This window comes from Sceloporus occidentalis, unplaced genomic scaffold, assembly GCF_023333645.1.
Source record: "Sceloporus occidentalis isolate IW3139 unplaced genomic scaffold, rSceOcc1.0.p SCAF_77, whole genome shotgun sequence".
In the NCBI taxonomy this organism is placed as follows: Eukaryota; Metazoa; Chordata; class Lepidosauria; order Squamata; family Phrynosomatidae; genus Sceloporus; species Sceloporus occidentalis.
Genome location: NW_028317057.1, coordinates 2,555,866 through 2,623,621, shown reverse-complemented (window position 1 = coordinate 2,623,621; position 67,756 = coordinate 2,555,866). Strand labels below are relative to the sequence as shown.

At 40.6% G+C, this 67,756-nt stretch overlaps 3 protein-coding genes across 3 annotated transcripts; 2 read left to right on the top strand and 1 right to left on the bottom strand.

The window, feature by feature from the left end:
• Positions 1-15,784: 15,784 nt before the first annotated feature.
• On the bottom strand, positions 15,785-26,747 carry LOC149285567 (DNA-directed primase/polymerase protein-like). The gene is made up of 12 exons (XM_089495172.1): positions 26,568-26,747; positions 24,385-24,479; positions 23,521-23,659; positions 22,840-22,987; positions 22,020-22,271; positions 21,750-21,912; positions 21,264-21,358; positions 20,759-20,848; positions 20,556-20,664; positions 20,265-20,347; positions 19,571-19,617; positions 15,785-16,117 (listed from the first exon to the last, which is right to left on the bottom strand). The coding sequence occupies exons 1-12, from the start codon at positions 26,745-26,747 to the stop codon at positions 15,785-15,787; spliced, it is 1,734 nt and encodes a 577-aa protein (XP_089351298.1).
• An 8,661-nt stretch (positions 26,748-35,408) lies between these two features.
• On the top strand, positions 35,409-41,903 carry LOC149285566 (caspase-3-like). Its single transcript, XM_089495171.1, has 5 exons — positions 35,409-35,472; positions 35,775-35,903; positions 38,264-38,439; positions 41,341-41,461; positions 41,674-41,903. Exons 1-5 carry the CDS (start codon positions 35,409-35,411, stop codon positions 41,901-41,903), a joined length of 720 nt encoding a protein of 239 aa, XP_089351297.1.
• A 15,258-nt stretch (positions 41,904-57,161) lies between these two features.
• LOC149285565 (interferon regulatory factor 2-like) lies at positions 57,162-67,554 on the top strand. Its single transcript, XM_089495170.1, has 8 exons — positions 57,162-57,248; positions 61,239-61,338; positions 61,631-61,807; positions 63,832-63,866; positions 64,169-64,295; positions 65,422-65,580; positions 66,399-66,439; positions 67,252-67,554. The coding sequence occupies exons 1-8, from the start codon at positions 57,162-57,164 to the stop codon at positions 67,552-67,554; spliced, it is 1,029 nt and encodes a 342-aa protein (XP_089351296.1).
• Positions 67,555-67,756: the final 202 nt, after the last annotated feature.

Sequence of the window (67,756 nt, the reverse complement as noted above, 5' to 3'; positions counted from 1 at the left end):
AACCAGGAAGGTGCACCTCATGCTTTTAGAGGTAAAACTAACATTAACACCAAAATAACTCGCACAAAATTACCGTATACGCTTCCTGAAAACACATCACCTTGGGATTTCAAAGACACTCTACTTGCCACCCCAAACAAAGGTCTAAAAGGAAAACAGAATTTCAGGGGGGTTTCTCTACCATTTCACATATAGAGCACATTTTGGGATGGATGCTGCTAAATAATACCCCCCAAAATCTGAGCACATGGATATCACATACGTGTGGTATGTGAGCATCACACAATCACAAGAGACCTGCACAAGTGTGCAAAGTGGTTTCCGCTTTTTACAGTTGAGCCAGGAATCCAGACTTCTTGATTTGGAGTGGGGAGGACTACCCCTAATAGAAGGGAGTTGCACTAAAAAAATGCATAACACAATCGCTAAATAGTAAAAAAAATATATATAATTTTTATAACCAAAAATAAGTAAAAGCAAAATGTTGGAGATCTCTCTTACAGTCTCCGCTTTCTTGTAACTCATGTTTTCCATATAAGGGCTTTATATGCTTTTACCTGTTTTTGGTAATAAAAATTTTTTTTTTTGCTATTTAGCGATTTAGTTAAGGGGGCAGGGGTGGCATGGGCAAGGCTGTTTAGTGGTCAGAGATGGCACAGGCAGGCTGTTTAGGGGCCGAGGTGGCACATTCTTTGAGGGCACAGACAAGCCGTTTAGGGACAAAGATGGCACAGACAAGCTGTTTAAGGGCAAAGGTGGCACTGTGGGACATGTTGATTGTGAACTTGAGGTGGCTCGGGGCAGCTTTCGCCCCAGGGCTCCAGCTCCGACCCTGCTCCCTTCCCATTCCTTTCTTCCATTCTCTCTTTCTCCATTTACCTGACTTTCTTACTTTATCCATTCCCCTCTCGTTACACCAAGTATTGTCTCACATACCCTTTCAAGGAGTAAATATTTCATTTATTTGAATACCAATCTACTAACACTCTTAGCCAAACTTTAAAAAACAGTACTAAAATAATAAGTATTTATTTGAAAAATGTATAATAAATGATAACTGCATTTCGTGTCTCCCTTTGCGTTTCTAAATATTTTTTTTCCTTTTTCTAGTCTCTACCCCCCCCATTTCTTTCTTTCACTCTATTTTTTCTTTCTTTCATTTCTACTTCTCTGACTTCTTTATCCTCTCTCTCCCTTTTTTGCTTCAGTTATTGCCTCACATCCTTCCTCAGTGTACCTGCGTTCAAAGTACGCAGACACTTTCTAAACAAGATGGCGTCTCGGGGACAGGGCGGACGTTCGGAGTAAGCCCCGTCCACTCACGTACAGAATGAGGCGGAGAGCTCAGCAAGAGGGGCGGTCGGGAAGCGGCTAACAGCGGACAGCAACGATGGAAAGAGGCGGGAAGCGGCGTATAAACAGACAGGTAAATATTAGAAAGTGACAATCTGTAGCTGCTGCTATGGGGTGACCGGCGTTACTACCGGAACGGCGTCTGTTCGAGTTTCACGACACGGAGCACATCATCTGATCGTAACGCTTTATACCGGGTCCTTACCGTAATGCACTAAATCACTTCTACTTGGTTTTGTGATGAAAAATAAACTGTCCATATCGAGACTGCTAGGTTTCTCCTGCAGTATTTAATGTCATAATGTTTATGAACGCTTCCTGAAATTACGGTATTATTAACACATTTTAATACATTTTCGAAGTAAAAGGTTATTGAGAGAGTTTTCTTTTCATGCCTGGAGCCATCCTTTCCATCTGGTGCTTCACAGCCTGTTTTTCATTGATCTCCTCAGAATCATTTTTCACTGATGGACCCAAGTTAGTGTTTAAGGTTGACTGAAGTATTAAGAAGAAATGAGACGTTACCACGAAAGGCGCTTCTTTCTCTGCCAACTGCATATTGTTAAAGAAAGATATTGCGTGTGTATGTGTATTATATGTGTGTATATAATACACATATACAATACACATATACACGTATGTGTGTATATAGACACACTTACACACACCATAGAAACATTTATATTGTCGTAGATACTCTTACGTGTGCTTCCTAAAGAGCGTTTGTCACAATGGCCTACCTTCCTCCAGATACGAGTATTTAGTGTCGACTTCTGTATCCCAGTTACGCCGGACTTAGTTAGTAGAGCCCCAGATATCTTTCTGTTCACATCATGAAACCTATAGGTGTTTTGGAATATGTAAATGTCCGTCACCATAGTTAAGAAGATATCAGAGTTTCTATGTATTTTAAATAGGTTTATTTCTTGGACAAAGTAGAATACATACAGCACTAAGTGACGAGAGATGGTAGCAGTAGCGTACCTAAAGGAGGGCGGGGGTGCCGGTCCGCCCCGGGTGCCATTCACCAGGAAGGTGCCCGGTGGCACAACGGCAGCCTAACGCACACCCGTTAGAGGGGGCAGAGTTGGCACAGGCAGGGAATTACGCTGCACCACCATCAATGTCTGGCTTAGTATATAGTGATGGGAGGTATGCTGTACCATCTGTATCGTGTTATTTATTTAAACTTTATAAGTTCATAATTTCTTTTTTGGGGGTTTCTAGTTTTTTCCAGTTAACATACAGTTTACAAATTTGTGAAATATTCTTGCCAAAAGTAATTTTTGGATCCGCCCCGAGTACCAAATACTCTAGGTACGCCCCTGGATGGTAACCAGACAATGGAGCTTGACTGCTGTAGGCTCTAGGTCAGAGGCTCCCAAATTTATTTGGCTTACCACCCCCTTTTCAGACAAAAAATTACCCATCACCCCCTGGAAATCTACTTCCAGATTCTCGCTCCAGTGCTCCCAGAGGGCAGTATTGCCCCCTTTTGAGAAGCACTGGGTAATACTTATAACTTGCATTTTGTGTGTTTATTATGAAAATAAAGTAATCACTAGGACTGTTACACAACAGATGAAACGTATGAACGGTTTTTCAAAATGATTTTTTTTTGCTTCCATTGCCCTCTTATTTTTATTCAACGTCCCCCAATTGCATTTGAGGCTACAACCACCACCCTTGGATTTTTCCAGCAGCCCCCAGGGGGCAGTATAGCCCACTTTGGGAAGCACTGCTCTAGGTTCATGAGGTTAATATTCCCTTTTTTAATATCAGGATGGAGTGATTACCTTCTGTGATAGTCTCTAGAATAATCTATAGATCTCACGTACCCGCTATATAATATGAGAATTCCAGAGAGACCCTCTAGTGCAGGGGCGTCCAACATGCGGCCCGCGGGCCCAATGCGGCCTGCGGAACCTCGAGGTGCGGCCCGCGTGAGATCGGCAGCCAGGATCACAAGAGCCCTGCTGCTTACTTGAGGAAGGGTCTATTCTCTGCTTCCGTCCTTCTTCCTCTGTGGGGAGAAGGAGGGAGGCTGCGCCCCCTGCTGAAGTCTGTGAGCGGCATCGAGAGCTTTAGAGCAGGTAAGGGGGTGGGGGAGGGGGTGTGAATGAGTATGTCTGATTGAGGGAATGAATCTGTGAATGAATGAATGAATTTGTGTGTGATAGCATGGATGTGTAAGTGCTGGAACCTAGGCATGATGGGACTGTGATTGCTGTTAGCAATCACACTCCTATCACGCCAAGTCATATTGTTGATTTTTTTTGTCCAATTGTGGTGTGTTACTTTTAATAAAAGTGTGGTTACACACTAAAATTGGACAAAAAATACAATGCCCAGCCAACCAGTATATGCTGGAATCTGGGTATGCCTGAGATTGCTGTTAACAATCATAATATATAATTTTTTTGTACAATTTCGGTGTGTAACTTACTTTTATTAAAAGTGTGGGGGGGGCACTTTCAGTTTCGGCTAAGTGAACCCTGAATTTTCGGTTTTGGTCCAGAATTTTCATTTTAGTGCATCCCTAAAATAAATAGAACTATTTTATTTTTACTTATCCAGAATCCTGAATTTGTAGGCCCAGAAATCCCAGAAATCAGTGAGAGGAAAAGTAAAGGTTTTGTGTCATTTACTTTATTTTAATCTGCATATCTTATTAAAGGCCGTATTTTCTCTCAGTGAAAAATGAGTGCGGCCCTCGCACGTATATAATTCTGATGAAGTGGCCCACTGCAGAAAAAACTTGGACACCCCTGCTCTAGTGGTTATGCCTCTAGTAGTAGATTAAAATGCATGTTGCGCATCATGTAAATTTTCATTTCAGTTTCTTAAAGTAGGCATTATTTATCTTCTTTAGCTTTTTTTTTTTTTTTTACAGTTTTTAATATGCAATTGTGTATTGATATATTTAATCTTTCGTGTAGCCAGAAGTGCAAGATAATACCAAAACTGTGCCGCCGAAATCCCAGAAACAGAAGTCCCCGTATGTGAAAAAAATGCTCATTCCTCCTGAAATTTCTGCTATTTTAAAGGAGCCTGAAGATTTATCACAGGATTACAATGAAGAGGATTATTTTGGTGAGTATTCACCATTAACATGCATTGTATGCAAGCACATTACTTTCACGCATCTCCCTGCATGCGATATGCTCACATCCAGTCAGCTCCAGTGTTGGCTCGGTACAGATATCTCTTTAATTGCCTACTATTGTGTGTTTTGCATGATCATTATTTTAGGAGAAAACTTGGTGACCCTGGCTACAGATTTGAAGTATTTTAAAATACAGATTTTGTTATTTGAATTTACCTATAGTATAAGCATTACCTTTTGCTGTCTTCCCAGACCCTCCTTTCCATAGCACAGCTGTGTATGCCGAGGGCGAGGAACCATTGGAAAAAGAAGTGTCTAAAGAAAAATCCCTCAAGCAACAGCTACTGATTACCTCCTGGACCCAACAGAAAAGGTCCAGTCAGATTCCTAGTACTTACATTCAATTTTCTTAATAAAGCTTCAGCAGATTCGCTAGCGCTGTTACAAAAGGGAAGAATACAAAATGACCAAAAACGGTAAAACTGACAGTATGCCAAACTGACAACAAGGATCATTTTAAAGACATGCTGGTTCAGAAGGATAGGGTGACACTGTGCAGAGCCAGCCCATCAATTCTAAGGTTTATTTATTAACCCCATTTGTGAACATACAGTTGACGACAGTCATGGGGTTGCTATAGTGCTTCAAAATTGAGTCATTCAGCAGCACTACAAAAAAAAATCTGCAGAGGCTCTCTGGAGCAATCACATTCACCATATAGAAAGGCAGCATGCCCCTCCCGCTACAAATGTACATTAAAAAGATCCCTTTTCTTGCACAAAGTACAAAACATAAGAAAAAATAGTATGAAATGTAAGGGGGCATTTTACGCGATTATAAAATAGCAATGCGCTACTTGTACTACTTGCCCTATAACTTAGTCCAAACATCAGAAACTATTTTTTCATTAGCTTTTTAGTTGTGTATATATATATATATATATATATATATATATATATAATATATATATATATATAGTATGTATGATTTGTATGCGTACAGTAAATGAGCAAGAAAAATTACAGATATACACAAAAATGGCTATTGTCAAACAAAACAGTATGGTCACGAAGGTATAGCAGCTACATAATCTGTTGGTGCTGTAGAAATAAATTACATTTATTATTCCACAAATTTATATTTAAATGGAAAACTTACAATGTGATTATTCTCTTGCATTTTGCAGATGTATTTTTATCTAAAATGCAGAATGGTGGATGCAAAAATGTTGCAATTATGAGCAATTTTATACTTACTTACTTTTTTTGTTTTGTTACTTTTCAGTAAAATTGTTGCTACCCCTAGAAGTGAATCCAGGAAAGTTGTAAGAAATCGAACAGTACAGGACAAGATCATACAGAAAACTCCAAAGGTGTGCTTTAAAACAAATACTTTTGCTTCTTACAATTTTGGAAGACAATGCTTTTGAAATATCAATACCCTATTTGCACTTATTGCCCTTGCAAAAACCTTTTTTTGGGGGGGGGGGCGGGGTTCTAAACTCATGACAAGTTGCAATCTATTTAGCAGCTTGTTTTTTTTTTATTTGCTTTTGTAGATGAGTAAAAGATTTTTCAAAATAAAGTTACTATTTTTTTCTTTCAATTTTTTACCATATTTATTTTTTAATAATGCATTATATGATAATAAAAAACAAACTGCGGTAACTAAATAATGGATGCAATATAATGCAAAAATGTAATTTTTGTTTTTTATTTCATAAGATTTTGCTGCTTATGGGTTAATCGGCAAGATGTGTTTTATCATTAAGTGTAAAGGATTCAGTAGCAAGTATTTTTTATTTTCAAACACCTTTGTTGTCATAGCTATATTTGTCTAACATGTCAGTTCTCTCTTTAGGCAACAAAGAAAGCAAAATCTCGGGTGCCAGATGCTGAGCTGCCTCATGCTGTTGAATCTCCCAACAGTGCGTCTCCAGAAGCAACTCGCCCACCACCGATCTCCCCTAAAGTGAACCGACAAGGAAAACACACAAATAAAAGCTTGGTAATCTACTCTTTTCAAATGACTGTAATAGATCCAGCAACTTACCAGCCTGATTTACTTGGACCTTATGAGCGCTTTGCTGTTCCTACATATGGAATGTTTATGATCTCTTAAACATTATGGATATTATGAGATGGTGTCCCTTGAACTGCCCCCCCAGATGCCACTACGTAGCTTTTTTTTTCTTTATTGTCAATTTCCAAATTGGCCACATGCAAGATCAGGCGGAGTTCTTTGAATGCTTGAAACATTGCTGCTACAATACTGCCAAATTCTAGATGCAGTTTGATGTATCTTGCTTGATAAACTCTGGACCCTTCTATATACTGATTCTCCTTGTACTGATCTTATGCTATTCTATGGTAGGTAATCAAACAAAAGTGTTGTACCTCCTGTGGCTCATAACTCCTCTTAAACTTTTTCTGCTATCCCCATGTGCAACAGTATTTATAACTGGAACCTTGCCTTTAAAAACTGCATGATTTAACATATTTTTATGTGGAAGGCGCTGTTTAAATATATCCTTCATTTACAGAGATCACGAAAAGCACTATCCAAGGTGATAGAATGTGCACCTACGTCAGGCAAAATGACAGAGAAAGCAGCACTCGCATCTCAGGCAACTCCTAAAGCCAAAACTAAAAGACGAAAATCAATGCAACCTCAGGTACATTTCCTACATTATAAATCAATCAGAAAATTAAGTACAAGAGTAAAAGATTTGGTAATTACCTGTCATGGAACTGTACGGCCCAATGACTAGGTTATATGCAATACCTTATTGATAAGTTTAAGATATTGTTACGCGCACTCACGGGCCTTAGAGCAATAAGACTGCTTGTGATGTAATTACGTTAGGGAAAAGATGCTAAGGTACCATTTCTGTTGTGTTTTCACAAATAAAACCTTGTAGCAAGTAAGACATATTTGTTTCATTCTTTTGTAAGTTGCAAGAAATGTAGCTTTTGTTGTAAACAGCATTGTTGTTCCTGTTGCGACAGCACTAATATACTCAGCACTAATATAGCGCTTTATTAAATGTTCTCAGCAGACATCACACACAGCACAGTCTCCCGTGCAGGAAGCCGAGTCTTCTCGTGTCACTAATTCTGAAGGCAATGTAGTTGAAGAAGAAATGAATGCGTCGCGTGTTCATCCTAAAAGCAGCAGGCGTAGAAGAAAATCAAGTAACCTTGCGGTAAGGTTGTGTGTAAGATTTAAAGTCTTAGTTCTGCCTGTTTTCCTAAAGAATTTGTGAAAGTACAATGCTTATGATGCATGCTCGTATCTCGAGGTTAAATGTACTGGTGGACAGGCTTCAACTGGTTAATATTAAAGCTTATGGAAGTTAAAGTAAACTGTCAATAATCCATGGCAGCAAGGGATGGCATCTGCATCTTTTCAGTTAGATCTTTCATTGAATAGCCAGGAAACTGTATTTTTAACTTTTAAGGAAATTATTAAGTAATCTTTACATTGAAATGACATTTCGATACTTACCCTTAAATGTTTGAGTACAAATTACCTGAACAAAATGTATAATTTGTACTGAATACATTTTCATTTTACATGTTTTTTTCATTTTTTTTTCTCAAATAAAGGCCAAATAAGTAAACTGACTGTATGTTTATTGACAAGGAAATATGCGCTTTCAGTAATCTTAATTCAGTTGCTAATATTACACAACCTACATCAAACATCATCCTGCCTTGCTTACCTAGTGCCTGACCGTGGCTGGAAATAAATTTGAGGCAGCTAAGCATATAAACTTCAATGTTGACATTCCCATATATCAATAGTAATAGGATAATATATTCTTTACTTGTAGGCATCAAAAAAAAGGCAATCTCTAGCGAAAGAGCGTTTACATCCTCATACACCTGGCTCTGAAAACAGTGAGTCCGAAGATCAAGTCCCTTCTAAAGAACCTCATAGAAGACCATCAAATAAAGATGTGGTACGTCTTAGTTTTTGTTAGGCAGTTAATTATCTTTGTGTCATTGGGAGCTGTAAAGAATTCCTCTTGTCTGCCTGTGATTATGCACTTTATACCCTCCTCTAACATACTGCAGTAGGTATTTGAATCACTGGTTCAGAAGGTTTGTCGGGAGGTTACGTTACATTTGTATTCAAATTCCATCATTATTAGGTGGTCCTGGTTTACAAAATTTTGTGTTTGACATGTGCTTACTATTTGTTTGCACATGGATATCTACCAAATTAAATATCTACACCAATGAATACATTGCAAACTCTACATGTTCCATTGGGCGTTCATCTGAACCTCCTCCGTCCTGCTTCTTGCATCAGTGATTTAAAGAAAAATGTAAAAAGAGTTTAGCAGCCTGAAGAGATCAGGTGCATGATGATGAATATCGCGCAGACCTTCCCCGGCTGTCAGAGATCAGAGTTCCCCGCACCAGTGTCAGAGATCAGAGTTCCCAGCACCGGTGCGAGGAATTCTCTCTGACAGTCGGGGAAGGTCTGCGCGATGGATGCAGACAACCCCCGCTGCTAACCGCACCTCCTCCCGGCTGCAGCGGAAGTTGCCTACGTGAATCGCGTAGACGTTTACCCGCTGCCCGGACTACGCACCGGGGAGTCAGAAGCACCGGTAAATTGGGGGGGGGGGATGTTAAATGGGGGGCATAAGGCATTTCTGTAGGCAGAGTGCTCTATGAAATGCCTTTTAACCCCCTTAACGCCACTCTGCCTCCAGAAATGCCTTTAAACCCTCTATACGCCACTCTGCCTCCTAAAATGCCTTATACCTCCCTATATGCCACTCTGCCCCATAATATGCCGTTTAATCCCCTAAATGCCAGAGTGGAATATAGGGGTATAAGGCATTTCTGGAGCTCAAAGGGGCTCAAAAGGCATGTCATGGGGCACAGTGGCATATAGAGGGTTAAAAGGCATATCATGGGGCACAGTGGCATAAGGCATTTCTGGGGCAGATGTGCATAACTGGGGGGGCAGGTTGGAAAATAAAAGAAAAGAAAAACAAAATATTTTTCTCAATCATAGCTTTTATTTAAAAAAAAAAAATTCGTTTACATGAATTAACATTTAATGGTAAAACTTTTTTCCTATAGGGTCGTCTTATATTCAGGTTTTTTCTTTTTTTCCTAAATTAATATTCAGGTTTTGGGGGGTCGTCTTATAATCAGGCAAATACGGTATTTGTTCGTCACATCGGTTCCTGTGTACTTTGTGATAACCGTTTGCATCTAATCATTTCTCTGGCCTGATATGGTGTTAAATACATGTATAATTATTTCTACGTTTTCAGACATCGAACAATGCACAATCCCAGGTGAGTGATGAAGCCTCACGCAGCGTGTCTGATAATTCCGCAGGCCTGTCACAGACCCTCCCTAAAAAAAATAAAAGGAAACTAAATGGCCATCAGGTAAACGTAATTTCTTCTGTCTATTAAAAGCAAATCCATCTGAATTGATCATAATCACTGGTGAGTCTAGACTACAAATGTATCTAACGAGTGTGTCTAATAGAATAATAAAAGTGTCTACAGAAATGGGACTGATGTATTACTGAAGGAAACAACTTGGTGGAATCTCAATGTTTAATAAAGCCTGCTCCATTCCACTTGTACTTGAATGACCTTTTCTTTCTAAACTTTCATCCAGCATAATATATATGTCGGCTTCTTGTCCAGCTTCGTATTTACCGATCATACACCACTAAGAGATCCATGTATGAAGTGGCTATAGAGGCAAATGAGGTGATCGTTGTTGATCCAATTTGCGTATGCGTACCCAGAATCCCTTGCACTGCAAGATTTCTGTGGGGAAAAACAAGTCTCCAGGCCTGGTGGATGTAAATTAGTGTTTTGCAATACCTCCATTATTTTCTTTTCAGTGAAGGGGATTTTCATCACTTTTTGCCCCCCCCCCCCCAATAATGTATTTTGAGTCTGATCACACAGACTTGTGGGGAAACACGGGAAGGTAGAAACTAATTGCTTCTTTCATTTTAGCAGGAGACTCCTAAAAAAGGGCAGGACAAATCCCCAGAAAGAAAAAGGAAAAAGTTAAACATAAATGATTTACATACAACAGGTACACAAATTCATCATATCGCCAATATATTTCACTTCACCCAACAGCCACAGAGCGCAGAGCAATGTGATACTCTAATTTCTGAAGCAGTTTGTTTGAGCAGAGACTGGTAAAATTCACTAAATCCCAGCGTAGGCTCAGTACCACCATTTAAAGGAATGGGAATACGGGGTGGTGTTGTCATTCTCCAAACATTAATGGCACCTGTCAGTTGATGCAAGTTCTGTCCCCATTTCTGTCCATTATTGTGGCACATATTGAAACTTTTTAAATACAACTAAGGAAAGTTACTTTTGATCACTGTGGAGAGAGGGATACACTTTAACATTAGCATTAGACCCACTTTTCATACACGGCCCCATCTGTTTTCTTATGTCTTCTATTATTCTTCCAAACGTCATAACTCTTGCTTATTTCTAGTAGCCGACAAAGCTGTGTCCAAGAAGGTTTGGAGTTCCACAGAGGTGCCCAGATCGTCCAGAGACATGAATGAGCTGGATGTTGTGCTGTTTGAGTGTGAGAAAGTTTATGAAGAGTACAGGTGTGTTAAGTACCACATTTGATACTTGGTGTTAGATGATAAATGGTGACTTTGACATCCTGTTCCTTGCAGTAAAGTTTTGCGAAGGACTGGTGTACCCAGTCCTGAGAATTAATAGTTTTTTCTTTTTTCTCTTTCTAGAGAAACTGTTGATTCAAATGTCGATATGAAAGCAATTGATCTTTTCTTTGATTGTTATAAAGAACAGCTCACAACTTCCGTAAGTGTCATAATTAAGGCTAGTGTCGGCACCTTTAACTTAATTTAATTTCCCTGACACAAATTGTGAGTTTACTGCTCATTTAAAAGTATTAAAGTGCAGTTTACTATCTCATTCCTTACACAGATAGAAGATGTTCAGAAGCTAAAAAACATTAAGAAGAAAAATGCAAAGGTCAGCAATAAGCTAAGTATTGGGGCACTTGGTTGCCCCGCCCTTTATGAACACACAAGTACACATGCATTCATTGTGTTGCATTGGAAGTTTGCAAAGAGTTGTCTTAGTCATATGTGGTTTTGTATCTTTCATATGCAATATAATATGCTATAGATGCAACTGGAAATTGGAAGGAAAAAGAAAAGACTGATTGAAGTCAAAGGTGAAGTGATAGAGTAAGTTACCGTGCGTTTTTATTTTATTTAAAATTAATGCACTTTTTTCTAGTATTATTATTATTATTGTTTATATAGCACCATCAGATTCTGCAGCGCTGTACAAAGGGTAGACAGGACATAACAGTTAGTACATAACATAACAAGATGACTTACGAAAACAGGTGAGGAGGTCCCTGCTCAAATGAGCTTACAATCTAGAGATTGCACTTTAAATAGTGTATATTTACAAAATATCTAAATGGTTCTCTATTGCTGCTGGGAATGGTAGTGGGTGAAATGGCTGTCCTGGCTGAACAAGAGCATCAGTAGAGTTGAAGTCATATGTGTGCTCTTAGCGGCAACGCGCTAGTCCAAAGTTACTTGTTAGCGCCAGTGATTGTTTTCTTATGAATAGTTAGACGAGGTCTCCGCTACGATGCATTTCTTGGCAGCAGAGTCTTACCTAAGTATTCCAAAACTTGATAGTATGCGTTGCAGTACCATAAACGTATGTTATAGCACTATACAGCTGAAAAAACCTGCATGGGAGTAACTTCCATCTTGGTAACTGGGTTCTACGTAGCAATTTGAATGTGTTTTGTTTTTTTTTATTCAAGGAACGAGTCGAAGCTGAAGCAGCTCCAAAAGACCTACGGAGAGCTTCAGGAGAAACAGTCTGTACTGAAAAAAGCAAAAGAGTTTCTCTCTGGTCTCGGAGAGCTGCGGAAAGACTACCTGAAGTTCAGAGAAGAAAACCCAGAAGCTAAAGAAACTGTAAGTGCAGTATCGTTGGAAATTTATGTGTTCTACGTAGTAATATATACATGTATAACAATCAGAGTAAGTACTGGAAAGGCTTAGCTTTCTGCATTCATGTTCTGACATACAGCCCAAAAAACTTTTGATCATTAACATGCAATCCTAGACGTGACTTACATACAGTGAATGTGTCAGAATAAAAATCTATGTATTTAGCAAAAAATGATTTATACAAACTTAATAGTGGACAGAGTCACATTAATTAAGTAGTGATAAGAATTTGATGTATTGCGAGCGGGGAGCTAAAAGCAGATGGTGAGATCATGTTTGGACACAACATCTACAAATGTTTCCTCCCCAGGTGTCCTTTCTGCACTGACCAATACCAGGTAGCCAATTGTTAACGCTGAGTTCAGCGCTGTCCAATGATTGGACATTTTGTTAAGCCCCGCCCCGTGTGACCGACAGTTCTGTTGGTGGCGAGGCTAATATATACACAAAAACCCCAAGTGCTTTGAATAATCATCTTAATACTAAAAATTCCAGCAGAAAAACGGGGTTTTAAATTTCAACCCCTTAATGACAAAGCCCGTACATGTACGGGCTCAAATTGCATTGTTTTCAATGGGTTTAGGGACCGCCCATTGTCCTTAAGGGGTTAAGGATTTAATAAATAGAGTTTGAGTGTGTATGGTGGGTTATAAAATGTGTAAGTAAATTCAGACCCCTTGAAATATATGTAAGTAACATAACCTTGCAGATGGCAGCTACTCATTGTTTGTCACTGAAACTGTGGATGGCTTTACTGATGAACCTGAAGGCTGGGGACGGCACTGGACTAAATCTGAGTATTTTGCTCTCTTACCAGATCAATCTTAGCAGAAAGGTTTGAGGCAAACAAGAATGCCTCTGTGTAGTGTACCTTATACGCGGAAGAGTTTTATTAAATATTGCTTTGTTTAGAGGGAGGTTACACTCATAGGGGCCACAAGGATCGATGTGGTAGAGCTGACAAAAGCTCCATCTCAGGCAAGACACGCATCTTGTGTTGTTTGGTGGATTATCACCAGTGGCTTGCTGGGAATCTTCCTGTGCCAAAAAGCTGGAGCAGGGCTACCTACCTGTGGTCCAACTTCACTGATGTCCATACATTTTCAACATCATTTATACTGTTGTGAAGCTTAACCCATCCAGTACTGGAATATGCAGCGCAGCATAATTGTGTTCATTGCATATCTGCACAAAACAAATCTAAGGAATTGTTATGGTGGCTGGTGAAACATTTACATTATAGTGTTAAAGCATACATTTTTATCAAAAATAGTCCATTTATAAGTGTAGATTTTTTTATGATGCGATATCTGTAGAATATCTGACTTTCAGAAGAAGGAGTTCTGCAGTAGTCTGTGTGTTCTGGATTAAAACCGGTTACCGCCATGGTGTGTTTGTTAGAGGGTATTGTTTGCATGAGACTAATTTTAGTTTGTTTTTCAGTACGGGATGTCCAGCCTGCCTGCTCTTCTGCTACAATCGCAAACCATCATGAACGCAGAGAAACATCTCCATGATATTAACGCTACGCTGGAGAGTTTTATTGCAGGGGAGAAAGATGTGTGTTAAATTTATATTACACTTTTTATATAAATGTAACATAGTACATATCGCTTATGTACTGTATCACGTTTGGTCTAATACAGGAGCCACTTTCTCACTATATGGATGCAGTTTTGTCACGAAGCCTCTCTGTATTTGGGCACTAAAAAGACTTTTAGAAGGAATATCCCAAATAGTCTGATGGGTTGCGTCTGCAGCAGCTCCTTCCTCGGGATCAGTAACTATTTGTCCAGCCGCAAATAAATAGAGGAAATGCAGGTTCACCAACACCTAATGATTCTGGACCCGTGATATACCTCCTAGATCTGATGATGCTTTGACGAGGTATCTCTGTGACTTTTTGACCTGGTTGGGTGACCTTTAGAGCTGTGTTATAGTAAGGAAACGCAGTATATCATCCAGACGTTTAGATTGGATAGCTGGATGTTTCTAAATTATTGAAGTAACTCAATGGTTTGTATATAATGTAACAAAAATCTCACAAGAAAACACCAATTACAAAGTAATGCTCTGGAGCGAATGTGATCTAGGTCCACTTTTACTTCTACTTTGTTAATTATAAGCGGGGAGCGAAATATGTACAGTTATTTTCTATTAAATACTTTTTTACTGTTCTAAAGTTATTTTAATAGAATAAAACATTTACGTGAACTGATGTCACTTTTATCTGTTTAAATCTAAATATATTTCCAGATAATTTGGCAATTTTTAACTTGCTCCAACTGCATTCAGTGGGTACCTTCTACCCATACCTAGAGCAGCAGTTCTGTATTGTTTATTCCGTCTCATTTTGTAGTCTTATTCAACGTGCAACGGAACCAAACTACAAACTCCTAATGGCAATGAAGTGCAGTTTCTATGTAGAGTATATACTGTGTGTGTTAACATACATTTATATATATATATATATATATATAAATATGTTATGTTTAGTCACTGGAGTCTCTTAGGAATGTGTTCCATACATGACTTTCCAGTACCTAGATCAGTGATGCTCAAACTGCGGCCCTCCAGCTGCTGCAAGACTACATCTCCCATAATGCTCCTTCAGCTAAAGGGCTGGCTGAGGAGTATGGGAGATGTAGTCCTGCAGCAGCTGGAGGGCCGCAGTTTGAGCACCCCTGACCTAGATGATCTGGAATACACTGCAAGCACAGGGTTCTGGGTTCCCAAATGGCTGGAACGTGTTCTGTTAGCTAGAATACACAATAGACATGGTGTTCCGGCTAACCCTACTAACAAAAACTTGTGAAAACCTAAACGAACAAAAGTATTTTGCACATGATGTTTACGTGTACTCCCCAAACAAATTACATTGCTTAAAACACAAAGCCCTGAGCCGAAATATGGGACAAAGTTTTGCATGTTATACATGTAGCCCTATGGCTTAGTACATAAGCCAATTCATGTGTGATGCACTGAACTTTTCTCATCCTCTTGGCTCTAATTACATTGTGGAAATTACTGACCCATGCAGAATAAAATTAGCCAATCCCAATGAATTGTTGCCTCCTCAAAAGTGAGATACCATCCAATAAAGCCAATGAATTAATACTTTATAAAATTACTATATATATATATATATATATATATATATATAGTAAATACATAGATCTTTTTTTCAGCTACTTGCATAAAATGTAATAACCACTTAAAAAGTAAAATAAAACATTTTAGAATTTTTAGTCTTCATGGAAGACATGACTCGTGTTTCACCGCGGTAAGTAGTCACGACAGGCACTGCGGGTGAGCTTGACTGGTTAATTTCTTCACAGATGGGTCAAGTTCATTCAATGCTTCTATCAAAAGCTCATCTGGTATTTCTGTGTTTGTAAAGTCGTGGTCTGATGAGCTGACATTCACAGCATCTGCCAGCTCTACGTCTTCAGTGGCTTCCAGGAGAGCAGCGTCATCTACACCGTCTTGCCAACATGTCTCGCTTTCTTCTGGTGTGCACCCATCAATCTGTCCTGACTGCGCTCTCTGGGGGGTGGGCATTTTTAGCTTGGTTTCCATAATATTTCCATCTTCATCAAAGGTGAAAAAACTTTCTTCCTCTTCCTGAAAGAGAGATGTTTGTTTTATAAGAGGAAAAATAAAAGAGAGGCATTGTAACACACCACGCAAATTCTCCTAAAGGCAGTATCTGCCACAACACTGCAACCAAAAATATTCTAAACATAAACCTATAATTAATGAATAGGTCACTGTGAGTATTTTAGAACGCATGCTTCAAAATCAAACAATATGCATAAAAATAAAGCACTGGAAGACACAGAAGAAGACATCCTGCTGCAGCATCCCTCCTCATCCACGGTCTCGGTACTCTAGTTGCTGATGAGCTATTTAATCCAGTTACTGGACGGAAACTGCTCCCAACTAAATCAATGGCAGCCCTTTCTGCACATGCGCACTGCGGTGTGAGCAGAGCCATCTGCCCGCAGCGTTTCCCAAGCCAGCGCTCCAGCGTGTATCATGTGCCGGGAGATGCGTCATTAGATCGCTGCACAAAAAGTCTATTAGTCCCAATGATTTGCAGCCCTCAGCAATACCGGTGCCAAATTAATAGCAGACTACAGCGATATTATATGTACCTTTTCCTCTGGTTAACAGTCTAAATGCAGAAACACATCTGTATTTGGTTGGGCCTGCAGGGGTAACATATTTTAGTCCCCGAGTAGTCTACACATTATTGCTTTGATTATTCACTATAATCAACAGACTTGAATTACTGAAATGAGGGCATTGCGCCTGTGCTCAGTCGCAGAAGCAAAATGCAACATTATTTTGTAAATTATACAAATTCCAAAACTGTACTAAAGGAACAAACTCGAGGTGGAAAATATGCAGGTATGGCACCCTTTTTGCACTTGCTTGAGGGCTACTCAACTCAGTATTTGCGTAGAGCCCAATGGCAGCTGTGGTCTACAAAAGCATAAATATGTTTTATATAATTTAAATTTACGTTCTATTATTGTAGGATGAGAGTTTCTTAGCGTGTGTGGCACCTGTGCCATCACAATCACTGAATCACAATCACTGAATGTTAGCGGGAATTACTTTTTTTCCTCAACATGCTGGACGGGTGACTTCACAACAGATTTTTTTTCCATTATTGGTTTTCGTTCGTTACCATGGTTGCAAGAAGTCATATTGACTTCCAATTGCTGCCTAAGCGGCAGTGATCAGAATTGTCTCCAGATGGTGCTTTGGCATTTAACCCCTTAAGGACCAGGCTGTTTTTTTACCTTTTGTACCATTGGGACCGAGGCTGTTTTAACATTTTTGCGGTGTTTGTGTTTAGATGTAATTTTCTCCTCACTCATTTAGTGAATCCACACAAATAATATGTTGTTTTTTTCAGGACATGAAGGGCTTTCTTCAGATAGATTGTTTTGATCATATTATCTCCCATAAAAAAATAATCTGATGAAAAATGTAAAAAAAAAACAAAACCCCACATTTTCTGACTTTTACCCAAAAAATCTTTTACTCATCCAAAAAAGCTAACGGAAAAACCTACTAAATATATTCTACTATTTGTCCTGAGTTTTGAAATACCCAATGTTTTTATGTTTTTTTGCTTTTTCTGCACGTTATGGAGCATTAAGTACAAGTAGCGTTTTGCTATTTCAAAGCCATTTTTTCCAAATCTGGTAATTCTTCCCCCCATGTGCCATTTTGGGTATCTTTGAAGGCGGCCAACGCAATTTACACCATCAAATCATATATTTTTGAAAACTAGACACCCCAAGGTATTTCAAATGCTAGAATTTTAACTCTTTCCATGCACTAATTCTACCACCAGTCTTTTACTACCACAAAGTTTGACATTTATTTTGTGTTTTTTATCGCTAATATTGCTCTTCAGGTATGGATTTACAGCTCCTGGTATTCATCACTTTCAAACAACACCCCAATATGTGTTCAGCAACATCTCCCGAGTACAGTCATACCCCCCATGCGTGGGTTTGTCGGGTTGTTTGGGAGGTAAAACGCCACATTTAGGAAGTGCACTTTTTTTAACTTGGAACTTTTACATCTGGTCATTCTGCACCCATGTTCTAATAGGACCATCTTTGAAGCCGGCTAATTCAATTTTCCCCATCATACCATATATTTTTGAAAACTAGACACCCCAAGGTACTTAAAATGGTAGTATTTAACCCTTTCCATGCATCAGATTCTACCACCAGCCTTTGCCACACTTTGTGGTAGTATTTTTTTGGTATTTTTTTCACACAAATTGTACTTTGGGTATAATTTTATAGCTCCAGGTATACGTCACTATCAAACACCCTAATATGTGTTCAGGAACATCTCCTGAGTACAGTCATACCCCACACGTATGGGTTTGTCTGGTGTTTGGGGTTAAAATGCCACATTTTGGAAGTCCGCTTCCCCCCCCCATTTTGGTCAGTCTGAGCCTATGCCCTATCATTTTTTTTTAAATTAGACACCCCTTGGGTATTTGAAATGCTTTTATTTAAATTTTTCCATGTCAGGATTTTTGGGAAGATACAGCGCTAATTTTAGCACTCGCTCATAATAATAAACTTTATTTTTTTATTTTATTTTATTCTTTTTGGACTTTTTTTTTACATTTTGCTGGAACTGGATAGTTTAAATGTTTTTTTATTTTAAATATTTTACTAATCACATGATTAGAAAGCTGGGCTCCACTGACTTGTATGGTTGAATGCAGTACCTGTATTCAACCTGCAAGTGGAGCCAGAGTTCTCTAGAGGGTCTGGAGACCATCTAGCTCACTTTATGAATTTTTTTTTTTTTTTTTTTTTTTTTTTACAGGGCGGCCGCCATCTTGCGGATGGTGAAGATCACCGGCAGTGGCGGCTATGACCGCTCTCCGGAGCAGTCACAGCCCGTCCTGGGGTAAGCGTTTGGTGTCGCTGAATGCCTCCTGATCGAGGCATTCCAGCGACACCATTGATGTTTAGGAGGTGATCGTTGATCGCCTCCTAAACGCTTTTAAAACGGGCGTCCGCCGCCATACAATGTATGGCGGTTGTTGACGCCCCGGGGAGGGGCCAGACATGGCCCCCGATGCCAATCTCGGTGTTGCTGAATGCCTCGACATCGAGGCATTACAGCAACACCGTCTAAGCTTGTTTAAGTCTCATGACGTGTCAGGCACTTCATAGGTCGTTAAGTGACCGTTTTGCATGACGTGACTGACCCAGCAATGGACGTTAAGGGGTTAAGAATAGAAAAGAGGACTCCATCTTTCATGGTTTAAGGGTACAAGCAAGACTTCCGCTGGGCATCCAGCTGACTGGCAGCCCCGCTATACTTGTGCATACATAGATATTGGTTAAACATCAATGGCTTGGTGCTCCAATTTAAAACTTGATCCAGTCTAAATGAGACCCAGTGTATTAAAAAGTACAATGGAATAAATCTGGCAAGTGATTACTTATAAGTACTGAATTCAAAGGATTAATATTACAGCAGTAACCATTTTAAATGTATCAGCAATAAAGATAAGCAACTAACCTGTTCAAAAAGAAAAGGTAGGCAAACTTCAAGAGGCAAAGGATAATCTAAAAACAAAAAAAGAAAAGAAATTACATTACCGTGATTGCCACAATATGCAAATATATGGAAAACTGACAATTCAATCAATGTAACGTTCAAGAAAATAAAAACTAACCAGAAAAAAGTAATCCCCAATATGATAAGACTTAACTTTTAATGAAACTAAACTAAAAGGTAAAAGAAAACCACTCCCTCAGACCACTGTTCAATATTTGTAATGATACAAGGTAGATCATGAAACTACTGAACCTAATAGCCACTCTAGAAGAGAAAGGTGGAGTGAAAAGGTATTTCAATTGACGGAACAGAATTCCCCTAACAAGAGATGCTGGTTCAATCTAGAAGGATGGAGCAAACTCTGCGTCACGTGGCTAGCATTCTGGCAAACAAGTTATTAGTATTTTATCTCCAAATGTAGGAACCATTGAGGATAGTTATAGCAAAATTCTCAGTCTGAGACGAAGCCGACTAAGTGTCAGTGAAACACGGTTCAGGCTACATGCTGGGAAAGAATTTAGCTATTACTGTGGTCGATCTTGTGGACTAGAAGAGTGAATAAACTCTTTGACTTGTAGCTATTAAATAATACAATGATTACGATGTAAATGTAGCATATGATAGATCCCTAATCTGATGGAATAAGTCCACTTACAGTCCGATTTGAAGTTTTGTACCCTGCACACTGGGTCGTGACACTTCTGATACCAAACTTCCTTCTTCAAATCCACCAGAAGCCTTGAAATAAAAAAACAAAAACAAAAAAAAAACAAAAACAACAACATATACAAATCAGGAACTGTAGAAAATGTAGTGAAAATTGAAAAAAAAAAGTGTTGATTTTTGGAGGACAGAAAGGTACTAAGCGCTCTATATTTCCCCTGAATTTACAGAATTTGTTGAATAATCTGATGTCAAGGAATAGAGCTTTTGTAAGGATACATACATTATGTTGTTACTTTTGTGGGGCCGTCCTATGTTTTCGCACCAACGGTAATTAACAATATCATATACAAGCAGTTCTTCTAGAAAGAAATAGTTCCAGGTCCGTATACCTATAAAAGTAACATACACAGTGCATGCTTGAAGCACATTCATGGCAGACATCCCCCATTACTAAACATTAAGTAAGGAATGAAAAAGTCTTACTTCCTTGAAATCCATCTCTTGTGACAAGTGAAAGAATAAAATAATCAATTTCTGGATATGGAGAAAACTGAAAACCTTTCAAAGTAACGCCTGGAAAAAAATATTTATTTTATTTAAATAAATATATTTATTTTCTCACCGAATATTTTACCAGTAGGACAACAGCACTGCCTAATTTCCCGACTCTGGATATCAGAAAATATTAACCAAATATTTTCTACGGGAAGCCATTAAAGAATAGTTGCTCTAACCATTAAAAAAATAAAATAACCCGGAGAATTTAATGTGGCAATAATTAATGTTAAGGGCGAGTTTTATAGGGCAGCCTCGGCCCTTCTTGCATTAGAAACCTGATAGGGTTGGGCCCATGATACAAAAGACCAAGTCTGCCCCTCTCGGAGGAGAATGTCTCCATGCCGGCCCTTGATAATCTGCTAACGGGTGAGTAACAAGCTCTAATTTCACACAAGCCTATTTGTAAATAGGACGCCATGTGTATTTATACCTGAGAAGCTGGAACTTCCACCGCTAGGACCCGCAACCGAGCTCCTTACAGTACCAGCGCTGGCACATGTTAAAATTTTTAAAGAATTTGAATATCTAAAATAAAAATGAAATAAAAAAACATTACATGGTGAAATATTATATAACAAAAAATTTTTAATTAAAAGTAAAAATTGCAAACGTAAACCATACATCCAAATGAGCATGTAATAAATAGAATAGGCGATACCTTCGTATTGTACCATAAATTACAACGGGACACTGGGAAATAATGAACTTTTTGGTTGGTTTGAAAAGTAAAGTAAAAGCTTCATATGATCGTGTCATGAATGGCGATCGTATTAAAAAAAAAAATGGTAGCAAATAGAACTACACATTAATTTTCAGACCTGTTGAGTTCTGGTGATTTAAACGCGACAAACTATACAGCAACCGGCATAAAATGAGGACATTATATGATGCTTCTCAATGAAGGAGTAGAAATTACCTTATGTTGCTAACCAGTGATGTGAAGAAAACATACTCCTCTGTGCTGATATACCTTCCCGCCTTCACTGGAAATGTGTTATCTTCAGCAACTTCAAAAAAGGCATTCTTACCCAATTTAGAGGATTTATACAGACGGAAATTTCTGTTTTTTGTGTACACGCCTGCAAACAAGGGAGTTCATGTAATCAATACATCACCGATATTTTAAAATTGGCCTGAAATTAATCTAACAATAATAGGATAAATCAAAATAATAATAATCATTTACCTAGATCAATAAACAGCTGTTTCCCGCCGCGTTTATCGTTCACAATCAAGGAGGAAAGATCATACTCTTTTCCATTTGTTTCTTGAATAATGTTGCATTCGTCGGCACGTATAGGGTTCTTGTGGGAAGGGAATTTGACGGGGTCTTTTAGAAGTGGCGGGGCATTGTTGCTTCCGTCCAGCAGCTCTGCTTTGGTGGATTTCAGTTCAGCAGAAGAGAACACAGGTTGCAAAGCACTTTTGATGAAATGACCTAATAGATGAAAAAGAGAGAAAATGACATTGAGGTATATATGACATTATCCATAATCAGAAAGGAAGGAGAGAGAGAGGTGATAGTAAATACACATGAAATTCAGTGCTTAAACAAGAGCTGTCTAAACCGTAACCCAAAGTGCAGCTTTCGTCCCCAAATAGCCTGGATTTTGCAGCAGGGTTCATGGATATTATTGAAATTGTATCTTGGCGTGTAGGACATTCGGACATCCAAACCCGCTCTCTGCAGAAGTGCTTTACGTGCAGCGACGGACTCGAGAGAGGCCACCAGACTGCGGCTCAGCGGGTTCACGCGATATCGCGACCCGGCGGCCGAAGCATGCCAGCTCCTGTGTTCTGTGGCTTGCTTCTGCTTTAACATTTGAAATGTCTAGAAGGTGATCCTTTGACATTCACAGAAAAAGCCTACGATAGGAAGATCTGAGCCTGCTGGGTATGTGAAGCAACACTCCCCCCAGTACATAAAGCGGTACGGCTGAGACTCGGGACTTACATTATCATTGCAGGGCTGGAAAGCTCCAGTTAAATGTTCAGCTGTTACTCACCAACATGTATGTTATCTTTGAAGGCTGCATTTGGTAGAACAAATATCAAGTGACGGCTAAATTTTTCTTCTGTGCTAGAATCCAGGTTTAAAACACATTCAGCAGAACACTTAATACCGTAATATTCTTCAAGCTTTTTAATAAAGAACTGAAGTAGAAACAAACATGGGCATGTAGGGAAGGAAAGGGGTAAACCAGTCAATGGAGCTCAGAAAATACAATGTACGGGCGCAAGCACACGTTAATCACAAATCAATGAGAACCCAACCCATTTTATGTACACCAGATCATTACCCTTTCTATTCCTGATCATAGGGTGCAACATATTTACTACTTCTTGGTATTAACTGCAGCTCTCCGGTGCCATATAGAGGCTTTAACCCAATTCCAGATACATGCGCAGCCCACAACTAGATGGAAAACATGTCTGCATCAATTATTATGAAGTGTAAGCCCTTCTGATATCCTTCCCTGTATTGCACGTGTAATCTACATATATGTGCAAGCTCATTGACAGGACAAATTTACTAACGTGATCGAAAAGATATTTCGTTTTCGTAATGAGGAATTCTATACGGTTTACCTTAACCTAGGTATCTAGAAATTGTGTGTGTAAATATATTTTACGTGTACACACACACACATATATATATACTTTAGCTCAATATATTACATTCTTACCTCAATCACCAACGCAACCATCGTCCTCCCGTCGGCCCCAGGGTTTGATGGTTTATGAAACTCTAAATCAAAGTATAATTTGCAAACCGTATCTGCAGGGATGACTTCATAACAGTGCGCGAGACTCTTCGGGAGTTTCCTGAACACAGAAGGACGGGGAGTTAGCGACAGGGATGGCGGACACAGGGTTTCAGTTCCACGTAGACTAAATATATTTTATTGACAATTATTGTTGTATGACAATATTTTCTAAAAATGTTTTCATTTTATTTTTTTCATTTAAAAACATCCTTTAATTTGCTATAATGTTATTTACTGGCGTTTTCTTGACAATCAGGTTGTGAAAGGGGGTGTTTATTTCCCAGAAGTTGGTCAGAAGTTCTCAGTATGCAATGTCATGGTTTCATTTCTGAAGATTGATATTCAGTAGACTTTATTTCCTGGTCAGAAATTCTTCCACTTTGAAGACGAGCAAGAGCGCTATCACCCATGCAATGTGTAGCCCAAATACATGCAACATTATATACGCTACCTAGAAACGTCCTTGTTTTTGAAAGAAAACCAAACTTTGTCCATTAATATATATTATATACACACACACGTATTCTGGAAACAAAAATGTGGACAAAGCTTGTAGCCTTTTTGTCTCAATAAACAAACATTTTATTGAGAGTATTTTTTGCCACTCTCTACTTGTTGGGTACTTTTTATGTTGCCTCGGCAAAAGAGCAGTCTATCCCGGCTGAGTCATGTTGTCTCACTGCTGGTGAACCTCGTACGGCACGTGACACGTGTGTGTGTGTCCTTATTGTTCCAGGTAACACCAAACTTAACACACAGAAAGCTTCTATAGAAAATACTCACGCGTAATAAAACCAAAACTCCGTGTACGTCGTCACCAGGTACAGCCTTCGCTCGGTATCTTCAATTATCGCCTCCAACGCGAAAACATGCACATCCTTAAGAGAAGCAGAGGACAAGCATTTTCTTGCATGCCATGTGTAAATCGATCAATAAGAGCAGAGTCCAATGGATACTACCTCTAGTAACGCAGTACATGTTAATGTCTATATTACAAGTTAATGCCGTTCTAAATCATCTGATCTTTTCCTTCTTACAGAATAAAAGTGCTAAGTATAACATTTTGTTGTCTGTCCTCAAATCCTTTGATGGTGGCAAAGTAATAAGACATGAACACCATGGGAATTTACAGATCTAAAATTAATTGCACAACACGAAACAATCAAGTGATGCAATAACAGGAACGCCAGCCTTCCAGAGGTGGTAAATATTTGCATGCAAACATTTTTAAATTATCTACCCAATGTGCAGTGAGGACAAACTGTGCTCAAACTTTTATCATGTATTTATTATATATGTGCATATTTGCAATTAAAATACAGGTATAGCAAAAGGAAGATAGTTGTCCCAGTCTCTTAAGGGAGGAAGTAACACTGATAGAGATCTCAGCTTCCATAAGATAAACAGCGTTTCACTTTTGAATCAAATATATCCAAGTACAGCAACTGAAAGATTAAGAAGCCCATTGGTAGAAACTATTGGTAGTTACAGGCTAAACCTGTAAAAGGTGGCAGTTCTCCCTTCAACGTGTGCTTAGTAGAAGACAACCTGTTTAAACGCACATTTGCCTTCATGCTCACATTGGCAGCCGGGCCAAGTAATGGGAGAGGCTAATATTCATAAACTTTTCATCAGCTTTCACAAATATACACTGGCGTGGCAGCTGAACTAGAAGATTAGCTTCTGCCTTCACAACATTACTAAGCCATATGGCCTTAAAACCCTTCCCAGATTGATGGACAGCAAGAATTGCTTCTCTAAGATCATTGCTGATGTCTTTCCTCCTTGACATTGTGTTAACACACACCTGAATGCTCCAGACAGTTATAGAGATTGTCGCACTTGCTGATGATCAATTAATCAAGGGCATTTGATTAGTAGCACTTGTCTGCTACTTAACATCTTAATTCCTATGGAAGCAGTAAGGATGTACTTAGTGTTTCACACATGGCTTCTCCATTTTGGCTTTTTTTTTTTTTAATACGTCATGACGCGGTGTAATATGTCATGTTGTTGTTCATCTGAGGTTGTATTTATCATCTAACAGATAATTGTTATGTCCTGATGCAAAATCATTGTATTCAAAGAGGGTACACTTCACACAATTGTAGGTTACTGCAGAGTTCAATAATCGCTTAGGATTTTTGGCCACTATCGCCTCACCATCTCAATTGAAACCACTAGTGTAACAGAGGTCCCCACATTGTGAGAAGGGCCCAGAACATCAGAACTGACAAACCCTTCCCCACTGCATACCAGCAGACGGGACGCTGTCCTAACACACTGACTGAATGCAGGAATATGACAATTTCCTGGAGCTCAGCCACAACCAAAAGAGCTGTCCTGAACCAAAGTAGAAATTTACAATTTTTTTTTAAAAAAAAGTGTGTGTGTGTTAGTGTGTTTGTAATTATGTTTATTGATTGAGTGTGTATCTTACTATATGTAAGTATGTTTGCGAATGTGTTTGTATGAGTATTTAGTTAGTATTTGTGTGTTTTAATTATGTTCGCTTGCGTGTCAGTAACGAAACTAAACTTGTTAGCCCCTGGCTTACTGTATAGAACTGGAAAATGTAGGATTAGAACATAGATCTGTTTTAAAGTAAGTCTGGATCTCTGCTCTGATGATGTCGTATTTGCTTATATAAAGAGACTTGATATCATCATGTTCTCCTATATAGACAGAAATATAGTAGAACATCTAATATCTCGCCTTATTACAGTCTTTCTGGAGTCAAACACAGATGTATGCGTGTGCTCCTCCCTTTGTACATGTCTGCCGGATTTCCTTTCTGCAGCTTGCGTAACATACAAGCTGCTCCATTGTGCAGACTACTGATAAGCCGCATAAGGGTAGCCCTGTCCAAGTACTATAAGGGCACTCTACAATCCGTGTTGGTGGGAAGCACTTTAACGCCACCACGCAGAGCACGCCGCAGCCTGAAAGCATCCTCTCAACCTTACCTCCTTGCAGGATTTGGCAAAGTTAAAAGCAAGAGCCAGTCGAGGAAACATCTTCCATACCGATGATGGCTGCCACGGCCTGGAAAGTTTGGGCTTATAAGGTGAACTCAGGGGGTGCCTTTTATATTGTGATGCCAGTTCTTCAATTTTCTTTACTTTTTCTAGCCATTTTCTTTTCATCATTCCTGAAAATAGATATTTTTATTCATTTCTTAAATATGCTTTATACATTTTTATTTACTTTATACATATTAACAGACAACGCCTTGGGTCAGTGGCATTGTATATCTGATGTATTATCCATTTCAATCTTCATGGTGTTTGCAATTTACCCCTACCCTCAACTCAGTTATTTGCCATACAGATGTTTTTGGCCAAACCCATCTTCCTGCATGTGATATACTCAGAGATGGAATAAAGAATATCGCGATCGAGATCTGCGATCATCGTGTCATATAATAAATAACACTTTCACCATCAGCTCCTGCAACGCTTATTACTCTGAAGGCCTGCAGAATGCCGGTCAATGTCTTCTCCTGGCTTGGTGGAAGACATCACCAACCGTGTCGCACGTGAGGCTTGTAGCTATCTAACCGTGTAAATATATACATCCTTATGTAAGCCACATACCATTGCAAAAATAGCAACAATACATGCGATGTTTCGTTTCAGGCTAGTATTGTCCACCCTCGGCTAGGAAAGGCTACACTACAAACGTTGGCGGACGCGGTTTTTACTCCATGTAAATCAGCCTGGAAATACTGGGCTATGGGACACCCACATAAACCTGCATGGAAGTCTTCCCGCTCCTCTGCTGACAACAGAAACCCCCACGTACAACCACGGAATAGTAAAAAGATGGGAGTTTCCCTTTAGAAAGATCTGCCCCTAAGAAGCTCACCAAGCAGGGGTATCTCAGCACAGACTACCTCTGTGCGGCATCATTAGCAGCCAGTGCCTCTCTATTCCTACTCTTTGTTAGCATGGCAAAACATTCAACCCTACACACCAGTCAACTTCCGCTTTCATCGAAAGTACAAAACTACGTCACCTTTTTTAGCACATTACATCATCCCGACTTAAGCCAAACCGTAGCAGTCGTTCCATTCCTTTTTTGTTTGCAAAGATTTACAAATATCCCTCTTTGGTCGGCTCCACCCCGGTAACAGGCAGGTCAGCTCGTGATTGGTTCCTTAAGTCACTACGTTTCCGTGTTGGAGCTCAAAACACTAGAGAACATCAAATATACTCACAGTTCTCGCACAAAAAGTGTTTTTTCAGGCTCCCAGTCATATTTTTCGGTAAAGCAACGCTAAGAACGGAGAACCCGCGAACAATAACGTTGCATGGACTGTTGCCTTGAAATTATTCTCGCAGCACATTATTCCGTATGAAAGGGGATTGTGTCTCTTCTCACTGCAAAGCGGATGGACGCACTGCCGCCCGGGCTAAAAAATGCTCAAACAGCCCAAAGAAGGCAATAAGCGAAGTGTATAATGCTCACACATTAGCAGTTCTGTATACCGCCCATGGCGCTGCTATTTCCAGTTACAGTTTGTACAGACCTCTGTGTACACGTATCGGGCTGTAGTGCCCTCTTTTTCTTTTTTATAATGCTCTTCGCAATACAATGACCCTGCCAACTCCTTTAACCATATTTGCAGCACCTGGCGGAGCGAGCCGTTACGTTAGCGGTTACCAATACCATAGCATTCCACTCCTATTGGCGGAAGGATCGGAACGTCACTAGTTGCTTAGAATCGAACACCGAGTGAGAACGCGGCACTTAGTAATGCGGGTTACACTATACAGGCACATGCGGGAGGGAAGCGCCTATAGGGCTGGAAAGTAGTTGTTGTTATGCGAACTGTAAGCCAATAGGAAGCCTCGGTGGGACTCCGTGTGTCTGACGTTTACCCTGGGCCACATAGACACAAAGGAACGGAAAGGACAGGAGGAGTGTGCTGCTGGGCAAAGTGTTGTGTAGGTAAGGGGTCTTATTCTATACCATATATGTATGGGCCGGGGGCACTATATATATATATATATATATATATATACACATACACACACACACAGATATATATATATATATATATATATACACATAGATATATGTGTTTAGATAAGTGTAAATTACACGTTCCATAAATAATTATCGCTGTGGAGTAACGGGGTGAGCAATTATTCTAGATGAGAATAGAAAGAGTTAGCAGACAGAACAAGGAAGTGAGAGTGTGTGTTTTCCTGTAAGTCATACTGTACAGCTCGGTGTGTGCATTCCCTGCACTACTATATATATATATATATATATATATATATATATATATATATATATATATATATATATATATATATATATAAAGAGAGAGAGAGCAGACAACCAGCTGGGGGTGTATGCGGGTACAGGAGAGGAGGAGGCATGCGTTGGCTTGCCCCCAGCTGGTTGTGTACTCGGGCTGTACATGCAGCTTGGTGGACATGGTGTGTCAGCTGTGTCACTGGGGAAATAAGATAGCATCAGATTTAGGATATTGGCAAACTGACATGTGATCCTCTGCGAGAGGACTTGACAATGGGGGTTTATTTGGGGTGAAATCGCCTCTCCTTTGGCAGTGTAAAAGGGTATTGTTACATATAGTGGCAATAAGCTGCAGGAGAGTGTAAGTCAGGTGTGTTTCTGCAGCATGTTTACTTTACGCTTGAGGTTTGAGTGACATTTAGGAGACAGCCTGCCTGCTGGTAGCTCCTTTATAAATAATGAGACATAATGTAGCCATCGCAGACAGATTTCAGGTCACCTACACACCTGTCAATCCAAGCTTAAACAGTGGTTATTAGATCGACACAGCAACATAAAGTTACAACCGTCATCCATGATGTCATCCGGTGTTTCTTAATTATTATTTGAAATAAGTGTGATCCGCATGTAGTTTCCTGACACTGTTGGCTGCAGTCACGGGGAGGAATTAGTGCTATTGCCAGTAGGTTGCAGCAATTGAGCCGTTGTATACGATGACTTTCAATGTGTTATTGGCCATAGAGAAATAGAGCTGATGCATTGTGAGACTATGCATAAAACTTGATCCCGGTTCAGTTTGAAAAACTGTATTATAACCATAGCAACTAAACTGTATCCTCACCATAGCAACAAGGGTATAATCCTGCTGATTGGACCACCACTTTTGGTGTGTAATTCTTGCTCCCGCCACATTGCTGGGATTCCTTGTTGAGCAGAAACTATTACTGAGATTCCGTTTTATCCTGTAAGGCGACATCGTAATGTATTGTGTGTGGAGATATGATTTGGCATAATGCGAAATGTGCTGCATCTGGCTGTAGTTCAGTAATACGATGCCGAGTGTCTTTGTTAGAAACCTGCTTTGTTTTTGTCTCCAGTTTACTCATAAGACAGAAGTCAGTTTGTTTTTCCCATAATATGAGCCGGCGAATAGATGACCTGTTATGATGTCATTCTGACTACTTCCTGGACCTGGTGCCTCGTTACAATACTACAGGTAAAGCGTGCTGGTGGTCATTTGCAGCGATCATCAGTACACTCCAAGGAAAGGACGTCTCAAAAACCCACAATGTGACTGCCACATTGGTGAGGGGCAGCTGAGACCTCGGTAATCTACAGAGACAAGAAAGCCCATTACATTAATGTCTATGTATTTAGAATGCAATGTCATAAAAGTCCCCGTTGGTGTAATGGTCCGGCGTCCCAATACTTTTGTCCATATAGTGTATCTTTGTATACATTGTATCTACATAGCCAGTGACCATACATTGTATGTTATACTTGAAGACACAAAAGGCCCTGGAGCTCTTTTAGCTGTATAGCTTCCTATTTTTTGGCTGTTAAAGGGAGACTCCAGTCATCATATACACTTTAATGCCTAGGAAAGCTGTCTAGTTCCTTTCAATTTTTGTGCTGCCCTCCTTTTCCCACCCCAGATATTTTCTGTGCAGGAGATATGTTCAGCTGAACACATTCCCATACAAGATATGTTCACTGGTGAGCGGTATGGGCAGGGGGTCTCGTGCACACGCACTCCCAAAATGTTCAGTAAACTGTCCCTTTAAAGAAGAACTGGCGTGGCAGCTGCAAGTTTCTTCTGAATTCTTCCCTGCAGATCTCCCTGGACTTACGTTGGCTGGTATCCAGCTTGGTGCGATAGCGGCATGTAGAGGGAGAGTTTATATTAAAGGGGGGATTTCACAGATACCATCGTACTTTAATTCATTCTTTGAAACCAACTACTTCTTGTACTTTTTGTTGTTTAATTGTTTGGACGATATATGTGTTAACCGGGCCTGTTTTACATAACGGTACCTGAGATCAGTGGGAGAAATAGCTCATCGGTTTCCTTTTGGGAGGCCGGCAGTAACTTAAGACAGATAAATAATATTAATCATGAGAACAGCACGTAAAGATGGCAGCCCTCATGGTAAAAGTGTCGAACTGATTGTTGTAATATGATGGCCCGTCCAGGTTATCTCTGGGATCTCAGATCCTTAGTTGATCAGTTTTGGTGGCAAATGGCTGGTCGTTGGGAAGGCACTGAGAATAGGGTCCAACCTGCTCAACGGGTCATTTTGAAGTGTTTTCTTCCTTTTCTTTATCTCATAAAGGTTTCTGAACTGCTGACAGCTTGTTCTTGTTCTGAAAGGCAGCGGCAGGTTCTTCTTTCTGTTTTAAACTCCTTAACTCTTGTGGCCAGCTCGCTGATGTGTACTTTGGACGCTCCGACATAATGGCAGCAGATTTGCTACAGCGCACGTGACTCTTAACACCGTGTTGAACCTTCTGTACATTGTGCTCACCGCCCCAGAATGGAAAAGGTTAACTTCAGGTTAATTTCAACACGATTACAAGATGTTAGATAATTTCTCAGAAGCTGCATGTCAGTCCTACGAAATTCCAAAATACCCAACATATTATTCTTGCAAAATGTGAGTATTGCAGCATTGTAATATATGCGTAAGAGAAGTCTCACCCAATCTCACCCAAGTCAAAAGCATGGTTTGATAAATGCTCGGTACCTAACACAATGTTACCGAGTTGTGCTCACGCGGGACTATGTAAAAAATCATGAAACCGAATGATCCAAATTAATTAATCAATCATTATATTATTTTTATAACAAAGTCTCTGAACTAACCTTTTAAGGACCAGTTTGAAAAAAGTTCATCTAAGGTCTTGCTGGCACAGCTGGGCGAGGAGCGTGACGTTTAGCAATGTCCTTTCTGGTCAGTTGAGGTCTTGATAGCTCCGTGTGAAGTATGTCTGTTCTGCATTGTTATCACCTTGTTAGATGTGTCGGTCGTATCACAATTTAAGTGCATTTCACTGGCATTCCTTTTAAGACCATGGCTATTATATTTAATGTATGGACCATGACACAGTAATCTGTAGCACATAGAGGACCGCATACAATGACCGATTATTAATTGGAAAGCAAAACCAGGATTGTGTCATTTCTGTATGTATGGCGCAGCTGGTGATTTACAGCAGTATGAGCTCATTGTCCTTTGGGGATAAACACAGGGTTATTTCAGTCCATGAGCACATAAGGATGAAATCATCTTTGTCTACATTAAGCATGGTTTCAAATAAAAATAACTATTAGAACAATACCTCATGAAATTTATAGCAATATAGTTTGCGTGTGAACGATAATGTAAACTTGTGGCTTTACGTTAAAAGGGGAAGACGCATGTATTAAAAATATGCTGATATGTTATTTTACAAGCTGGCGGTTTACAGCCTTCTGTAATACGTTTAACCCCTTACCTTCAGGAATCATGCTTGGAATATAGGTTTGCATGTGGTTCATGTAGAACTTTAGATTTACTATAGTGTTTGAACATTACCTTAATGTTATATTATATATTATATATATTTTTTATATTCGGTTATATACCGAAGACAATTCATAACACTCGCTTAATATGCCTGTTTAGCTTGAACAGAGCTCACAAACAGGAATGACAGCGGTACGTTTAATGTATTGCAGCGCCACCTGCTGGCCAGATGTGGTAATTCTTTAACTTTTCTTCCTAATAATTATTGGCCTTAAATCAAGATTTTCATGAAACTAATGAAATGGTACTGGTAACGCTGAAATGATTCATTAGATTCCATAGTGCTCCGTAGATTCAAGAAATGCTTCTCTAATAACTAGTGAAGTGTAGTATTTATGTGATGTGTACACGAGATTTGCTTTGCACATCTATTTGTGATCAGGTTTTTGCTGCATTCTGATAACTTGTATACTAAAGTGCGTGGAGCTTTTATATGGTAGAATGAAAGTTGTGGTAGCTCTTTTTACGCAAAAGTGGTTTGGCTTTCTTGTAAAAGGCGTTATGTTTTTTTTTTGGTTTTTTTTTGTAGACGAGGATTCCAAAGGCAACAAAATGACAGACAGCCAGAACGGCACCCAAACCGGTGACGATGGCACGGATACCAGATCATTGTTTTCAAGCCCCCGGTGAGTGATGACGCAGAGGGTCACATCCAGAAACGTGCCTCCCAGGGCTTTTATACTGGTAAAGGATAGTCAAGGATCTGACTTGTCAATAAATGTGTGTGTCTTGATAGAAGGCTTGTATGACTTTTAAAAGTCCACAGATCTAATATACACACACATACAGACGCTCAGATACATTTCATTAGATAAAGTGATGTAGTCGTGTTACTCCAAGAGTCTCCAGGCAAAGCGGATACCTTTTATTGGGCTAACACAGAAACAAATGTATTTACATAAGCTTTTAAAACCCCAGAGATCTCTTCTTCAGATGCAACGATTCTGTTTGCAGAAGAGAGAACCCTGTGGTCTGGAAAGCATACGTAACTTTACATATTTTTACATGCTGGCCTAGTAAAATGCATCAGCCTCAATGAAAGAATTAGCATGTTTGTGAATTCGTATTAACGCACCGATGCATTCTGAAAGGGCTTATACCAGCATACTTCTACTGCGAGAAGGGATGGTTTGCCCCTGACTAATGCATTATGTAAATATTGGCGTGTCTTTGAAAGTCGTTTTTTGTGACAATCACCAATGTTTAACCCTTTGAGTGCTAGGACTCGGGGCAGTTTAAACATGCAAGACTTGCACCGGGAGCAGGTCAGCTCAGGAGCCGATCGGCAGACTCCCCAACGCTACAGAAACATTTTCTTAGATATGTGTCTGGTTTGTTTGGTCCACTTTGCCAACCACATAGATGCACACTTGTTTGGCACTGAAAGGGTTAATCATTTGACACATGTAACATAAAAAAGAGCAGCACTCACAAAAAAAAAAAAATCGTCACGGATCAAGCATGATTTATCAAAGATTAATAGTCTGATAAACCCAAATCCACTTTGGACAGGTTTCTATCTCAGCACCCTATTGAAGGTTGGACACCACAATGATGCTCTGTAATATACAGTTCTGGTTAATCCCCAGAACAAACTACGCAAGTAAAGGAAACAAAATCCTCTGATGGGCATCACTGATCAGTCTGAAAAACTCAAGTTTTGTTTCTGACAGATTGTACGTATTACCAGAACAGACTCCCGGGTGTCTTGCGGGGCCGGCGGGGGACATCTACGCAATACGCGTATACAACTTCCGGTGCCGGGACTCAGCGGATGTGCCGGCACCGGAAGTTGTATACGCGTATTGCGTAGATGTCCCCCGCCGGCCCCGCAAGACACCCGGGAGTCTGCTCCGGTAAGTCTTGGGGGCAGAGGTAAAACGCATCGTGCGGACGTTCACCGCTGTCGGTGAATGTCTGCACGATGCGCTTAGACGATCTCCCGTGCCAGCACCCCCCCCGTGGGAAGTGCTGGCAGGGGAGGCTGTCTGAGGGTATCGGAGAGTAGGATGCAGGTCCCCTGCACCGCTGCGGGGGGGGATCTGTATCCTAACCCTGCTGCCTACCCGGGCGCTAGACCCCCGAATATAGGCCGCACCCCCACTGTAAAGACTTAAAGTGGGGGGAAAAAGTGCGGCCTATATTCGATCCAATACGGTAATTGCCCCTTAAGTTACTAAAATCAACCAATTCAAACCTGTCGTGCAAACTGAAGTGGGCTAAAAGGTCTCAAAAAAGCAGCACTTGATGCTGCGATCTAAAGAAATTCAAGAACAGATGAGAAACAAAATCATTGACATCTATCAGTCCGGAAAGGGTTACAAAACCATCATCTACAAATGGAGAAACCTTAGAACAGTGGAGAACGCGCCCAGGAGAATCTGGCATACCTGGGAGCCTTCTTAATGAGACGACCCTTAGACTCTATGAATATTAACCCTTTAGTAAGCCATCATGGAGATTCTATGTAGTGACTCAGCAGACCTTTTTAAAGATTATCTTCATTAAGTCATTAGGGAGTCTAATATGTGATCACAGCAGTGTTGAATCAGAAGGAGGTGATGTGGGCTTTAACTTCAGTAAATGAAATGATCATTTAAAAGCTGCATTTTGTGTTCTTTTACTTATATTAAAATTAGTTGGATGATCTAAAACATTTAAATATGACAAATAAGCAAAAATAGAAGAAACCCCCGGAAGGGGCAAATACTTTTTTACAACACTGCATGAGCACATCTTTCGTGAACCCAGATGTGAATCATGTATAATCTGTCATCTAGTAGCTATAACAAAGTTATAACAAAATAGTTATAGTTATTTCATTGAATGTCACCAAGTGGCTTTAGATACAAATATTGAAAAGCTGTAACGTTGTTGCTGCTGCTGTTTTTATTTTGCAGGATATTTCCAGGGACTAACGACTCGAAAGAAATGGAAAAGAATTCCAAGCTTGGACATCTGTTTAAGTACAGAATGGATTACCCTGAGATGGGACATTGCATTATCATAAACAACAAGAATTTTCACCCATCCACAAGTAAATTACCAAACGGGCATAGACAATCTAATTTTACTATTTCTTTATTTATTCCACGGTGGCTGAAAACGTACCAGCACAAGCTGATTAAATCTTCGGCGAGTGCGCAGTCCTAGATTTATGTATTTATCTGTTGAATGAATCCACTGTTTGATCGTTTTAAGAACAAGTATTAAAATGTCATGACATGTTCCCCAAGCTGGATTCAGGTACCCTATTATATGTTTTCATTAGTATTTACTTTCCTTTGGTAATTGCAATATATATTATTTCCCTTACGCTTCTTTTTTTAATCATCTTAGGAATGGGAACACGTTCAGGTACCGATACAGACGCCCGTAAACTATATGAAACATTCAAATGTTTTGGATACCAGGTCAAAGTGCTTAACGATCAAAAGTGTTCTGATATCTTTGGACTTCTGAAAAAAGGTATGCATGCGTTTTGGTAAAATGGGATGTTATATGTTGTGGCTTTCCAGACTGTTAAATAGACAATTTAATGCCCCAAACAATCACACCAATGAAAAATACATATAAAGCACTTTATAGACTGTTAGTCTGCTAATACACTACAACCCTTTCCATTAGTCCAATATGTAAAAAGCCTTTTCTGTGGCAAGTAGACAGCTTTTGGAACGCTAAAAGGGGCATTGTTTTATTGCAGTTAATCTATGTTACATAATGTATGGAAAACTACCGTATATTCCGGCGTATAAGACGACTTTTTAACCCGAGAAAATCTTCTCAAAAGTCAGGGGTCGTCTTATACGCCGGGTTTACTTACCGTACTTACCGAGCCGGACTGGAGAATCACGTATCTCTGGGGGAGGGGCGAGTGGAGAAGCCGCCTCCCCTGGGCCGGTCTTCAGGGCCGCGCTGAGGTAGGTGCAAGATCGAGATCACGACCTCCCTCTAACTAACCCAGCATTAGGGAGCTCGAGGTCTGGCACTTCAGACCTCGGCTTCCCTGCTCCCTAATCACTACGCACCGGCTATTGATGCCGAGCGCGGTGATGACGTCATGTCCCGACGCTCGGCATCAATTGCCGGCACGTAGTGATGAGGGAGCAGTAAAGCAGAGGTCTGACATGACGGACCTCGCGCTCCCACAACTGGATGGAAGAAAGAAGATGAGAAAGGTAAGAGATGGGGAGAAATGGGTGTGAGTGTATGTGTCTATATGTTGGTGTGAGATGGTCAGGTGTGTGTTTGTAAGCTGGTGTGTGTGTGTGTGTGTGTGTGTGTGTGTGTGTGTGTATATATATATATATACACCGTGTTTATGTATGTGTGTGTGTGTGTATATAATATATATATATGTGTATGTGTGTGTGTGTGTGCGTAAAGGCAGGGGTGTTTGGTGAGGGCAGTGTATAAATGTGTATGTATGGAAAGGCTTATGTTAGTATGTGTAGATTGTGACAGTGTAAACCCCAGGGAGATGATTAGCATGGCATCTGGGTACAGCTGCTATGCAGATTATACATATGGGTCCCTGGGGTGGAGTTATTGGAGAGCAGGGTGGGCCAATGCTCCGTTTCCCCATTTCATGGAAATTCGATGCCGGGTTTTCCAGGAGGCAAGAAGTCCGTAGGATCCGGTCCTGGATTCCTATGGGGCCGGCATCAGGCACTGAGCATTAAAAACCCCTGGAGCTGATACTCAGAGAGACTGTTGGGGGAGAGGAAGTTTCCCTGAGCTCCCAGGGCAAGGAGAAGCCCTGAACAAGAAGACCATCCCTGAGCCAAGTGAGGCAATACCTGCCTGGACATTTTGTGTGCTGTCTGTGGGAGGTTTTCCAGAGCCTGGCATAGCTGGGTCTGGCTGGGAGGTTGAGGTAGTGGGTGATTAGGCTGGTCAGTCTGGACCAGTATAGTTCAGTTAGAGAGGGCTCCAATTGGGAGCTAAGTTTTCTTTTTATGATTTGTTTTTTTGGGGTTTAAGTGATTAAAATAAAGTGCTGTTTTGTTCAAAGCTGGTGTTCCCGACTCTGATTGCCCTAGAGGACTGTGCTTAGGACCCCTAAATGTGACATGTATGGCCCTCATGCAACAGGGTTTGTCACAAGATATATATATATATATGTATATGTTTGTGTGTGTGTGTGTGTGTGTGTGTGTAAGGGCAGTGTATGTATGTATATGTCTTTGTATGGACAGGTGTGTGTAAGGGCAGTGTATGTGTATATGTGTGTTTGTAAGCTGGTGTGTACGTATGTTAGGGAGAGCTGACACACCCAATCCAAGCAGGCTTTGTATACAACAACCAGCCAGTCACCGGTAAGGTACAGCGCTTGCTGTGATTGGCTGGTTGTTGTATACTGGGTAGAGGGGTAGTCTTATACGGCGAGTATAGCCCAAACTCTATATTTTAACTGCAAAAGTTGGGGGTCGTCTTATACGCCCAGTCGTCTTATACGCTGGAATATACGGTATATTAATTCACCTGGTTTTGCAGAAGCAAATATGGACATCCACTAGATGGCGCACCGCACATTAAACCCGCTACTAAACTGGTGGATGCAACTGGGGCAAGCAAATAGTGTACATGACATTATTATTATTAATAATATTATTATTATGTGTAATGTATTCAGCAACACGAAGGGCAGGATGTGTTTGTCATTATATTTTATTTATATCCTATACTGGCTCAGTAAGATGTGCATCTCGTATGTCTGACCCACTGAGACATATAAAAACACTAAAGATCGCACCATTAAACATAAGATACAAATATCTTAAAAATCTAGTATGAAGACTGGCATTCCTGTCTTTATCACGTTATAGTTTCCGAAGAAGACCACAGTAAGAGAAGTTCGTTTGTGTGTGTGCTGCTGAGCCATGGCGAGGACGGCTTAATATATGGAGTGGATGACTGCCTTCCTATCAAAAATATAACTAACCTCTTCAGAGGGGATCGCTGCAAGACCCTGGTGGGAAAGCCTAAAATATTCTTTATTCAGGTATTGTACAAATGAAATGTGCTGTTTGATTCATTAAACTGCGCATGGTCTTTTCTGTATTTTTTATTGTAATACGTATATGTCTTGTCACCCTAGATATAGTTGGGCGTAGATACACAGCATTCTGTGGGCATTTCTGGGTATACAGTTATTTGTGGGTTCCATGTGATATTTCTTACAAGGCCATAGTTTGAGTATTTAGGGCTGCACGTCCCGTAGACCTAATCCAACACCTATGGATTTTCAACTTGCTGCATACTTTCTTTCTTTAAAGGTTCTATATTTATAAATGTTTGCTGCCCTGACTTAATTTCTGGGAAATGTTAATATTACATGATCCAAAGCTTGATCGTAAAGTACTGACGTAAAAAAAAAAGCTGGACAACTTCAGATTGCACCCGCTGCTTATCAGAACTTGGCTTTTTTATATTGTATTGTTATTTATGTTGAATCTTCTACAGGTTGGAACATGACCTTTTGCTAGGGGTTTAAAGTAAAATATAATGGATGTAGGGAGTCCAAAACTTTGCTTAGCACAAGTTTACATGTCAGTAGGTCCTCTTCTAGACTTCGTCACAGCTCTTAGTCGGTTGAGATAAGACCGGGGCCGGCCCAAGACAAAATGCCGCCTGGGGCGAAGCTTAAAATGCCCCCCCCCATTATCTACCCTTCCCCTCCCTCCCTATTATCTACCCTTCCCCTCCCTCCCTATTATCTACCCTTCCCCTCCCTCCCTATTATCTACCCTTCCCCTCCCTCCCTATTATCTACCCACCCCCTGTACTTGCCTTTCAGCAGTCCTGTGGCGAGTCTCCCTGTTCGGTCTCGGTGCCGCCTTGTAATGCTGAGCGCTGGAAATGACGTCATCTTCCGGCACTCAGCATTACAAGCCGGCACCGAGACCGAACAGGCAGACTCGCCGCAGAGGAGAGAGGGGCGCCGAGCGGGTACTGACAACTTGGTAAGCGAAAACCACTCGGCACCCCTTTCTCTCTTCCGCTTTAAAAAAAAAAAAAAAAAAAAAAAGTAAATAAAAGGGCTTGGGGCGGCAAAGTGCGGCCCCCTTCAAAAGTGCCGCCTGGAGCGGTTGCCCCACTCGGCTCCATTGTCGGGCCGGCCCTGGATAAGACCGTAACAAATTCTCACACAAGTTAGCGTCAATACTTCTTGGAGGTTTCCAAGCAAACTTCCCATTGAATAGCTTTTACTATCTCTTCTTGAAGCATGATAGCCTAAACTGTATCTAATTTTTTAGAACGATCAGAAATTTTCAGCCACCTTCAAATCAGATCAAGCTGCGGCCATTCAGACTTTGAACATTAAATAAAAACTGTTTGCTTCCAAGACCTGTAGAGCGCAAGCAAATAGTTATTTTCTGCCCTGTACGTAGGAAGTAAACCATATAATCTAGGCGTATATACGGGTAATGCCTATCATCAAAACTTGACATTTGCATTTTATCATTATGTACATGTGCCGTATTCCGAGTCATCAGGGGCGTAACTAGACGCCTCAGGGCCTGGGTGCGAGAATCTGTTAAGGGCCTCCCCACCCCCTCACCCCCCCAAAAAAACCATGATTTTTACCCAACAATTTTTTTTCAACAAATTCAATTTACATATTGAATCATATCTTTAAAAAAATCAAAGAAAAAGGGGCGCATGTATAAAGGGCATAATCCAGGGGTGTCCAAGTTTTTTCTGCAGTGGGCCACTTCATCAGAATTGTATACGTGCGTGGGCCGCACTCATTTTTCACTGTGACAAAAAATATGGCCTTTAATAAAATATGCAGATTAAAATAAAGTAAAATGACACAAAAACTTTACTCTTCCTCTCACTGATTTCTGGGCCTTGAAAGTTTTGCGACTACAAATTCAGGATTCCCTAGATTTATTCTAGGGATGAACTAAAATGAAAATTCTGGACCAAAACATTCAGGGTTCACTTAGCCAAAACCGAAAATGACCCCCACCTTTAAAAATAATAATAAAAACTCACATGTTTAATAAAAGTAGGTAACACACAATTGGACAAAATTAGCAATATGACTTGGCATGATAGGAGTGTGATTGCTAACAGCAATCACACTCCTATCATACCCAGGCAACCAGTAAATGCTGGAACCTAGGCATGATGGGACTGTGATTGCTGTTAGCAATCACACTCCTATCATGCCAAGTCAGCCAATACACGCTGGTACAGGGTGGCTGTAAGTGCAGACCCCATACTGCTGGCAGCATCACTACACAAGGGGGGCAGCTGGCCAGGTTTCAGCATGTACTGGCTGACTTGGCATGATAGGAGTGTGATTGCTAACAGCAATCACAGTCCCATCATGCCTAAGTTCCAGCACTTAACACATCCATGCTATCACACACACACACACTCATTTATTCATATAATCATTCATTCACAGATTCATTCCCTCAATCACACACACTCATTCAAACACCCTCCCCACCCCCTTACCTGCACTGCAGCTCCTCGATGCCGCTCACAGACTTCAGCAGGGGGCGTGGCCTCCCTCTGTCTTCTCTGCTAAAGCACAGAGGAAGTAGGATGTCACGTGAACTCCGCTTCCTCTGTGCAGTCCAGAAGACCCTCCCACAAGTAAGTAGCAGGGCTTGAGGTGCGGCTCGTGTAAGATCGGTTGCCCTGGCTGCCGATCTTACGCAGGCCGCACCTCGAGGTCTCGCGGGCGGCATTTGGCCTGCGGGCCGCATGTTGGACGCCCCTGCCTTATTTAAAAAAGGAAAAAAGATTTCGGGCGGCCCCTTGGCTTGGGCCCCCCTGCCGCCGGGGCCCGGTCGCAGTCGCGACCCCTGCGACCCCGGTAGTTCCGCCACTGCGAGTCATGTATACTTCACTATATTTAACACGGTATGTCTCTGTCCTGAAGGCGTGCAGAGGGACAGACCTTGACCCGGGAGTCGAGACAGATAGCGGAAGTGAACCATCGGGGGAACCAACCCGGATTCCTGTTGAAGCTGATTTTCTGTACGCCTATTCTACAGTCCCTGGTATGTGATTTGTGATTATCTTCTACTAACGGGTTGAAAACACTTTGGGCGAATCCTCCAAATGCACCGGCCTTTCAATCCCTTCTGACTTTCCTGCGCTACCAAGGTTTTTCCCCTTGTCCTCTCTTTGTGTCCTCATTCTACCTTCAATTACATTTTGATGCGTTCTCGCTTTGAAAAGCTGTTGTAACGACTGTTTTTTCTTCGCATAGGGTACTATTCCTGGAGAAATACTTCCAACGGCTCCTGGTTCGTCCAGTCTCTCTGCGAAATGCTGAAACTCCACAGCTCACGCCTTGATCTTCTTCAAATCTTGACCTGCGTAAATCACATGGTAGCCGTGGAGTTTGAATCCTGTTCATCTTCTGCTGAGTTTCACGGAAAGAAGCAGATCCCGTGTGTCGTGTCCATGCTCACAAAGTCACTCTATTTTCAACCATAAGAAGCCCCCCCCCCCGCACACATGTCCATGCAAAGTATCCAGTGCCCATACACACGCGTGCAGTAGGTTTCATTCATTCCATACAGATGGCAGCCACTACCGCTGGAGGTTTCTTTAGGAGGGACATCTGTTAAAGGGAAATAACTATTTTGTGCTAAATATGCCTTAATAGTTTACATTTTATTTTTCGACTATTATTTTGCTGTTTTTCATGACAATAAAAGTGAACTACATGATATAGCGAACATTTTTTTTTTGAATGCAAACAATTAAAAAGTAGGTTATTTAAAAGTAACTCTTACTGCCTTTTCTCATACGTTGCAGGTGTTCCGTTGTGTAAATAGAAATGCTCTTCAAATAATTGGTTTACTGCGTTCTACTGCAAACGTGTTTAAAAGCTCTGACGCGAGCTTCACGATCTTTTGGAATTTGTAGCATCTATCTGATTGTAAAACTGAGCCATTATTGCCTGGTGCGGAGATCATTTCGTTGTATGGGCTTCTGCTGACGCTTACCTGTTCTATATACCAGCCGTATAAATGGATTTTCACGTGAAGCCGGTTAAGCGAGCACACAATGCATGCATTTTTCAGATTAAGACTGTGTAGTGTTTGGGTAGATTTATTTAGTATGCAAAATACCAAAATAATGTATTTTAGGGGGTAAAAAAAAATCTTATCGTTTACACATAGTTTTTAGGTGGAACGTTCATTACATGATATAACCCCATCCCTGCATATGGCAGTATCGGCGGCTTTAATAATCCATGTATAAATGTGGCATACGGCTATTGCCCGAACCCCGCTTGTTGCCACAACGGCCGGAGACTCCTAGCAGCCTGAGCACCACCCTCGTCATTAAAGGTGCCGTAAAAAGAAATGAACTGAAAGCACTCCGGTTTACAAAGCCCCATTTTTTCCCATGTTTTGTTTGAACCATATTTTTAATATTGGTAGGGCCTGACTTCTTTATACGCTTTGATCAAAGTTCTATCGTAAACTAGATTAACATCAATTCCCAAGGACAGCAGCAGATAAGATAAGAACACCATTTCTTAAACGGATACATTCATCTTGCCAAAGACATCACATTTATACCAAGGGCCGGACTTTCTACTACACGCGTTCTTCGGTAGTTTTATACAAATGGATACAATATTACGTTTAATTCTGCCAACTGAACACTGGAGGGTTTATTAGAATAAATGTAAAAAATATATATTCTTTGAAATCAATTGCATGTCCTTTTAGTATGAAATATGAGACCTTATAGTGATTGGAATTTAGAAAAGAAAAAAAAAAACTTTCTGAATGTTGAATTTCTGCATTCCTACCTCGGAACGCTATTCTTGACATAGTTGGTTAATTTTTTATATTTATTAGGATTAGGGAACGCTCTACTTTTGTGTGTTTCTATTTTCTTCCTCGTAAATCATCTTTTATGCGTAAAAATATTTCTAAAATGTGGGATTTTTTTTTCAGTAGAAAATTTGAATGTGTTTGTTTTTCAAGTTCTGCTTTCGAGGAACTGAAATCATGTTATTAGTAACCAGCATATATCTGTAGCAGGAAGCCATTTCCATTGCACGATTGGTAGCAATGCTTGAACTGAGTTTTTTTTTTTAACAATTCACTTTTCTTGGTACTATTCACATTAATAAAGTAAAAATCACTTACTGATTTATTGTCAACACCATGGTTTTTGAAGTTGTGTGCTGAAATTAAATTGTTGATCAAAGTTTTGTGTAGTTGTGATTGCTTTTAATTTGTCCAGTTAGTTATTGCATTCAGGACACCTGCAATGTTGACTGTGGTGCAAAACGATTATTATATTGAATTTATTTATCCCGGCAATTTCTGCAGCACGTCTTACAGTACACACATTCAACGGATATGACAAAACTAGAAACACCTAATGCATTTATTATTTTATTTAGCGCCATCATATTCTGCAAACATGATTTTGTATGACCGGGAACCAATTCTATACAGCTTGAATGCTTTTTTTCTTTCTTACGTTCATCTTACATTCGATTATATACGATCAACTTGTTCAGAATGGAACTATTTGTCATCCTGCATTTTGATGATAATGTGAACGATCAATCCCCTGCCTGATTCTGAATGACACTTTGTGTAAGAGTGTGTGAGAGTGTGAGAAACCATAATAATTCTTTTAACTTTAGTTTCATTTCATTTGCGTAGCTGTGGGTAATGTATAGTGTAATTAATGTATATCACATGAAACCTGACAAATGCTTCACGTATGTTCCCTTATAAGGCCATCAATTTCTGAAGGTGTATAGAATTGTACGGGGTGGTAAATTTGGTAAAGACAATAACTTTATCGTCAAGGAATTGTATTAGATTGCAAGCTTTTGGGACTGCGTATGTCTCTTCAGGCATATTATACAATTTGAATTTCTTCTATTTTGGTGCTATAAACTTCCCACGCTATGTGCCTGTTATCCGATTATTAGTATGGATAGTGTGATGTAAGCTCTTTGGGGTTTAGTAAAAGGAGGGTTGTGTTTTAGCTCCTTGACCATTCTTATGCCTTCAAGATGTTTGGTACAGAAAGAGTTTGGCTGGCCCTGTATAATGTATAGTTACATTAGGGGGGTTTTCTTTCCCACCCATTAAATAATACATTATGCAGGGCCATCTTAGCCCTTCTTGATAAAAAAAACCCTGCTATTGTTGGCCCTTTATAATGAATAAAGAAGTGAGGGAGTTAAAACCACAACCACACCGCCAACTCTCCATTTAGTGAATACACCTCTTTTTTTATCTCAGTTTAGACCAGAATTGAGTGTGTCCTGTTTTTGCAGGAATGTATATTTCCACGTTATCTTTACTTTCAGTGTCCTAAAGTTTTCCATTAGTACATTATCTCCTGGATCTTTTAACACCGTGTCCATTTCTGCCATAGGAGCGTCTGTTCTTTTTATTCACAGACGTATGACTGCTGCGATATTATCTCATTGTCATACCAACATCTCCAGCCCACAGTTACTTTAAAGAGGCCTTAAATCTGGATTTACCCCATCCTTAGTTAGACAACTACAAGTCTAAGGGCCACTCAGAAGCGGCTATTAAGTGACCACTGGTTTATTTTAATCCACTTTTGTATTCCTTCCGCTGCTCTCAGGTAACAATAAGATGTTTTGCTTATTTGGGCAACATTATTATAATTATTATTATTATTATTTATATAACATATCATTTTTACCAAAACTACACCATCCATCATAAGATAAATGATTAAATGTAGCATAAAGGGGTAAAAGCTACAATGGTTAAAATCTGTTATAAAAGATGAAATCATTGTATCATTTATAAATGGCCGATTGTTTAATGTATAACTAGCTTCATGTACCACTGAGCCTTTAATGTTTAATCTTTCAGTGCAGTGGCTTGAAGAAAACATGTTAAACGTTAAACCATTGCACATTTTTCCCCAACCAGTTCATATGACCCTAAATGAAACCTTTGCGCTTTGTCCCATTCGTATCTCGGCACATCATTTTGTAGCAAATAAATCCGCTTTTCCCTATAATTTCCATGTCTTAGAAGCCTGAGATAAAGTACAAATGTGTAATAAATCTTAATTTTACAGACGGCAACATGCTTATGTCGGAGATGTTTGATGCAGCAAAATAACATTATCACAGAACGTCACAATAAATTTTTGTGTGTTTGTGTGTCACATACAGGATCCGCCTGGGTGCCAAATACCCTAGGTTGCCCAAGGGCAATCAAACAAAAAAAAAAAGTTGGTTCATGTTGCTGAATATTTCTGGGTGATATTGCTGAGTATAGTAAAAAGCCATTGCATTCGATTATCGTAACTTACATAATCAGTGAATCAGGTTAATTGTAAAAATACCTCATTGTGTTCCTGAGGAAGACCGGTTTGTTGCTCCTGTATAGATAAGCAAGACATTTCCTTTAAGGAAGTTCCCTTCTTCCTGACCCTTCTGCATCCTCAACAACACAAGTGCATGAATGGCATGAGCCTCCGTTACAAACTACAAGATTTATATTGATAAGGGTTATTTTAACACGTGTTTCCATCCGCAGTCATCTGAACAGAAAACTATTTTGGGGGGGGATTATGTACATACTGGGAACTTGTGGTCTCCAGCTACCTGGAGCTGTACCTTTGTGGGACACAGCCAGGACTGCTCTCTGACATCGGTGGGCAGTCCAGCTGACGACTGGGGGTGGTCATGATGATGTCGGGGGGCATTCCCGCTGAGGTCAGTGGGTGTTCTTGATGACATCACAGGAAACACTCCCATTTAAAGGGGAAATGGGCGGGGAGTGGGCATGCCATGGGACCCCACTCCCTCGACCTGTAGGATTCAAGTGTTGACCCAGAGAAGCAGCGCTTCTACCGGAGTTCTGTGGGCCAAACCCGGAGAATTCCCAAATATGATTATATACACTAGGATTCAGTGGCCTATTTATCCTCGGTGCTACCTAGGCTCAATCACTCGGCAGCGCCCTCCACATTGCTTTCTTCATGTCCCGGCACTCTGTATCTCAAAGGTGTTCAGCATCATTTAGCACATCCTAGGGAGGCTAAAGGACTAGTTGGGGAGATCAGTGAAGGCCTACTGAACCCTAGACCTGCCTCACTCTGGGCCCGTTAGGTTGCCATTATATTACAGTGTTTAGTCAAGGAAAGGTAGTGTTTAGGCAGGTATTGGTGCACCATTTGTATATCTCCCAACATATAAGAAAAGGTGTGACAAGGAAGAGGGCTTTTAATCAAAATGATTAACCTGTTGATAGACTTTTATGTAACTGAGGCATTTAGAGGAGGAATAATTCATTTTATGTACATCATTTATTTAATAAACATATTTTCTGCTGTTTCTGTACACATTATTGTGAAAAAAGGGTAGGAAAAGGGACAACTGGAATAGGATCCCAAAGAGTGACTGCCCCCAACGACGTACACTTGGAAGTGAAGTCGACACCATTTGTTTATCTTGGCATAAAGAAGTAAGTCCTGAGTCCCAGTGTCTGGGGATGTTAGTGTGAGTGTCTGTATATGTGTGTGTTATCCTGTAACAAACAATAGTGTACTCCTCATTCAAAAACAGGGTTTCATTGTGTAAATCAGGGGGTGTTTATTAATGAGGGTCATATTATCATATTTTCCCCACAATCCAAATCCAAATATCTCAATAACTTAGTTTTACTTGTTTGCATGGCACTAACAATGATATGAGGGCCTTTTTTTTTGTGTTTGGACTATTTTGGGACTTCTAAGGAATGAATTTGTATGGGTTGCTATTTATTAATGAATTGGGGTTATGCGATTAAATAATTGATATATAATTTGGAGAACTAAAACATCGGAGAATTTAGGTAATTATCAATTAATTAAATTAACTTTCCACTTCTGCAATCCTTGCTGTCTATGATGGAGTCTTTAACATAGCATAGTGCAGCTTGATTTATTGCATTTTGTGTAAGTGTGTCTCACTCGTCTCTCAGGTCGGATTGCCTGGCACCATACGCCATGATGCCCTGACAGAGCCATGTCATCGTCAGTCTCTTCCAAAGTTTGTGGTTATTTTCTGCTCTTTTGTTGTTTTCACACATACAGTGCATTGCAGCGTTGCTTTGGATTTATTGTACAGAACAAGTGCAACTGCAGAGAAAAACTGTATTTAGCGACATCCCCGAGTGCAGCAATGCCCAACATGCATGGTTTTGGCACGTTTTGGGGAAGCTATCGGGCTAAAAACTCACACAAACTTACACACACTTAAAATGCAATAAATCCAGCTGCACAGCTATGCTATGTTAAGAACTTTATTATAGACACCAAGGATTGCAGAAGTGGAAAGTTTCCCAACGTGGAATTGTCAGATTGATCTACTGCACCAGTGTCCCGGATGGGATAATTTAGCAGCCAGGAATTTGAATTAGCTTGCGTAAAAATATATGTTTAAAAATAGTACGCAACCCAGGGTATTCATTTAGGGTAATTTTGACAATTTTCATGCAGCCATTTAGTCAATAGTAACTCTTAGAATTTGTGGCAACATTGTTTTTGTAGCTTGCACATACATTGAAATGTTGCTTTTTATTTTTTGGGTACCTATAAAGGCAAAACTTCTCATTATGTATTTCACTTTTGCTACGGCCATGTCTCGTTTGGGGCAGTTGAGCAACCCCAGTTTCCCAATAAAAATATATGTTTCTGAGATACAGATAACCTAGGGAAATTTAATTAAATTAGTAATTCCATTAAATTTCCCCCAACCCTTCCCTACCTCTGAAATATTCCCACATGGGATAGAACGGCAGGCAATGTCAATGTTAGCAAACACTGACTTTGTCATCTGGGCTGTGATTAGTCAGCACAGGCATCATGTGATCTAAGCATTGACCAATCAGGTTCAAAGGGGACTGCAGCGGGAGCAAGACAGTCCTCTGTACTGGACTCTCCAAAGACCACTTGGACTCTCCAAAGTTAATGATGGGCGCCATGTGTTACTGAAACACAGGAATACTCTATACCGACTACGGAATACCATCCATCCACATCTTATTGAACTTTTCCAAATGGATAAGAGAGAAACTCGACCGATACATAAAATGAGGCAATGAGGTGCCTTCAAATCAGAGGAAGGTCTGGCTACAGGGATTCAAATGGAAACATATTTAAGGAAGTAACTGCATAGTTTCTCATAGGCATACATTTAAAACAACGGTACCTGTCCTGATCTGTTTCTGTAGCTTCAAGATGTTGGAAAATAGCAGATATGGAAAATGGTAAATGATGGAACATTGAGACCCAGCGCTAAGAATTATGGCTGTATTTAAAGTGACACTCCAGCCAACATATACACTTTTACCCAAAACAGAGCTGGTTTTGATTTTTTGTACCCTTCGTGACCAAGGCTGTTTTAACATTTCTGTGGTGCTAATGCTTAGCTGTGAATTTCTTCTTTCCCATTTACTGAACTCACACAAGTTATATATTGACATTCTTCAGATACCATTATTTTGATCATAACTTATAATATACTATAAAAAAAAGGATAAAATATGGTGAAAAAATGACTTTTTCTGACTTTTATTTGAAAATTATTTTACTCATCTACAAAAGCTAATGAAAAAAATTGCTAAGTATATTCTAGAATTTGTCCTTAGTTTAGAAATACCCAATGTTTTTTTTTTGCAAGTTATAGAGCAGTAAGTACAAGTAGCGTTTTGCTATTTCAAATCCTTTTTTTTTCAAATCGGGTAATTCTGCCCCATGTCCTATTTGGACAGAGGGAGAGGGCAGCTGCAGCAACAGGGCTTAAACTTTTTTTTTTTTGCTTGAAGCTTCCTGCTGTACGATGTGGAGAAAAGAACAAGGTGCTCCAAGTGCTAGGGCCACAGTAGAAACCAGGTCCCCAATATTCCGGGGGCTGCACTCCCCATGAGAGGATTTGCAGCCCCTTCCTTCTCTCCCTGGTTGTAACCAAGGGAAGGCTGGATCTACTACTCCCCACAGGGAAGGAAGTGTTGGTGTCCGAAAAGACACAATCCAGCCACCATAAGAGGGCTCCAACTTGTATGTGAGGCATGTTTTTTTTTGGTAAAAATACTTATTTTAAGTACTTTAATATGCATTCTTCCTTAATGGGGGGCGACGGGACATTAAACTGTCATTTTAACATTACTGCTAAACTAAGTACTCTGAGTTCGTACTTTTGAGAAATCTTTGCGTTTAAAGAAAGGAAACTTTTAACAAAGCATTTTAGTTTCTATGGCAACAATCCATCGACATTTGCATTTGTGCATCATGACAATTAATTAAGCGATCCGGGAAAGTAAAAACAAGAAAGAATCAGAAAATCCCAGAGTTTTACATAATTAAGGGATTATTCCTGGGTTCGGGCAATAAGGTTTCTAACAATGCATTTATTCATAAAAGTGCTAAGCGGAACAGCGCCTCCAAAGTGTGGGGGGGGGGGAAGCCAGGGGCGTGCGACCGACAGACGTGAAACTAAACGGTTCTGGTTTCTGTAGAAATGAAAGGCCTCCGCGATTAACCGCCTTCCCTCCTGGCTTCCAGCTGCCTGCCCGTGATGAGCATGAGAGCAGCGAATACGGGGAAGTGAAAATGAAATTACCCGATTCCGAGAAGGGTGGAGAAGGGGGGCGTTCTGACCAATCAGAGAGCAGCACAGCAGCTTCAGCCCCTCCCTCTCCCCGGACCTGTGCTGAGCAAACACGAAACAAACAAACCCGGGGAGGGGGACTGTGCGCTTCCCGAGCTCTCTCACTTTCCTCTTCTTGTTTTGCTTTCGATCTGGAGCGCTCACTTTTAGTTTTGATCCTGCGATCCTTCACTGCTGGTATGTAACTTCCATATTTAACCCCTCCTTGATAAGCCTACCAAGCCTGAGCACCCCTCCCCTGTCTTGGAGTTGGACCAGAACCCCATTTTAAAAAAAAATCTTATTGATTTTTTTTTTTTAAAGCAGGTGTACGCAAACTCGGGAAGTGTGCTGTGATGAAATAGGAGCATTATATAAAAAGAGGGAAATGTTAAGTTTTATTTGGAAGTAATGCTTTTAGGGGTGATCGCGCTGTCAGGGGGTTTGCAGCAGGCAGTTTCTGCACCGGGATCTGTGGGCGAGCTCAGGTAAAAGCCCCCAAAATAACCCTGGTCTTCATGCGAACGCCCCGTGTTTGGCGGGGGAGGGGGGGTTTATATTGGGATGCCGAGCTTTTGGTTCTATTGCTGTGTGTTGATCGTTGGGCATGACAGCTGTGGCTAGCGGAGAGATCACGGCTATGTCGTCACCGTCAGATTTGCCCCTTTAGGGATGTGAGGCAGCCTTTATTAATTTAACCCTTTCTTTGGTAAGACAGGCGGATCGCACTGTTCGTGTGCAGCCAGTGACTTTGGTAAAATGGAGGGCGGCTCACCCTGGCTGCAGCTGCCTCACGCACGCAGCCATGACTGGCTTGTAGCACCGATCTTTACCCACATTGTGGAGCCGTCTCCCTGGTGGAAGTGGGTGTGAGGCCGGACTCCATTTTGCGGGTGCGCGTTTCTGCGGGACGGTCGGCTGATGGAACACACTTTGCTGTCCCGTTAATACGTTTTGTCACGGGGCTGTTGGAACGCAGGCACGGTGGCCGACTAGGCCTTGCACTGACTCACCGCGTCTGTATGAAATGACCCACTGTGGGCATGCGATAAAACATGGCACGGCCTTTGCTAAAGGGGAATGCCAAGCGACGCAAACCCCAACGGAGTATACGAGCCGTCATCTCGAGTTGGTGTAAGTTGCGTGACTGACATTCCTCTCCACCAATAGGCGTCCAGAGTTGCCTGAGAATAGGTGGGAAGACATGACTTGTTGGCAACTTTTCTGAAGGGTTGTGGGTGTTAAAGGGAAAGCCCCACGGGGTGTAATTTCTTCTTTACAATAAATATTATATGCGGAAAAGTAGGTTGGTATTGACAGAAATGTGTTTTTACTAAAATATTATTTTTATTATTATTCTAATTCCCTGGAGGCCGCCATTGTTGTCAGTGATGTGATATTTTGGGTGACTTTCCTCCCTGAAACTCCACGCTGAGTGGACTCTTTGTGGACACGCTAATCAAGTCCTGTTGATTAAGACCGAGGCGCTCTGTCGTTAACCTTGGTTACCAGAGGCCGCAATGTAACAGCTATCACGCATGTATAGCATGCAGCTGATTATTAATAATAATAATAAAACAATACCTTTTTGAAAGCCTATTTTTAATGTGATGCTAGTAATTATGTAAAATGGTGGGAATTAGCCTTTAAATCTGCCTGAACCGTTCACAGGGTATATTTATGTGTGAAGGAGAGTTATTGCCCACTGTCAGCAAATATATATTTACTGGTGTAAGTTATAAGAAAACAAAACCTTAACAATGTATATACTTTTCCTCTTTTGTTCTATAATTGGAAAGCATTGAACATAAAAAACAATTGGACGTCTGCTACTAGCGCCCAACCTGTTCCACTTATAGTGACCCGGGGGCAATAGCCGTTTGGATGGATTGCAAGTCGAATTTTGTGGGTTTTTTTGTGTTTGTTTTTTGCAAGCAGTGATGTTTTTGTATCCATGAAATGTAAGAGTGCTTGCTTTAAGGATAATATTACCGAATCGGGTTCTTCCGGTCGGTTAAAAATGAAGTGCTTATAAATGTAACCGCTGAACTCGATGCAGTACGCCAGATGCTGTAAAACTGTTTATTACGCCGTATACGTTTAGTAATCACAGTATATAGCGCATGCGTAATATCGAGGAAATATTGTCCGTGACAATAGAATAGTGCGAGCTTCTCCCATCCGCTACCATGTAGTAGGTTACGCTGAGAAGTTATGTCCGTAATTACTGTTATTATTTTCTTGATTACACAATTCTTTCTTCTGTTGCCAACATGATTTTAAAGGGACAGCCTCGCTGGAGAGACTTGGGATTATATCGCGTGATTTAATTTCTTGTTATTAAGTGGATGGTTTAGATGGAAGCAGGCGTTCAGATGGCTTCCGGGGCAGCTGGCGTTATACTGTACTCCTAAATGTGCAAGGTGTATCCTAGCAAAATGCGTCAGGGCTTTAACATATATATTGCCATCAGATAATTATATTCCCTTTATAGGAAAGCGATATTTTATGAGCTTTCCCATGTTTTATTATTTTACTCAACATTCTACTGCAGCCACCGTGTTGCTTTATCCTTTCAGAGTAGTACTCAAGCCGGAAGTTATTTTGATGAAGTATCTTTTATAACAATCTTATGTAGCAGCAGTTAAAATTATATAATTTTATGTGTATTTCATCTTCTGATCGGCACCATGCAATAAAACAATTCCATTGCCGGTGTGGCTGCCACTCCCTTGGCCGAGAAGCGTGTTGAGCATGAAAGTATCGCTGTTTAGTGTTCTTGGCTTTTTCTTGGAAAACTAGTTGGGCAGCCTTAGTTCTGTTATTATATTGTGTGCTTACAGGAGATAGCAGCAACAAAGCAGGTTAGAGGTTATAACCTATACTGTATTAAGCGCATATTTTTATTTCAAGGAATATTTTAGTGTGGCCCATGTAGCCTCCCCAACCAAAGAATGCATATTAAAATCCTTAAATTTGTGTTCTTCAGCCGGTTAAAAAAAATATCCTGCAGCTCACTCTATCGCCCCCGTTCTGCCATCGATTGGCTGCTTAAAACAGCTGATCAGTGGAAGAAACAAGCTCTCATTGAAAAGATTGGGAGTGTTTTCTGCGCATGGTGTGTCTCAATAGTCCCTATAATAGTGGACCTGACTGGTGGTGAGTATTCCATATGGTCACAGGCTGCAGGATTTGTGCAAGCCTAGAAGCTAGGGGAAGCGTGGGGGGGCAAAGGGGCAAATGCGTGGGGGACGGGGGCTTTAGAAACTCACCATGTATTCGCAGGGGGGATTGAGTAATAAAATGAGACCACTCTGCAACCATATGTATGAAAGTGTGCTCCTCTACGTGTATGCCAGTGCACTGAACAAAACTCAAAGGAACTCCTTTGCCTGATCTATTTTTACAACTTTTTATAAATATATTAATGTATATTTCAAATTGTTCCTATGTGTTTTTCTAATAAACTTCTTATCTGCCTTGTGACTTATTTCCGATGATATTTAAAAGGCTATTATTTTTTTTAATGCATGCTATTTTGAATTGTCTGCTATGCATTTTACTGCGTGGACATCAATGCCTGGATTCTTACATTATTGGAGTTAGTTTAGCAGTAGTGTAAGAGGAAAGCTTTTTAACTAAAATTGTAAGTATTTCCCGGGCTGCACGCCAACTCTCTCCGCACAGAAGTCCCACACCCACTTCTGGTGACACCCTCCCCCCGATGCTCCGATCAGAGGAGAGGACGTCACCAAACTCGGGGTAGAATTCCACCATTTTCACAGAAGTTCAGCTGGGTTATGTCCTCGGAAAGGTGGGGGAATATACAAGAGAAGGGAGAAGGTGATAGAAGTTAGAAGATGTAGTAGTGATCGGCAGAGATGGTAGGGACAAGTTTAGAGAGAGTGAGTGAATGTTGGCCTGCTTCATTTTAGTTAGTTTTGTGGGGAGTGTGGCCTCATTTTTGTACGAACTGACAAACTGGTAAATTTGCAATTCGTACGACATGCACAGATTTGCCGTCAGGCAAAATGGATTTTAACACGGATTATCGGTCCTAGCGGTGGGAACCTGACCCCGCTTCTGGTTAGTTTGATGGATCAAACTGAGATGAGCAATGGTTAACCAGGTCATCGTGGCAACTAGGAAACGTTTCCTGGCACATGTCTCCAAACCAGTACGGTCGGTTTGTTTGACCAGCCAGCTCCACACAGAGCCAGCTTTTCTTTTCTGCGTGTCACGGGAGGCCAATGCTCACTGGGGGCTTTGACCCGGGAGTAGTGGCTCCTGTGTATTGTGTGTGGGGCAAGCTTATTAGTTTTATAGACCATTTATTATATATGTATATGTATGTGTTTTTGTGTCACAACCATGGAAGGAATTGAGATTTAAAAGCAAGCAGATAGCTGTTGATGTAATGTAATTTAGGACACACTTAAACTATATATAAATATATATATAATATACACACACACACAGAATTGTGGAGAGGAATTCCTCCCAACATGAATAATTGCAAATAAATATTATTTCTGTTACATTGAAGAATCAGCCGAGAGTCTCTTATAAGAACATAAAATAGGAAGGAGAAGTGAAAAAACGCAAAACATTCATTAAAGGGGAAGCTGTCTTTGTAAAACCAAATAAAGAATTCTTTCTCTTTAGATGATTCAGGAAAGGGCTTCTTAAAAGCGTTTACACTGGTTTATCATATCAAACATAGGCTGTTGTTAAAAACATCACATTTTAATATCATTTTAAAACGCGGATGCTTGGAGGTAAACATATGCTTGATCCCGTAGTGTGCTTACATGTTGGAACAAAAACGTGATCTAGTCAATAATACCTGTTTCGACAATGTCTCATTGTGTTATTCTGACTTTGAACTGACTTTTTTTTTTTAATCTGACTAATTCATTAAACAGTCCCCGCTCTCCCTCTTCGCACTTTTCCTTTGTTTTTTTTTGTTTTTTTCTCCCTTTTAAGTTTTTTAACAAAGATCTGTAGGTGTCATCGATTTGAAGCCACATCAGAATGTCCCTATTTTTGTTTAGCGGCAAGACGCAAACAAAAACCAATGACCCGCAAACACACAAGGTTGTCCATGCAACGTACAGTCCGTTATTTTGCTTTGGTTTGTGGGTCTTGGAGGCTCCGAGTGACAGCTGCCATTAGACTCTTAGGTGAGGCTGGACCCAGGGCCCATCGTTAAAGATGCCCGCCGTAAATAAAGCCCTGGAAAACCAACTGATTTTATGCTTTGCCTGTGTAACATTATGAATTATATGAAATGCTGCTTTCACACTTTCCCAGTTATTTATATATTCACAAGAAAGTCCGTTCTCTGAAACCTTGGCTTAGACGGCGGACGTGTGCTTAATGAGAATCATTTCCTATGGAAACCTTGCTATTAAAATGTCTGTAAACGGTTTGGCGTTCCTGAGCATCTGGAAGCAAAATGAAAACTGAAAGTACTGCGGCCTTTTTGGTATTTAGTTTTTTTTGCATGATGTTGCTTTAGCGTTTCCTTCTTCTTTATCGAGTATATGTAGCCGAGGGATCGTCGAGGCATGGGAGAACAATCTTGATATTTGCAGAGTTTTTGAATGGTTTCAGTAGCCTTTGAAGATAATGAAGCATTAAAATATATCCGTGTTGGAAGGTTCCTCTTTGCCAGACCACACATCCAAATCTGCATATATTGGTAAATTTACTAAAGAAAAAAACGTAGAGAACAGAATTGGGTCCTAATTTATTAAACAGGCTGCGTTGGGAACGGTATTCCTTCTGTGTCATTATGATGAGGTCCATTAGCAGATCTCATTCTATTGATTGTTATACATGCAGACCTCAAAACATTTTAGGCAACCATAGTGGGGCTTCAGGAGAGGAAAGGGGAATTTGTAAACATTTTATGGATAGATGTGTCTGTTATACTTGCTATCACATGCGCGTGCCAGCGGAAAAACGGTTGGTGACTTATTTCCGCCATACTTCATGTCTTCTCTAGGCTGCTCACAGCAACTAAGTGCACCCTCAGTGAGCTGCCCTTTAGGTGGGATCAGTGTAACACTGTACCGTCCTTTTTCATTTGCGTGATATTGTTCTGTCATCACGCCAGCTAGTTTTTAATGTGTTTATGGAGCACGTGTTTTCTTGCCAGGATTATGAGAGCGGTTGTTTGTACAGGATGGAACATTGTGTTATATCGGTTGTTTGCATAGAAGTGGAGCGCAGTATTGTTAATAATTTTTCACCTTATTTAAGAACGACTGCCATTAAATGAGAATAGATTTCTCACATAGGAGTGCCGAAGGGATATATAAATATATGTGTGTTATCTGTGGATATGTGCTGTACAATATTCCTGTAAGAAAGGAAAGAATTTATCACAACCAATTCTTTGACTCGTATAGGAAGGATATGCAGATCAGTTCTGTTTCCTTGGCTTTTAGTAAAGCACTGCAACTCTGGGGTAACTAAAGTGACATTATGATTATTAGTGTCTGCTTCATATCCATGATGGTGTTGTATCTTTTTTATTTTTTTAACTATTTATCTGCTTGTTATACTGAAATGATTCTTGGTTCCGTACACATTCATTTCTTAAAACTCTCTGTCTAATTTTGCGGCTCCACCTTTCCCAAATAAACCTTTTGAATGAATGTGCCCTCTTTTTATGCTTAAAACTAAACTAAAAGTTATCCATTCCGAGATTTTATGGCTGGTGCTAAAATGTGCCACGACTGATTTTTTTTAAAAAAATTTTTTTGGAGCGTTTTAATGGTACTCGGATTGCATTATTTAATAAGACATTTATATTGCTAGTCATATAAAAACATGGCGAGGACTTTAAAAGCATGGTTCAATTCATTAATTAATACTTTTTTTCAGTATTTAATTTTTTTGACAATTGTTTAGTTGTAATTTATTTTACTTCTGTAATACTAATCCTGAACTTTTTTCTTTTCTTTTTTTATTTGAAGAAGGTCCAAATGTATAGATGTATTTAGTTGCTGATGATGTGTTCAAAAAGAAGCTTTATTTATTTCCTACAGTTCCATCGTGCTGATTTGGCAAAGATGCCCGTAGAAAGAATGCGCATGCGACCGTGGTTGGAAGAACAGATCAATGCAAATTGTATACCTGGGCTAAAATGGTTAAATCAGGTAAGCACTGCTTTCTTTTAGATTGTTTGTTTTTTTTTGTTTTTTTTTCTTTTTCAAAGTAAATTTATTCTCAACAAGTTTGTTTTGAAGCAGGAAGTCTAAAATGTTTCATAAACTGGAGTTTCCCTTTAAGTCCTGCAGCACTATGCTTATCAGTCCTATTGAAACAACAAAACAATTCATCTCTTCCCTTTCTCTTCCCTTTTTGTTCTTGTAATAACGTCTACATCCTAACCGTTTATAGTTATGATTGCATAATATGCGTTGTTGTGTACTTTAGTAAGAAAACTGGAATAATGGATGTAAGTATTCTGCACTGCAATGGACTGTTTTGCGTCATGGCTTAAGTTCTGCTTGCGGGCTCTGGGGCGTAGGGAATACATTACTGTAGGCGCTGGCGGGCTCCGGGGCGTAGGGAAGACATTACTGTAGGCGCTGGCGGGCTCCGGGGCGTAGGGAAGACATTACTGTAGGCGCTGGCGGGCTCCGGGGCGTAGGGAAGACATTACTGTAGGCGCTGGCGGGCTCCGGGGCGTAGGGAAGACATTACTGTAGGCGCTGGCGGGCTCCGGGGCGTAGGGAAGACATTACTGTAGGCGCTGGCGGGCTCCTGGGAATAGGGAAGACATTACTGTAGGCGCTGGCGGGCTCTGCGGTGTAGGGAAGACATTACTGTAGGCGCTGGCGGGCTCCTGGGAATAGGGAAGACATTACTGTAGGCGCTGGCGGGCTCCTGGGAATAGGGAAGACATTGCTGTAGGCGCTGGCGGGCTCTGCGGTGTAGGGAAGACATTACTGTAGGCGCTGGCGGGCTCCTGGGAATAGGGAAGACATTGCTGTAGGCGCTGGCGGGCTCCTGGGAATAGGGAAGACATTACTGTAGGCGCTGGCGGGCTCTGCGGTGTAGGGAAGACATTACTGTAGGCGCTGGCGAGCTCCTGGGAATAGGGAAGACATTACTGTAGGCGCTGGCGGGCTCTGCGGTGTAGGGAAGACATTACTGTAGGCGCTGGCGGGCTCTGCGGTGTAGGGAAGACATTACTGTAGGCGCTGGCGGGCTCCTGGGAATAGGGAAGACATTACTGTAGGCGCTGGCGGGCTCCGGGGCGTAGGGAAGACATTACTGTAGGCGCTGGCGGGCTCCGGGGCGTAGGGAAGACATTACTGTAGGCGCAGGCTGGGACATCATGGAACACGTGTAACAAACCGCAAAGAAACAGTAACAAGGCTGAGTCCCGTTACAATTCTATTCTAGAAAGAGTGAAAGTGAAACAATGAGGCCATTGTAACGTTTGGGGTCACATATTATAAACAGACAAGAGCAGCTACTCATTACTTGGGTATTCACTAAATACATAACTGATATACATTTATTAGGGCATTGTACAGTCATACTGTGTGTGTCATTTACATTCATATCTATTACATTAAACCAAAATATATTGTGTGTATATAATAAACATGCTCTGAATAACCCGAAAGCAGACATCACCCCCTTTCCCTGTTGAAAGTATATGTATTACATTATCACAAGGAAGTATTTAGTAAGGTAGGGGGAAAACCCTTGGTTCTGACAGGTTATCAGGTGTGTGACATCTCATGATGCAAGTCGGTCAACCGTTCTCTGCCTCCTTTGTTTGTACATCGAGGATCTGATATAACGTTATTATAGCTACGTTTACTCTGTGAGAGAAGTATATGCGCATGCACACAGGCATTGGGAGGACCCATTCAGTAGACAGTAGGAATGTTCTGTATACTCGCTGTACAGCACTGCAGAATATGATGGCGCTATATAAAACAGTAAATAAAAGTATATTCAAGTGATAAACGGCCTATTTAATTTTTGTTTTCTTTTTTTCCGGTTTTCCATCAGCAATGAATCTATATTTATGAATATTAGTCATGTTAAGATGACGAAGAATAATGTGATATTCCCAAAATCAGCCATAAATGTATTTATTTTTTTCTTTTTTATATTAAATACATAAAGGGGTTTAACAAATTGAAGCAGCAAGGTTTATTTCAGTTGAGAAGAAATGTTAGAACAAAAGGTTATAATACATGAGTAATTATCTCGGCACGCAGAAGCAGTTACCGTGTGTGTGTGTGTGTGTGTGTGTGTGTGTGTACATATATATATACATATACACTGTGCAGCACTCCGTAATGTAAGTGGGACATCATGAAAGGTCAGATAATGTGAAAAGTAGTCACTTCTAGCGTTAAGGGTTTTTAGGTTGTGGGCGATGCACGTTTCCGCACCTCCTGGAGAAATCCTCATGCGCAGCTTCGGCGGATTTATGTCCAGGAAGGCAGCACCCCTTGAGTCGTTCAGTAGGGGCCCACTGTCGTAGTGGGCAATTGAGTAGTCCGGTGGGCCACAGCTCTCCTCTAAGCTGTGCGTCTGTTGTAGGCTTTTAAAGGGTGATTAGCTCTATTTATCTCGTCTCCCCCAAGCGTTACAGTTTCTGTTGTACGGGTGGCGGAGGAAGCACTCGGGATTATAAATGTTCTGTTGAGGAGGCGCGTGGACCCTCCATCCTATCGATCTGCGCTCCTCGAGAGCCGGCTCATAGCGTGTGTAATGTGAGGCCTGCTGATGAAAGCGGTCAGACTTTAAAGTGTTCCCTAAAAGCAAACATTTCAAGGCAGCAGGTTCTATAACCGTCTCCAATTCAAAGTGAGCTACCATTCCGGATTTTTCATGATCCTAATAATTACAAATTGTTTTAATTATTCATGTAAAAGCAGCACTTGGTTTGTGTTGCGCTGAGTGTAAGTGCTGCCGTACGGCTGCCAGATCACCTTTTCGATTGCTTTCTTCCTGTGAGATACTCAAGCTGATAGTTTTATGGTAAATCTCTTGTACTAAAAACTCGCTCTGCTGGAAAAGAATATCCGGAATACGTTACAACTTCTTAGATTGTTTGATGGTAGGATTTAAACGAATCACGAGGGACGGGAGGAGATTTGCATACAATTCTCTGGCTGTGCCAGTCATGGCTGTTTAAAGCTGGGATCACATATCTGTATAATATTAAAAAGTTTTTCATCGTTCTCAGCGTGACTCGTGGTAGTTCTATAAACTATTTGTACCCAGTTTTATTAATTTCACATTTTATTGATCTACATATTGCGTATGTCGGTGATTGAAGACCACAATCCGTGTTCATCAGGACATACAATTCATGATACAACACATTTGGAGCATATACAGTAAATAAAAATGAAAAATTCAAAAACGGTATAAACATTGGGGATTCCGTCACACTGTATGGCCGTATATCGGTTAGTCCGCCACTTCGTCAAAGCACCCCAAGTTTGGTGAGTCCTGTCTAATTTCTCATGGCTATATTGCTTACCAAGGAGCTGAATCAGTGGGACTGCGCTGCATTTAAACGCCAGAGACTCTCAAACCATTGAAAGCCTTCTCTGGACACCATTAATGGGGCACCGGTGTGGCAGGAGGGGCTGCGCGACCCTAATGTTTGGTCAGAACCTGAAAATATACAGAAAGGGGAGCACATGACCTAAACGGCACAAACGTTCAGATTCCAGGGTTGCTGCTAGAATAATAATGACCAATAAACAAAACAAAGCAAGAACTCAGCGCTGTGGAAATAGCTTAGTATATCAGTTCTAGTTTTCTTATAACCTCCCGATACACCGTATGGGCCGGATAATACGATAATCAAGGAATTACTCACTGGAGTAACGGGGTATTTATTGATGTTGGAAACTGAGGTGTGATGTATGAAAGCACTGCTTCACCGAATGAGTAGTAGATACCTGGAATGCCTTTCCAGGCAGTATATTTAACCATTTCAGTGCTTGGAGATTCTACTGCCTGTTGCAAAGATTTCTTGTTATGGTTGTGCAACATATTCTCCCTGCAGGTATCTATTCATTTTGGAAGAAAAAGGTAAAATATCCTACATTTTTATAAACCAGGTAACAAATTGTTGTTTTGTTTTCTTCTTTAATAAGGAAAAGAAAATTTTTCAGATTCCTTGGATGCATGCAGCGCGCCACGGTTGGGATGTTGAAAAAGATGCCCCTTTATTTAGGAACTGGGCTATTCATACAGGTATAGAACAATAATTTATTTATTGTACACAAACAAACTATCTCAATTGTAAGAGCTCAGAAAGCCATGGTGATGATGTCACGGCCGGTGTGTGACACCACATTGCTAAAGTTCTGAATTGCTCTTTTTTTATTTTATTGCATTAGAGACACTGAATAATATATATTTAGCTGTGGCAAAATAATGCATGTGAATGTAAGGTGGCACTTGAAATGTTACCAAATTGAGAAAATATATATATATTTTTTTCTCTTACAATTTTATGATTCCCCCCCCCCCCCTCCTTTTATAGGTAAATATCAGCCTGGAATTGATAAACCGGACCCCAAGACATGGAAAGCCAACTTTCGATGTGCGATGAATTCGTTGCCAGACTTGGAGGAAGTTAAGGATAAAAGCATGAAGAAAGGAAATAATGCCTTCAGGGTTTACAGAATGATTCCTCTAGCAGAAAGGCCTTCGAAACGAGGTACAGAATGAATGCTATGCCCGATCCGTTGCTGGCACAATCGGCAGCCCTCATGGTTACGATGTTCGTGGTTTAATCATTAGTGGGTTAGAGCTTATATGTAGGGGGCTAAAGTCCGCTATATTTAACCGGTTTGTCCAATACATTATTGGGTCTTTACTATGTATTTAGCCTTGGAACCGGTGATAACTCTTGGGTTGTTAGAGGCATCGTCTCACTGAGCATGTAGTAACTGAGGTGTGCTGGGAACGAGGAATGGGCCTCGAGGAGAAGCACAAATTTACCGTAAACGATCCAAACCCAGGCAAGCTTAGCCCAAAAGCCCCTGTTTGCCGTAAATCTTTGTCCTCTAAATAGGCAGCAAAAGATTGAAAAATAATGTTGGCAAACAGAGCTTAATTTGCTGCAGTTCAGTTGTAATTTAATGGCTAAATTACCTACCTAATTAATATATTACGGTATGACGGTTTATCGTTACCTGTAGCCGTGCTAGTAATGAATTACTTAATTTGCACCGTCATAAATAAGATACTTATTGAACACCCGTGGCTTTGCTATGCTTAGTTTAGCTTCCATGTGGGCTCTGAAGCTACGTGTTTTACGAGGTGGCTCTTTGTGTAAGGTGGGGGGTGGCCACATAGTGTTCTGGCACCAGCCCCCCCATAGGTAACACGCTTTGGACACCTACAATGTTGAAGGTTATGCTTTTTTATTGTATTTTAAACAGCTTTAAAGGGACCTCATTACCACTTGGTCTTTGTCAAATGTTTGTTATATACTACATTGTTTACCCGGTATACAATATGATGGCGCTATATAAAGCAATAATAATAATACTACTACTAATAATAATAATAAAAAATAAAAAAACAAGAGCTTAGGAGGAACCTGCTCAAAAAAGTTTACAATAAAGGAAATGTAATTAAAGCATTGAATGATATGAAAAAAATATAAGAAAAATTGAGAGCAATAATCACAGTAAAAACTGAATGCGAGGTGCATATACTACACGCTCTATTCTACTCTCCACCACGGTGGGAACTGAAATCTGTGAGCGGATGACATAGATTTGTAAGATGATACCGCTAATATAAAACAAATTAATATGTACAGTATTGCTAGTTATCTGACGTCTTCATGTATAGACCGGGAGGCATTCTGTGTTCACGATCAGCGCTTACAAAGAAACACTATTGTCTCTTGTGAAATGTGCGTGCGAGAGGAGACTTGCTGTGAGCCGGATTCAATTACCTGACAAAGTATGGGCAAAATAGGCAATTTAACACAGAATTCGTAAATAACGTGTGCCAAATTGTTACTTTTTGACCTCTTGAAGTAACTATTGCAGCAAAAAAGTCCAAGTTTATTAAAATGAACGCATCTTATGGTGAACACGTTTTATCGTTTGAGCGATATTCATGCGTCTCGTCGTGTAGGTTGTCTCTCTGATTGTGGACTTTGCTAGCATTCCACGCTTTGTTGTAAAAAGCAGAATGTCATGCACTTTACGAAAGTCTGAGACGTTGTGTAATATGTTATGGGAAGTTATTACTCATACACGCAGCAGAAAAGACTTTCGCAATAAGAGATCTCTTCCAAAGACTGATGCATCGGCCGCTGTGTGTTCTGCCGTTTCCTGCCTTGGACTTATTCATGAAAGATGAAAACTTCCCAATAGTTCTGATTAGACATTCTATCCTGTTTTTCTCTCCCATTCTGCACTTCCAAATAAGTTTGCTTTTTACAGAAAATGTGATCAAGACTCCCTAAATCGGCTCAATAAAGACCCCCTGACCCTCACTTCAGTATCAATTGGACAGAATCACAGATCCTGTGGGATCCTGCAGACTTATATATGCAGATATATCTATATAGATAGATATAGAGAGAGATAGCAATTCATTCTTGGATAATCCTGGCAAATATTTCAGGGGTGCAAATTTTTGCTCTTCATTATTTGATTTTTATAGTATATTTATACAGTAGAATGATTATTTCTCTTGTCTTTTTTGTTGTTGTTTAAGGAAAAAGATTGAAGACTGAAAAGGAAGTGAAACAGGTATATGTTCCAGTCCATGGCCATGTCTCTCTCCCCAACTCTGTGTGTGTCTCTCTCCCCGACTCTGTGTGTCTCTCTCCCCGACTCTGTGTGTGACTCTCTCCCCGACTCTGTGTGTCTCTCTCCCCGACTCTGTGTGTGTGTCTCTCCCCGACTCTGTGTGTGTGTGTCTGTCTCCCCGACTCTGTGTGTGTGTGTCTGTCTCCCCGACTCTGTGTGTGTGTCTCTCCCCGACTCTGTGTGTGTGTGTCTCTCCCCGACTCTGTGTCTGCGCTGGTATGTAAGCTGTGTGTGTTTTGTAGGAAGAACCAAGTCAGACTCCATTGCCTAAGGAAGTATTTAGGAGGGGAACATGCACAGTGGCCCCTCAGTATACAATACTGTATCCGGCAAAACATAATGAAGTTGATAGCACAGTAAACATTGGGGGTAAGTGCCACTGATTTTTTTATTTTTTTTTAACAAGAACCAGGGGTCTTTAACGGGGTCCTTGGCCATTGTGTTATGAAGCACTCACTTTTCAGGAGTATAAACGGTCATATTCGGGCAAGTTACGGGGAAGACAAATATAGCTTCTTTGCAGGGACTTGCTATCAGCCCAGGTCAACCTGTTGAGGTGCTGTAGGGGTTAACAGGCATCTGTAGTGAGCAACCTGATCTCTTTGTGCAATTTCTTGCAATGTTTTATCATGCTGTAACAGGCATAGGGCGTGGGGGAGGTGTTCCATAGTACAAGAAGAAGAATGTGTGCTTCGTAGATATACACAGCCCCGACGTGAAGCAATACCAAGACAAAGTCCATTCATTGCCTCCGATTACGCAACACAGGAAGTGGACACAGGCTGCTCCAGGAAGTTAACGTGTCAGCCTCGACTGTTTGAGAATATCAAGCGCCTGTTCGGTTTGTGGTTCTTGTAACCACTTAAAAAGAGGCACAAATATTTTTCTTCTTTACATTGAGGTCGATGAGCCACATCACACATTTAACGTAAATTATTAACCATCAGAATTTTTCGGTTCATCCGGTTTAAAATAATAATTGTAAAACTGTTTTTATCTTTGTAAACTGCTTTACAATCATGATCAATGTCAGGGAGAGGGAGCCAAGGCATCTTGCAAAGAAATGCAACGGCTTGCTACTTTTTTTTTAACTTATTTATTTATTACGCCTTAGGAGATATTAGCTAGTGCCTGTTCTGGAAGCCTGTGCTTTAGGAGGCTTTCATGCGTACCCCTTGTTTCCTCTATTTTAACAGCCGAATACTTAGCTGAATTATGTCTTCTCCATTAATAACATTGTATTGGGGGAGAATGATTTTCCCACATACAGGACATCCACTGGTATTCTACTAAAATGCTGCTGCGTCCTATGTATTATACGATATGAAGCATCTCTTCTTAGCAGGATCCTCCTCACCTGTCAAGTTGCTATGTTATAAACTTTTTGTGATGTGCTGTCTACCCATTGTAAAATATGGTGGCGCTACATAAAACAATAAATAATAATAGCATTGTAAAATATTAGTAGATTAATGCCTATTGTTATCCCCGACAGAAGACCCTTTTTACAGCAACAGTATGGTGGATGAGATGATTGTCACTAACCCACCCGATGTCTGCCAAGTGGTAGAAGTAATGACCGAGAGCGACGATCAGCCGGCCACCAGGATGCAGCATTATCCACTTCAGATCTCTCCGGTTTCCTCATTTGCAGGTTAGTAGTTTGTGTAGTAGCCATGCATGCAGGGCTGAACATGCACAGCAAGGGCCTCAATGCGGCACAACCTGGGAGAAAGCAAGGTAATTATTGTTTTCTAGCAATATGTACTTTTCCCGCGCACAGTGTATAGATCCAGTTACGAGCCTCGTAGCAGGGGCTTGTAAGGGAATATATATATATATATATTGTAGGGGACAGCTCACACATGGGGCGGCAATGACTGTATTCACACAGGTTTCAAACGTAAAGCATGTTTATTTGGATGCTGTAGGCACAGAGCACCTTGAAAACAAAACAAACTCTAAGCCTGTCCGGCTCTAACTAAACATCCGGATACCTCTCTACAAGCCTAAGGTCTGGCACAAAGCAAAGTAACAGGTTTTCCATAGGTAAAGCTTCATACCTGGTGGGCTGCAGCACTGGCTGTAGCTGCTCCTTCACTCAGTTTCTCCTCCCCCCTCAAACCCAACAGCCCTCTCTTTTAAGGCTTCCTCCCCAGTAATGAGCTTAGGAAGCTTCACCTGAGGGATCCTGGGTTTGCTACCGTGCCTGGCTGAGGAAACCAGGTGAGATATATATCCCATCAACCACTCTCCCATACACTTTACCACAGTATATATATAATTAAACCATTTTCTTTGCCTGCAGTGCAGCTTTCTACATAACGGTACCCTGATGTGTTTTAACACTTGGTTTTAACATAGGTATAAAAGGCCTTCATCTTCATTTTGTTAATTACATTGTTTGAGGGGGTGAGGTTTGGCGGTTTCTTTTTCAAAATACTCTGTTAATTTACTTTTTATTATTGGCAGAAAGTGAAACGGACAGCATACCCAGTGATGAGGAAGGCGTGGTAAGTGTCAGATTTGCATTATAAGTATTGTGGATGTTTACAAGAGTACATTACATACTGCCACGGCTGCATTATAGAAAGTATAAGGATACCTAAACATGTGCTTTGTCCAGACCTTTAGGTCAGGAGGGGCTTTGTTTTATACGATGCAGTAGTCCGTGTGAGAAGGGGTTTCAGCCCCTCGTTGCTGGGTGATTCTAATGAAAATTGGAACGCTGCGAGATGTTTGGGCTCATAGATACAGATCCGTCTGTCTCTTTGGAATAGAGCATCACTGTGCGCTGTCATGGTAGCCGGGATCTGTCTCGTGATCTGCATACAAAAACTGTTTTGGAACCCAGTGCCGGCAGTTCTAAGGAAGGCTTATATACATAAGGAATATATTCATGCTTATATATAAGGCAGTATAGCTTATATCCATACTTGCAGCCTGTTAGCCTCGTTTTGTGAATATCCCCATAAACACTGCATCCGTAATATGTACATGTTCTAAGTAATATTCATAATATGAAGCATGCAAAAGTTAAAATGTTTAAAATACACTCCAGATCTGGCCACCTTTAAAGGGATAGTTTAATGTCCCATGCTGTCCCACAATGAAGAATGCATGTAAAAGTACATTAATATCCATTCTATACATTCTACAAAAAAGTGCTTAACTAAAATACTGGAACATAACGGTCCACCCTGCAGTTTATATGTATCTGGTTTGTTATGATCCATGTTGCTGAATATGGTTTGGTACGTTGGCTAATAGAGCTGTTGGCGTTTTCTTTTAAAGATGCTAACCATTGTTCTTTTTCCGTTCTCAGAGTCGACTCCATATGAAGAACCGTGATATCAAAGAATGCATAAGAACGGCAAGCCCCAGAGCACCATACAACTTACCGGGCATGGCAACATTTGTGACCTCCAACAAACCAGACCTTCAGGTCACCATAAAAGAAGAAGAGTGCCCTGTGCCCTACAACATCTTATACCCAGACAGTAGCCCATACATGACAATAGGCTCACCTTCTTCACTAAGTAGCACCAGAAAAGACCCTGAAACAAGAGCTACAGTCATTAAAAAAACTTCAGATGTCACTCTAAGCTCAATTCGTTCTAAACCCTAGCAGCTTTTATTTTCAACAAGAGAAGGAAGTGAGCAGTTGGCTATTTGAAACACAGGTGGCTGTCTTTTGAGATCCTGCTTAGCGTAAGCCAAGGCCTTAAAGGCTGAAGACTCGTCCGCGCAAAGGGTGAAGTTTCTCAGGATTATGGAACTTTAAACCACCTGGAATTACAATAATAGAACGGCATCAACATCCGTAAAGA

Coding starts and splice junctions, on each gene's coding strand:
- LOC149285567 (XM_089495172.1), bottom strand. CDS start 26,747: ATGAAAAGAAAATGGCTAGAAAAAGTAAAGAAAATTGAAGAACTGGCA. Junction 20,849..21,263: donor TGGAAGTTCCAGCTTCTCAG/GTATAAATACAC, acceptor ATTTTTTTCCAG/GCGTTACTTTGAAAGGTTTT. Junction 20,348..20,555: donor CACAAAAGTAACAACATAAT/GTATGTATCCTT, acceptor TTTTATTTCAAG/GCTTCTGGTGGATTTGAAGA.
- LOC149285565 (XM_089495170.1), top strand. CDS start 57,162: ATGCCCGTAGAAAGAATGCGCATGCGACCGTGGTTGGAAGAACAGATC. Junction 61,339..61,630: donor GAACTGGGCTATTCATACAG/GTATAGAACAAT, acceptor CTCCTTTTATAG/GTAAATATCAGCCTGGAATT. Junction 63,867..64,168: donor CTGAAAAGGAAGTGAAACAG/GTATATGTTCCA, acceptor TGTGTTTTGTAG/GAAGAACCAAGTCAGACTCC.
- LOC149285566 (XM_089495171.1), top strand. CDS start 35,409: ATGGATTACCCTGAGATGGGACATTGCATTATCATAAACAACAAGAAT. Junction 38,440..41,340: donor CTAAAATATTCTTTATTCAG/GTATTGTACAAA, acceptor TCTGTCCTGAAG/GCGTGCAGAGGGACAGACCT. Junction 41,462..41,673: donor CGCCTATTCTACAGTCCCTG/GTATGTGATTTG, acceptor TTCTTCGCATAG/GGTACTATTCCTGGAGAAAT.